The sequence below is a fragment of the Pseudophryne corroboree genome, chromosome 2, assembly GCF_028390025.1.
Source record: "Pseudophryne corroboree isolate aPseCor3 chromosome 2, aPseCor3.hap2, whole genome shotgun sequence".
Classification (NCBI taxonomy): Eukaryota; Metazoa; Chordata; class Amphibia; order Anura; family Myobatrachidae; genus Pseudophryne; species Pseudophryne corroboree.
In genome coordinates, this window is record NC_086445.1 from 124,488,588 (window position 1) to 124,560,676 (window position 72,089).

The window sequence follows — 72,089 nt, forward strand, 5'->3', positions numbered from 1 at the left end:
GGGTGTGTTTGTGACGTCAAACCAGGAACGACAAGCAGTGAACTGATCGCAGATGCCGAGTAAGTCTGAAACTACTCAGAAACTGCTACGAGGTGTGTAATCGCAATATTGCGAATACATAATTCGCAATTTTAAGATGCTAAGATTCACTCCCAGTAGGCGGCGGCTTAGCATGAGCAAATCTGCTAAAATCCGCTTGCGAGCGAACAACTCGGAATGACCCCCATTATGTGTAAAAGGGCATTAATAATGGTTGTCATAATGTGTAAGGCGCATTATGTTTATAAGGACATTAATAATGTGTAAGGGGCATTACTGTGGGGAATTATGTGTATAAATGCATTACTAATGTGTGGCATTATGTGAATAAAGTGCTCTACTATGTGGCGTTGCGTATAGAAAGAGCACTACTGTGTCGTCTAATATGAATAAAGAGCAATAGGGTGTGGTGTAATGTGAATAAGGAGCAATTCAGTGTGATGTAATGTGAATAAGGGGCTCTACTGTGAGGAGTAATGTTTATAAGGTAAAGTAATACTACTGTGGGATGTAATATGTATTATGGACACTATCGCATGATCAAATGTGAATAAAGTTGCAGTACTGTGTGGCGTAATTGGAATTGGGGTTACTATTGTGTGGCCATGCCCCTTGCCAGCAAAAACACACCCCTTTTTGGGCTATGCGCCAAATGTGCGAACTGTTCCTATTTAAAATCTAGGGGGTACAAACACCAAAATAAGGATTGCTATGGGTGAGGGGTGATTGTGCTGGGAAAGAGGTGCAAGGTCAGAAGCGGAACAAGCGGTGGTGCTAGGGGGCACCAGCCAAAATCTTGCCTAGGGCATCATATTGGTTAGGGCCGGCTCTGCAGTCAGCTCCTAACTGCAATGTTACAGGCTGTGCTTGAAGAATGACACATTTTGTAACATTGTAGATAGCAGCACTAATATACACAGGGGTGCATAGTAGGGAGGCCAATCCCGGGCCGTTTTTTCAATCCCGGGATTCGGGATTGAAAAACGCTCAATCCCGGGATTCCCGGGATCCCCGGATTGCAGTAGGGAGCATGGAGAGTGGGAGTGGAGGGCAGTGGAAAAGAGTGTAGGGAGCACGGAGGCTGTAGGGAGCAGCGCTGGATAGTGGGTGTAGTGTAGGGACTAGGGAGCAGCACTAGGGAGTGGGTGTAGTGTAGGGACTAGGGAGCAGCGCTGGAGGGTGGGTGTAGTGTAGGGACTAGGGAGCAGCGCTGGAGGGTGGGTGTAGTGTAGGGACTAGTGAGCAGCGCTGGAGGGTGGGTGTAGTGTAGGGACTAGGGAGCAGCGCTGGAGGGTGGGTGTAGTGTAGGGACTAGGGAGCAGCGCTGGAGGGTGGGTGTAGTGTAGGGACTAGGGAGCAGCGCTGGAGGGTGGGTGTAGTGTAGGGACTAGGGAGCAGCGCTGGAGGGTTGGTGTAGTGTAGGGACTAGGGAGCAGCGCTGGAGCGTGGGTGTAGTGTAGGGACTAGGGAGCAGCGCTGGAGGGTGGGTGTAGTGTAGGGACTAGGGAGCAGTGCTGGAGGGTGGGTGTAGTGTAGGGACTAGGGCGCAGCGCTGGAGGGTGGGTGTAGTGTAGGGACTAGGGAGCAGTGCTGGAGGGTGGGTGTAGTGTAGGGACTAGGGAGCAGCGCTGGAGGGTGGGTGTAGTGTAGGGACTAGGGAGCAGCGTTGGATGGTGGGTGTAGTGTAGGGACTAGGGAGCAGCGCTAGAGGGTGGGTGTAGTGTAGGGACTAGGGAGCAGCGCTGGAGGGTGGGTGTAGTGTAGGGACTAGGGAGCAGCGCTGGAGGGTGGGTGTAGTGTAGGGACTAGGGAGTAGCGCTGGAGGGTGGGTGTAGTGTAGGCACTAGGGAGCAGCACTGGATAGTTGGTGTAGTGAAGGGACTAGGGAGCAGCGCTGGAGGGTGTAGACAGCGAAGCGGGAGGGAGGCTGAAGCGAGCACTGCAGTGAGGGAGGGTTGGTGTCAGTAAAACTACACTCACCATTGACAAGACGCGCTGAGCGCGCCGGAGGCCTTTCAAATTGTAGCGCTGGCTGTGAGCCAGTCAGAACGGGCAGTCCGGCAGCCAATCAGGAGCCGCTGCGGCCGCTTCCCCGATTGGCCGCCAGTGATTGGCTGGCGGCCGGCGGTACATTTGAAATGCCGCCGCGGTCTGTGTACATGGCTGCGGCCCGCCTAATACTGCCGCCCACCTAATAGTAAGTGTTACTTACACCAACCCTCCCTCGCTGCGCATGCGCAATGCAATCCAGTGAATCCCGGGATTGGAGGCTCCAATCCCGGGATTCAAATCCCGGCATTTTTGGGCCTGAATCACGGGATCCCGCCGATCCTGATCCTGGGATTGGCCTCCCTAGTGCATAGTGCCCCTGTCACTGAGGGGGGAATGGGGGGGGGGGGGGGTAGGCGCTGAACTTCAGTGCGCACTGTCCCTTTATTAAGTATGGGAGGGAGGGCACAAATTTATAGTTTGCAGGGGAGCGCCGAACGGGTGTGGTTCGTTTTATCGACAGTGTCTAGGTCGACAATGTTTAGGTCGACCACTATAGGTCGACAGTCACTAGGTCGACATGGATGGAAGGTCGACAGGGTTTCTAGGTCGACATGTGCTAGGTCGACAGGACTAAAGGTTTTTTTTTTGTGTGTCGTTTTCTTCGTAGAGTGACCGGGATCCCAAATTAGTGCACCGCGTCCATTCGCATGGCTCGCTTCGCTCGCCATGCTTCGGGGCATGGTGCCTTCGCTTCGCTCGGCACACTTTACCGTTCCAATCGTAGTCCACGTGGATCGTTAAGTATGAAAAAATCCAAAAAAATAAAAAATTGTGAAAAACTCATGTCGACCTTTAGACCTGTCGACCTAGCACATGTCGACCTAGAAACCCTGTCGACCTTCCATCCATGTCGACCTAGTGACTGTCGACCTATAGTGGTCGACCTAAACATTGTCGACCTAGACACTGTCGATCTTCAGACCGGATCCCGCGCCGAACACCCTTGCACCGGCAATGCCAACAACATTTCAAGATTGAGGTGTTCACACATTATTTCATGAGTGATGCACTTAATTAGTCTCAGTATAGCTTCGCCTTCCTATAGAGATTCCGACACCCTACGTTAGCATTATCTGCGGAACAGCTACTTTGCATAAATTTGACTGATGGGAATATTTTAGCCACTCAGTGCCTCTGGTTAATCATGAAAGTCATTACCATTAACCATTTTAAACATGGGTGTACTCTGTGCCTGCGGCTTTGTAGCAGTTGTCGCAAAGGCTGTCAAACCTATAACAGAGCACATGGAGCAGCACTCAGAGAGAGAAGTAGCACCAGAAGTTGGGGGCGAGCTAGGGGCACATACATTATATATGGGGGGTGGGGGGAAGGCTCAGCTTTTGGGGTAAATGTACTAAGATGGAAGTTCTATTTAAGATGGAATGTTGCCAATAGCAACCAATCAGATTCCAGGTATTATCTTTTAGAAGGTGCTAAATAAATGAGAAGTAGAATCTGAGTAGTTGCTGTGGGCAACATCCCATCTTAAATAGAACTCCCATCTTAGTAAATTTACCCCTTTGTGTCTGTTCCCTGTAACCCTCCATGATAACTCAATATTGTTATGGAAAACGGCCTGTAAGCAATATTTTGCCTACAAACAATCATCCTTTGTACAGGAGAAAAGAACAAAGAAGAATGCTATCAGCAATACTATCCTTCACCTCACCTGCGGTCACCCAGTCCCTGATTAATGATTGAGAGAACGGTGGCTACAATGGTGTAATAGTTTCTGTTAGAGGACAAGGGCTCCATACGGGGGTATGTTCTGGCTCCTGGCCTGGTCACGCACATTAATATGCAGCTTTAATACAAGCACAGTGGGATATGAACTAACATTTCCACATAACATTCACGTGCCAACCTTGTGCCCACACATTGCATTGACTGAGCTGTTGGTTGGAAAAGGGAAAGGGACTGTGCTTTCATTTCATCTGTTTTATTATTAAGGCTGCTGGTTTTGGAAGACATCCAAATGTAATTAGGCGTTTATCATTCCAAGAACATTGGCACCAGTTTACATGTTTGCAGTGACATCAGCGTATGAGCCATTTACTCATGTGTGCGAGCCAGGTGTCTTTCTCCTTACTGATAGCGTGTTTATGAGCAGAAGACGAGGATGCATTACTTGCTGCGGACATTGGGATTTATATGCTGTGTTGATGTCAGATAAAGTTGTGCGATTTGAATGTTCATGCGTCAAAAGGTGGGTACACACTAGTAGATATATCTGCAGATCAATTGATCTGCAGATATATCTATGGACGGGTCGGGCAGTGTGTTGAGCATACACACTGCCCGATCCGTCGGGGTGACTGACGTCATGAACTGTTCAGCTGTCAATCACCACCGGCCGCCGCAGCATGTGTACGGCGGTCAGCCGACCGCCATACACACAGTGACGCGCCAATATATCGGTAGATATATTGGCCGTCGGCTGTGCTGCGGGGCCAACGCGATACGTCTGTGAACGACGGAGTTCACAGACGTATCGGCCGTACACACTGGCCGACGGACCCGCGATATATCGGCCGTTCAAGAGAGCAGCCGATATATCGGCCAGTGTGTACGGGCCTTAAGTCCATCTGCGAATGCGTCCTTGTGTTCAAACAGATTTGCACTAGAAGTTTCAGGCGCACGCACAGAGAAGACGAAGTATATTGGAACTGTATTGGAGATTCCTTTGTGGTGTCTAGGATATGATTATTCAGACGCGCAGAGATAGTCTGTCTTATGGGCACTGAAGTGTTTGTGGATTCCCCCCCCCCCATCATTTTATTATAATATATATATATATATATATATATATATATATATACACAAACACACACACACAAACAGATATCAAACCACAGCACTCGCCATGACGGGGTACATGACTGCACTTACCACTCATAGGGTGGGGTGCATGTAGCCCATGGCCACCTACTTAAATTTATACAAATAGAAAATACAGCACTCACCATAGCAAGCTCACTTATCCTCACAACATCAATAAATAAATGTTGAGGGATTAGTTAGTGAATTGGCCAATGCACGGAAGCCTGCAAACCGATCGCCAAGGTACCCCACCGTCATGTAGGTCCTACACTATCACAGAGTCTTAAAACCTGGCAACTGTTTCACACATAATATAACTGCAAATATGCCTACTTGGTTTAATGTACACCTGACACATACCTTATGGCTTTTAAAGGTACACTAGTCACCTGACACTGGCTGATAAATTACTAAGGAACAGATGACACAGGTTAAGGATAATTGACTCTACATAGGGGTGCATGAAAAAGCTTGTGTCCACAGTTAATAAAGGCCCGTATTCACGGGCAGATCTGGGGAGAGATGTGTGCTGAGCGAACAGCTCAGCACACATCTCTCCCCCCGCTCAGCAGCACAGCGCGATGTGTGCTGAGCGGGCCGGGGGTGACGGGGGGACGCTCATTTCACCCAGTGGGTGGAATGAGCGATCTACTAGATTGAGCCTGCATGCAGGTCAATCTAGCACCGGCGATAGCGATGCGCGGGGCTGCACATCGCTATCGTTGTGGGGGGTACACACTGAGAGATCATGCTTAAAATCAAAGCAATCTAGTCAGATTGCTTAGATTATCGCTCTGTGACTACCCCCTTAAGAGTTAATCAAAGATTAACCTTGCAATATATTAACTTTGGCCACAAGCTTTTTTCATGCACCCCTATGTAGACTGTTCCTTAGTAATCTATCAGCCAGTGCCAGGTTTTAAGACTCTGTGATAGTGTAGGACCTGCATGAAGGTGGGGCACCTTGGTGATCGGTTTGCAGGCTTCTGTGCATTGGCCAATTCACTAACTAAACCCCCCTCATTTATTTATTGATGTGGTGAGGATAAGTGAGCTTGCTATGGTGAGTGCTGAATTTTGAATTTTCTTTATTTATATATATATATATATATATATATATATATACAGGGCCGGCCCGCCCGTTACGTGGAGTACGCGTACGAGTAAGGCGCCACAGTAAGGAAGGCGCCGGCAGCCTGCACCACGCACGCGCCGTCACGCCGCAGCCACCCGCCGCAGCCGCCCGCCCTGTCAGTTGCTCTCCCCCCAGCCCGCCCGCCCGCGCTGTCAGTTGCTCTCCCCCCAGCCCGCCCGCACTGTCAGTTGCTCTCCCCCCAGCCCGCCCCCCCGCGCTGTCAGTTGCTCTCTCCCCCGGCCGCCCGCCCACGCTGACAGTTGCTGTCCCCCCAGCCCGCCCGCGCTTTCAATTGCTCTCCCCCCCAGCCCGCCCACGCTGTCAATTGCTCTCCCCCCAGCCCGCCCGCCCGCACTGTCAGTTGCTCTCCCCCCCGCCCGCCCGTCCGCGCTGTCAGTGGCTCTCCCTCCCCTGCCTGAGCCTGAGGAGAAGCTGCTGCTGCAGTGCTGTGCCCCCCTCCCTCCCGAGCTGTCTTCCTACGGGGCATTGGGTGGGCTGCCTGCAGCTTGAACCAGAGCATAATGAAAAGGCTGCCTGCACGCAGGCACCAAGAGACCTGCGCAACGGTGAGTGCATCTGCCTTGTGACCCCAGCGGCATGTGTGTCCGCGCACTTCAGCAGGCTGTATGGGGTGGTGGATGGGCTTACTGTAGGGGGTTCCAGCGTCGCTGTCTGCGGTGGACGACTGAGGGGCTGAGGTGTGTATAACGTGCTCTTCTTGGAGCATTGTGTATAACGTGCACTACCTGGCGCAATGTGTATAACGTGCTCTACCTGGTGCAATGTGTATAACGTGCTCTACCTGGCGCATTGTGTATAACGTGCTCTACCTGGCGCATTGTGTATAACGTGCTCTACCTGGCGCATTGTGTATAACGTGCTCTACCTGGCGCATTGTGTATAATGTGCTCTACCTGGCGCAATGTGTATAACGTGCTCTACCAGGCGCATTGTGTATAACGTGCTCTACCTGGTGCAATGTGTATAACGTGCTCTATCTGGCGCAGTGTGTTTAGGAGGTTCTACTTGGTGCAATGTGTATAAGCGGCACTACTGTGTGGTGTAATGTGAATTGGCACTATTATGTGGCCACGCCCCTTCCCCACAAAGCCATGCCCCAAATTTTTGCGCCGCGCCTTCGGCGCGCACTGTCTATTCTTTGTTGTCTAGGAGGTGGAGCACCTATTCACTTTCTGCCGAAGGGCACTAAAATGTCTAGTTACAGCTCTGGGGCAGAGTGTCCTGCATGCTACACAGCCCAGCAGCATTGTCACCACCCTCCTCCCCTTGCAACACTTTTGTACTGTCCAAATCAAGTCTGTATTTTTATATTTTAATCATTAATAAGATTAATAAGAACCTTCATTCCGATGGGACCCAGAAAAGGACAGGTAGGACCTCAATTTTTAAAAGTGAGGGGTCCCTGGGACCCACTTTTTTGGGGGGCTCAGCACGATCACTGCTCCCTGTCACCCCAGCCTCCTCAGTCACCCACTATCTCCATCACCTCTGCCACCCAGTCACGCACTTTCTCCCTGTCATCGACAATCTCCCTGTACCCCTGGGGGAACTATTGTGTGGCCACGCCCCTTCCTTGTGAGACCACACCTCTTTTAAAATTTGATCCCATCAAGGGGCGCTAAATTCCAAATTCGCTTACCAAATTTTTTAAGCTCGGGCCGGCCCTGTATATATATATCTTGCAAGGAATGCACTCACCAGACTTCTCCATATAGAAAAAAGTGATCTTTAAACCAACCTCACATAATTACCGGGTCAAGGTCCATACCAGAACCTTTTTCAAGACCAAAGCTTCAGGCTGCCATCTCCCCTCAGCTTTGATCTTGAAAAAGTTGTGGCAATACAATTTGTGAGTGCAACTTTATTTACTACCTATATATACAGGGCCGTAACTACGTGTGTGCCAAGTGGGCATGGCACACAGCGCAGTTGCCCTGAGGGCGCACGGCCAGCGGCATGCAATTAATCAAATTGACTCATTACATGTCGCCTCTGCTGTGTGCGCCGTGCGCCGCCGCCGCGCTGTGGAGGGAGAAGAGAGCAGCGCCGGGCATCGGACAAGGAGGAGGAGGTAGAGGGACTGGAGCCGCAGCAGCGCTATTTAATTGGTAGTAAGCGCCGCTGCAGCTGTCCCCTCTCTTTCCGTATTGGCTGCCCGGCGCTGCTGTGGATGCTGGGATGTGGTTCCTCCATCCCAGCATCCACAGCAGCGTCGGGCAGCCAATACGGAAGGAGAGGGGACAGCTGCAGCGGCGCTTACTACCAATGAAATAGCGCTGCTGCGGCTCCAGTCCCCCTCCCTCCTCCTCCTTCTCTGATGCCTGCACCGAGGGAGCTGCCAGCACGATGAGCCTGTCAGCGGGGAGATGGTAAGTATCTCTCTCTCTCTCTTTCTCTCTCTTTCTCTCTCTCTCTCTCAGGGGGACATCATCTGCCATAATGTGTAAAAAGGGGGACTGGCTGCCGCAATGCGTAAAAAGGGGGACTGGCTGCCGTAATGTGTAAAAAGGGGTACTGGCTGCCGCAATGTGTAAAAAGGGGGACTGGCTGCCGAAATGTGTAAAAAGGGGGCCTGGCTGCCGCAATGTGTAAAAAGGGGGACTGGCTGCCGTAATGTGTAAAAAGGGGGACTGGCTGCCGCAATGTGTAAAAAGGGGGACTGGCTGCCGTAATGTGTAAAAAGGGGGCCTGGCTGCCGCAATGTGTAAAAAGGGGGACTGGCTGCCGTAATGTGTAAAAAGGGAGACTGGCTGCCGCAATGTGCAAAAAGGGAGACTGGCTGCCGTAATGTGTAAAAAGGGGGACTGGCTGCCGCAATGTGTAAAAAGGGGGACACCGTCTGCCGTAACATGTAAAAATGGGGCCTGGCTGCCGCAATGTGTAAAAAGGGGGACTGGCTGCCGTAATGTGTAAAAAGGGGGACGCTGGCTGCTGCAATGTATATAAAGGGGGACACGGTCTGCAGTAATGTGTAAAAACGGGGACGCTGTCTGCTGTAATGTGTAAAAAGGGGACGCTGTCTGCTGTAATGTGTAAAAAAGGGGACGCTGTCTGCCGTAATGTGTAAAAAGGGCACGCTGTCTGCCGTAATGTGTAAAAAGTGGGACTGTCTGCCGTAATGTGTTAAAAGGGGACGCTGTCTGCCGTAATGTGTAAAAAGGGGGACTGTCTGCTGTAATGTGTAAAAAGGGGGACGCTGTCTGCTGTAATGTATAAAAGGGGCTCTACCTGGTATAGTGGCGCTACTGTGCAGCGTAATTTGAATAATCGAGACTACTGTGCACCGTAGTATGAATTGCTATTATTTTGTGGCCACGCCCCTTCCCCATGAAGCCACGCCCCTATATAATTTTTGTGCGCCTACGGCGCGCACTGCCCCTATCTTACACGGGGGGCGCCAATGTCGTTTCTTGCACACAGCGCTAAAATGCCTAGTTACGGCACTGTATATATATATATATATATATATATATATATATACGGCAGCTTTTCTCTACTTTCTTACTAAACCCAGCGCTCAGAAACCCCCTAGCAGAAATCCTGCGTGTGTGAGAGTGAATCACAGAGAGGAAAAGAAACAAGATAATATGTAGAGACAAAAACAGTTCAGTCATTCCAGTGTTTAATGAATTCTAATGAAGCAATTCAAAAAAACTGGGTGGTCATTTCATTCTTAGGCTGTGGCTCCTCTCACTATAAGGGGACCACATACCTGGGTTTCTTACAAAGAGGTATAATCCCCCAGAGGGGATAAAATGGCACTCACCAGACTTCAGATATGTAGTTTCCAATGTTATTTATTCCAAGAGAATTAAGCCAAGCCGACATTTCGGTCCACATAGGGACCTTTTTCAAGGCAAGAATGGGGACAACTATAATTAACAGAGGGGGGAACAGCAACATAGAGGAAACCCATCTAAACATGTGGACAACATACAAACTTTACACAGATAGGACCCTGGTTGGAATCAAACCCATAACCCAGCGCTGTGAGGTAGCAAAGCGGCACCACCGTGCTTTACATGAGTCTGAACCAAGTTGTAAATAGTTATAAGGTCAGAGGTTGGAGTTTGATGTGCATTTTGCACAATGCATCGCTGCAGATTTTCCACCTACAGTTTTAGCTGCTCTTCTAGTTTGCTGATGTATCTCCAGACTGGAAAGTACCTTGAAGTGTGCACATTGTAGCCGCGGTCGCCTGTGTTAGTAGAATGCAGTTGGCCAATATACTGTAGGTAGATTCCATCAGATCATCATCATAGTATATATATATGTCACTTTAACCTTTAATTGCTATTATCCTGGGAGTCCATTAGAGCAGCACTTTACGATCCACCAGTGCATATATAGTTATGATCTGTTTATTTTAAACCTTGTATATGTTACTGATACAGTGTGTCCACTGTGTTGGAGTACTAACACTCCAGGACAAGAGTATTAAAATGTTAATTATTCCATAAAGAGCGTTTTGACCCTTACTTGAAATAGTAAACATTTATTTATGCTGTATCCCATGATATCACATCAGTAAAATGATGTTTCAGAGTTGGCTCCATACATGCAATTTATTATAGAAAGTGCTGGGGATAATTTATTTGCAGAACCCATCAGACAAGTTGTGTCCATAATAATGACTCTGGATATTATATTGCAAATCTGTATTTGCCAACTATCCCTAATTCTCAGTAGAGATGAGCGGGTTCGGTTCCTCGGAATCCGAACCCGCCCGAACTTCAGGTTTTTTTACACGGGGCCGAGCGGCTCGGATCTTCCCGCCTTGCTCGGTTAACCCGAGCGCGCCCGAACGTCATCATCCCGCTGTCGGATTCTCGCGAGGCTCGGATTCTATCGCGAGACTCGGATTCTATATAAGGAGCCGCGCGTCGCCGCCATTTTCACACGTGCATTGAGATTGATAGGGAGAGGACGTGGCTGGCGTCCTCTCCGTTTAGAGTACTAGAGAGAGACACAAATTTTGGGGAGCATATTAGGAGGAGTACTACTTGCTGCTGATAGTGTGACCAGTGACTGACCACCAGTTTAATTAATCCGTTCTCTGCCTGATAAAAAACGATACACAGTGTGACACAGTCACATACCATATCTGTGCTCAGCCCAGTGTGCTGCATCATATGTAATACTGTATATCATTATCTGACTGTGCTGAGTGCTCACTGCTCACACAGCTTAATTGTGGGGGAGACTGGGGAGCAGTTATAGCAGGAGTACATATTTTAAGTACAGTGCACACTTTTGCTGCCAGAGTGCCACTGCCAGTGTGACTGACCAGTGACCACTGACCACCAGTATTGTGATTGTCTGCTGACCACCAGTATAATTGTGATTGTCTGCCTGAAAAAGTTAAACACTCGTCGTGTGGTGTTTTTATAAACGCATTCTGCAGACAGTGTCCAGCAGGTCCGTCATTACATAATATATACCTGTCCGGCTGCAGTACTAGTGTGATATATATATATATTTTAATTTTATCTCATTATCATCCAGTCTATATTAGCAGCAGACACAGTACGGTAGTCCACGGCTGTAGCTACCTCTGTGTCGGCAGTCGCTCGTCCATCCATAATTGTATACCACCTACCCGTGGTTTTTTTTATTTCCCTATCTTCTTGATACTAGTAGCTTACTTTAGGAGTCTGCAGTGCTGACAGACAGTGTCCAGCAGGTCCGTCATTACATAATATATACCTGTCCGGCTGCAGTACTAGTGTGATATATATATATATTTTAATTTTATCTCATTATCATCCAGTCTATATTAGCAGCAGACACAGTACGGTAGTCCACGGCTGTAGCTACCTCTGTGTCGGCAGTCGCTCGTCCATCCATAATTGTATACCACCTACCCGTGGTTTTTTTTTTTTTTCTATCTTCTTGATACTAGTAGCTTACTTTAGGAGTCTGCAGTGCTGACAGACAGTGTCCAGCAGGTCCGTCATTACATAATATATACCTGTCCGGCTGCAGTACTAGTGTGATATATATATATATTTTAATTTTATCTCATTATCATCCAGTCTATATTAGCAGCAGACACAGTACAGTAGTCCACGGCTGTAGCTACCTCTGTGTCGGCAGTCGCTCGTCCATCCATAATTGTATACCACCTACCCGTGGTTTTTTTCCCCCCCTATCTTCTTGATACTAGTAGCTTACTTTAGGAGTCTGCAGTGCTGACAGACAGTGTCCAGCAGGTCCGTCATTACATAATATATACCTGTCCGGCTGCAGTACTAGTGTGATATATATATATATATTTTAATTTTATCTCATTATCATCCAGTCTATATTAGCAGCAGACACAGTACGGTAGTCCACGGCTGTAGCTACCTCTGTGTCGGCAGTCGCTCGTCATCCATAAGTATACTAGTATCCATCCATCTCCATTGTTTACCTGAGGTGCCTTTTTGTTGTGCCTATTAAAATATGGAGAACAAAAATGTTGAGGTTCCAAAAATAGGGAAAGATCAAGATCGACTTCCACCTCGTGCTGAAGCTGCTGCCACTAGTCATGGCCGAGACGATGAAATGCCAGCAACGTCGTCTGCCAAGGCCGATGCCCAATGTCATAGTACAGAGCATGTAAAATCCAAAACACCAAATATCAGTAAAAAAAGGACTCAAAAATCTAAAATAAAATCGTCGGAGGAGAAGCGTAAACTTGCCAATATGCCATTTACCACACGGAGTGGCAAGGAACGGCTGAGGCCCTGGCCTATGTTCATGGCTAGTGGTTCAGCTTCACATGAGGATGGAAGCACTCAGCCTCTCGCTAGAAAAATGAAAAGACTCAAGCTGGCAAAAGCACAGCAAAGAACTGTGCGTTCTTCGAAATCCCAAATCCACAAGGAGAGTCCAATTGTGTCGGTTGCGATGCCTGACCTTCCCAACACTGGACGTGAAGAGCATGCGCCTTCCACCATTTGCACGCCCCCTGCAAGTGCTGGAAGGAGCACCCGCAGTCCAGTTCCTGATAGTCAGATTGAAGATGTCAGTGTTGAAGTACACCAGGATGAGGAGGATATGGGTGTTGCTGGCGCTGGGGAGGAAATTGACAAGGAGGATTCTGATGGTGAGGTGGTTTGTTTAAGTCAGGCACCCGGGGAGACACTTGTTGTCCGTGGGAGGAATATGGCCATTGACATGCCTGGTCAAAATACCAAAAAAATCAGCTCTTCGGTGTGGAAGTATTTCAACAGAAATGCGGACAACATTTGTCAAGCTGTGTGTTGCCTTTGTCAAGCTGTAATAAGTAGGGGTAAGGACGTTAACCACCTCGGAACATCCTCCCTTATACGTCACCTGCAGCGCATTCATAATAAGTCAGTGACAAGTTCAAAAACTTTGGGCGACAGCGGAAGCAGTCCACTGACCAGTAAATCCCTTCCTCTTGTAACCAAGCTCACGCAAACCACCCCACCAACTCCCTCAGTGTCAATTTCCTCCTTCCACAGGAATGCCAATAGTCCTGCAGGCCATGTCACTGGCAATTCTGACGAGTCCTCTCCTGCCTGGGATTCCTCCGATGCATCCTTGCGTGTAACGCCTACTGCTGCTGGCGCTGCTGTTGTTGCTGCTGGGAGTCGATGGTCATCCCAGAGGGGAAGTCGGAAGACCACTTGTACTACTTCCAGTAAGCAATTGACTGTCCAACAGTCCTTTGCGAGGAAGATGAAATATCACAGCAGTCATCCTGTTGCAAAGCGGATAACTGAGGCCTTGACAACTATGTTGGTGTTAGACGTGCGTCCGGTATCCGCCGTTAGTTCACAGGGAACTAGACAATTTCTTGAGGTAGTGTGCCCCCGTTACCAAATACCATCTAGGTTCCACTTCTCTAGGCAGGCGATACCGAGAATGTACACGGACGTCAGAAAAAGACTCACCAGTGTCCTAAAAAATGCAGTTGTACCCAATGTCCACTTAACCATGGACATGTGGACAAGTGGAGCAGGGCAGGGTCAGGACTATATGACTGTGACAGCCCACTGGGTAGATGTATGGACTCCCGCCGCAAGAACAGCAGCGGCGGCACCAGTAGCAGCATCTCGCAAACGCCAACTCTTTCCTAGGCAGGCTACGCTTTGTATCACCGGTTTCCAGAATACGCACACAGCTGAAAACCTCTTACGGCAACTGAGGAAGATCATCGCGGAATGGCTTACCCCAATTGGACTCTCCTGTGGATTTGTGGCATCGGACAACGCCAGCAATATTGTGTGTGCATTAAATATGGGCAAATTCCAGCACGTCCCATGTTTTGCACATACCTTGAATTTGGTGGTGCAGAATTATTTAAAAAACGAGATGGGCGTGCAAGAGATGCTGTCGGTGGCTAGAAGAATTGTGGGACACTTTCGGCGTACAGGCACCACGTACAGAAGACTGGAGCACCACCAAAAACGCCTGAACCTGCCCTGCCATCATCTGAAGCAAGAAGTGGTAACGAGGTGGAATTCAACCCTATATATGCTTCAGAGGTTGGAGGAGCAGCAAAAGGCCATTCAAGCCTATACAATTGAGCACGATATAGGAGGTGGAATGCACCTGTCTCAAGCGCAGTGGAGAATGATTTCAACGTTGTGCAAGGTTCTGCTGCCCTTTGAACTTGCCACACGTGAAGTCAGTTCAGACACTGCCAGCCTGAGTCAGGTCATTCCCCTCATCAGGCTTTTGCAGAAGAAGCTGGAGACATTGAAGGAGGAGCTAACACAGAGCGATTCCGCTAGGCATGTGGGACTTGTGGATGGAGCCCTTAATTCGCTTAACAAGGATTCACGGGTGGTCAATCTGTTGAAATCAGAGCACTACATTTTGGTCACCGTGCTCGATCCTAGATTTAAAACCTACCTTGGATCTCTCTTTCCGGCAGACACAGGTCTGCTGGGGTTCAAAGACCTGCTGGTGAGAAAATTGTCAAGTCAAGCGGAACGCGACCTGTCAACATCTCCCGCAACTGGGGGTGCGAGGAAAAGGCTCAGAATTCCGAGCCCACCCGCTGGCGGTGATGCAGGGCAGTCTGGAGCGACTGCTGATGCTGACATCTGGTCCGGACTGAAGGACCTGCCAACGATTACGGATACGGACATGTCGTCTACTGGCACTGCATATGATTCTCTCCCCATTGAAAGAATGGTGGAGGATTATATGAGTGACCGCATCCAAGTAGGCACGTCAGACAGTCCGTACTTATACAGGCAGGAAAAAGAGGCAATTTGGAGGCCCTTGCACAAACTGGCTTTATTCTACCTAAGTTGCCCTCCCACAAGTGTGTACTCCGAAAGAGTGTTTAGTGCCGCCGCTCACCTTGTCAGCAATCGGCGTACGAGGTTACTTCCAGAAAATGTGGAGAAGATGATGTTCATTAAAATTAATTATAATCAATTCCTCCGTGGAGACATTGACCAGCAGCAATTGCCTCCACAAAGTACACAGGGAGCTGAGATGGTGGATTCCAGTGGGGACGAATTGATAATCTGTGAGGAGCGGGATGTACACGGTGATATATCGGAGGATGATGATGAGGTGGACATCTTGCCTCTGTAGAGCCAGTTTGTGCAAGGAGAGATTAATTGCTTCTTTTTCGGTGGGGGTCCAATCCAACCCGTCATTTCAGTCACAGTCGTGTGGCAGACCCTGTCACTGAAATGATGGGTTGGTTAAAGTGTGCATGTCCTGTTTATACAACATAAGGGTGGGTGGGAGGGCCCAAGGACAATTCCATCTTGCACCTCTTTTTTCTTTCATTTTTCTTTGCGTCATGTGCTGTTTGGGGAGTGTTTTTTGGAAGGGCCATCCTGTGTGACACTGCAGTGCCACTCCTAGATGGGCCAGGTGTTTGTGTCGGCCACTAGGGTCGCTTAGCTTACTCACACAGCTACCTCATTGCGCCTCTTTTTTTCTTTGCGTCATGTGCTGTTTGGGGAGTGTTTTTTGGAAGGGCCATCCTGCATGACACTGCAGTGCCACTCCTAGATGGGCCAGGTGTTTGTGTCGGCCACTAGGGTCGCTTAGCTTACTCACACAGCTACCTCATTGCGCCTCTTTTTTTCTTTGCGTCATGTGCTGTTTGGGGAGTGTTTTTTGGAAGGGCCATCCTGCGTGACACTGCAGTGCCACTCCTAGATGGGCCAGGTGTTTGTGTCGGCCACTAGGGTCGCTTATCTTACTCACACAGCTACCTCATTGCGCCTCTTTTTTTCTTTGCGTCATGTGCTGTTTGGGGAGTGTTTTTTGGAAGGGCCATCCTGCGTGACACTGCAGTGACACTCCTAGATGGGCCAGGTGTTTGTGTCGGCCACTAGGGTCGCTTATCTTACTCACACAGCTACCTCATTGCGCCTCTTTTTTTCTTTGCGTCATGTGCTGTTTGGGGAGTGTTTTTTTGGAAGGGCCATCCTGCGTGACACTGCAGTGCCACTCCTAGATGGGCCAGGTGTTTGTGTCGGCCACTAGGGTCGCTTAGCTTAGTCATCCAGCGACCTCGGTGCAAATTTTAGGACTAAAAATAATATTGTGAGGTGTGAGGTGTTCAGAATAGACTGAAAATGAGTGGAAATTATGGTTTTTGAGGTTAATAATACTTTGGGATCAAAATGACCCCCAAATTCTATGATTTAAGCTGTTTTTTAGTGTTTTTTGAAAAAAACACCCGAATCCAAAACACACCCGAATCCGACAAAAAAAATTCGGTGAGGTTTTGCCAAAACGCGGTCGAACCCAAAACACGGCCGCGGAACCGAACCCAAAACCAAAACACAAAACCCGAAAAATTTCAAGTGCACATCTCTAATTCTCAGGGAATGTGCCAGGTAATATTTATGTCCATGTACATATCTCTTCTTTCATTGCTGGCAAGTTTGGGGGCATGGAAAAATAGACACCTATGGACAGTTATTTCTTACATGCTCCTTATAAGACACATCTGCATGTCCTGTTTTGTGTGACCCCTATCTGTATAACCTGTACTGTGTACCTCCCTCCCTGTACTGTGCACCTCCCTCCCTGTACTGTGCACCTCCCTCCCTGTACTGTGCACCTCCCTCGATGTACTGTGCACCTGTTTGACTTGTATTTTGGTCTACAGTAAATCCACCACCACTATAAAAAATGTAAAAAAATCACATAGAACTGCATGTCCTATATCTTGCCCATCCGCTACCCTTATCTGCATGTCCTATAGTATAGCTTCCCATTTCTATATTTCGGATTTTCATATTGTGACCCCACACCCCCATATCCAGTTCTGTGCTGCCCTTCCATCATCTGTATTATCTGTGCTGCTGCCATGCCCCCAAACACGCACACGCTATTTTAGTGGCAGACCCAGCAGGGGAAAATAAGGGCGATTGCCCCCCATAAGTTAACACGTGGCTCAATGTGATGTCAGCATTCGCTCTCTGCGCCCGGTCCCTGTTCAGATCTGGCGAGGCGGAGCAGGGCGCTGCAGTGTGTCCCCGCCTCCTACTCCTGCGTAGCTTGCTCCCCCGCATGGTGCCGCTCCCCATGCAAGGACCACAAGCCACCCAAGGAGTTGCAGGAGCCCGGGGAGGAGGCGTTGGGCGGTTCCTTTACTGGCTGGGGAGGCAATAAGAAGAGCTGCACTGGCTTCCCCAACCGCAGGCTGATCCGACCTCCCTTCCAGCCGGCCCTGACCAGTGGTCCCTCATATGGAGCCACAGCATTAGCCAGAAGGTCAGTGCCTCACACCACATCTGGTAGTCATGTGACCTGGAGGAGGTGGTTCTGCAGCAGCTGCACCTCCCTACTGTCTGAGAGATGTCAGCTGCCTGTAGATGGCCATAATAATATACCAATAATAAGATTTTAAACCTACCGGTAAATCTTTTTCTCCTAGTCCGTAGAGGATGCTGGGGACTCCGTAAGGACCATGGGGATAGACGGGCTCCGCAGGAGACATGGGCACTAAAAAAGAACTTTAGGTATGGGTGTGCACTGGCTCCTCCCTCTATGCCCCTCCTCCAGACCTCAGTTAGAGAAACTGTGCCCAGAGGATACGGACAGTACGAGGAAAGGATTTTAGTTAATCTAAGGGCAAGATTCATACCAGCCCACACCATCCACACCGTATAACTTGGGATATACGAACCAGTTAACAGTATGAAACAACACAGCATCAGTCCGAGACTGATCTTAACTGTAACATAACCCTTATGGGATCCGGACTGAAAGTCGACAGTAACTAGGTCGACAATGTCTAGGTCGACCACTATTGGTCGACAGTAACTAGGTCGACAGGGTCAAAAGGTCGACAGGTCAAAAGGTCGACATGAGTTTTTCACAATTTTTTTCTCTTTTTGAACCTTTTCATACTTAGCGATCCACGTGGACTACGATTGGAACGGTAATCTGTGCCGAGCGAAGCGGTAGCGGAGCGAAGGCACCATGCCCGAAGCATGGCGAGCGAAGCGAGCCATGCGAGGGGACGCGGTGCACTAATTGGGGTTCCCGGTCACTCTACGAAGAAAACGACACCAAAATAACATTAAAAACTCATGTCGACCTTTTGACCTGTCGACCTAGAACATGTCGACCTTTTGACCCTGTCGACCTTTTGACCCTGTCGACCTAGTTACTGTCGACCAATAGTGGTCGACCTAGACATTGTCGACCTAGTTACTGTCGACTTTCAATACCACACCCAACCCTTATGTAAGCAAAAACTATATACAAGTCTTGCAGAAGTAGTCCGCACTTGGGACGGGCGCCCAGCATCCTCTACGGACTAGGAGAAAAAGATTTACCGGTAGGTTTAAAATCTTATTTTCTCTTACGTCCTAGAGGATGCTGGGGACTCCGTAAGGACCATGGGGATTATACCAAAGCTCCCAAACGGGCGGGAGAGTGCGGATGACTCTGCAGCACCGATTGAGCAAACATGAGGTCCTCATCAGCCAGGGTATCAAACTTGTAGAATTTTGCAAAAGTGTTTGAACCCGACCAAGTAGCAGCTCGGCACAGCTGTAATGCCGAGACCCCTCGGGCAGCCGCCCAAGAAGAGCCCACTTTCCTGGTGAAATGGGCCTTTATTGATTTTGGTAACGGCAATCCAGCCGAAGAATGAGCCTGCTGAATTGTGTTACAGATCCAGCGAGCAATAGTCTGCTTGGAAGCAGGAGCGCCAACCTTGTTGGCTGCATACAGGATAAACAGTGCTTCTGTTTTCCTGACCCTAGCCGTTCTGGCCACGTAAATTTTCAAAGCCCTGACCACATCAAGGGACTCTGAATCCTCCAAGTCTCGCGTAGCCACAGGCACCACAATAGGTTGGTTCATATGAAAAGACGAAACCACCTTAGGCAAGAATTGAGGACGGGTCAGCAATTCCGCTCTATCCATATGGAAAACTAAATAGGGGCTTTTATGAGACAAAGCCGCCAACTCCGACACTCGCCTAGCCGAAGCCAAGGCTAACAACATGACCACTTTCCAAGTGAGATATTTTAACTCCACCGTTTTAAGTGGTTCAAACCAGTGTGACTTAAGGAAACTCAACACCACGATCAGGTCCCAAGGTGCCACTGGAGGTACAAAAGGAGGCTGAATATGCAGCACTCCCTTCACAAAAGTCTGTACTTCTGGGAGAGAAGCCAATTCCTTCTGAAAGAAAATGGATAGGGCCGAAATCTGAACCTTAATGGAGCCTAATTTTAGGCCCAAATTCACTCCAGTCTGTAGGAAGTGAAGGAAACGGCCCAGATGGAATTCTTCCGTAGGAGCATTCCTGGCCTCACACCAAAAAACATACTTCCGCCATATACGGTGATAATGTTTAGCTGTCACGTCTTTCCTAGCCTTTATCAGAGTAGGAATGACCTCATCCGGAATGCCCTTTTCCGCTAGGATCCGGCGTTCAACCGCCATGCCGTCAAACGCAGCCGCGGTAAGTCTTGGAACAGACAGGGCCCCTGTTGTAACAGGTCCTGTCTTAGAGGAAGAGGCCACGGATCTTCTGTGAGCATTTCCTGCAGATCCGGATACCAGGCCCTTCGCGGCCAATCTGGAACAATGAGAATTGTCTGTACTCCTCTTTTTCTTATTATTCTCAACACCTTGGGGATGAGAGGAAGAGGAGGAAACACAAAGACCCACTGGAACACCCATGGTGTCACGAGGGCATCCACTGCCACCGCCTGAGGGTCTCTTGACCTGGCGCAATACCTCTGACTTGCAATCTGTGCGAAGACTTCCTGATGAAGTCCCCACTCTCCTGGATGTAGATCGTGTCTGCTGAGGAAGTCTGCTTCCCAGTTGTCCACTCCCGGAATGAACACTGCTGACAGTGCGCCTACATGATTTTCCACCCAGCGAAGAATCCTGGTGGCTTCCGCCATTGCCACTCTGCTCTTTGTGCCGCCTTGGCGGTTTACATGAGCCACTGCGGTGATGTTGTCTGACTGGATCAGAACCGGTAGGTCGCGAAGCAAAGTCTCCTCTTGATGAAGGGCGTTGTATATGGCCCTCAGCTCCAGGACATTGATGTGAAGACAAGTCTCCTGACTTGACCAAAGACCTTGGAAGTTTCTTCCCTGTGTGACTGCTCCCCAACCTCGGAGGCTCGCATCCGTGGTTACCAGAATCCAGTCCTGAATGGCGAACCTGCGACCCTCTAGAAGGTGAGCACTCTGTAGTCACCACAGGAGAGACACACTGGCCCTGGGGGACAGGGTGATCAACCGATGAATCTGTAGATGTGACCCGGACCACTTGTCCAGCAGGTCCCATTGGAAGGTCCTCGCATGGAATCTGCCGAAGGGAATGGCCTCGTAAGATGCCACCATCTTTCCCAGGACTCGAGTGCAGTGATGCGCTGACACCTGTTTTGGCTTCAATAGGTCACTGACCAGAGTCATGAGTTCCTGGGCCTTTTCTATCGGAAGATAAACCCTTTTCTGGTCCGTATCCAGAATCATGCCTAAGAAGGTCAAACGAGTCGTAGGAACTAACTGTGACTTCGGGATATTGAACAACAACTGCTCTCGTGATCTCGCTTTTATGAGGAGATCGTCCAAGTACGGGATAATTGTGACACCCCGCTTGCGCAGGAGCACCATCATTTCCGCCATTACCTTGGTGAAAATCCTCGGGGCCGTGGAAAGCCCAAACGGCAACGTCTGAAATTGGTAATGACAATCTTGTACCGCAAATCTCAGGTACGCCTGATGAGGTGGATATATGGGAACATGAAGGTATGCATCCTTTATGTCCAGGGATACCATAAAATCCCCCCCTTCTAGGCTGGCGATGACCGCTCTGAGCGATTCCATCTTGAACTTGAACCTTTTTAAGTATAGGCTCAAGGATTTGAAATTTAAAATGGGTCTGACCGAACCGTCCGGTTTCGGGAATACAAATAGGGTTGAGTAATACCCCCTCCCTTGTTGAAGCAGGGGAACTTTGACCACCACCTGTTGAAGACACAATGTTTGAATTGCATTTAAAACTATCTCCCTTTCTGGCGGAAAAGCTGGTAGGGCCGATTTGAAAAACCGGCGAGGAGGCACCTCTTCGAATTCCAGCTTGTAACCCTGAGAAACAATTTCTATTGCCCAGGGAACCACCTGTGAGTGAACCCAGATGTGTCTGAAAAGTCGAAGATGTGCCCCCACTGGGGCGGACTCCCTCAGCGGAGCCCCAGCGTCATGCGGTGGATTTTGTAGAGGCCGGGGAGGACTTCTGCTCCTCGGAACTAGCTGTGGTTGGCAGCTTTTTCCCTCTGCCCTTACCTCTGGCAAGAAAGGACGATCCTCGTACTCTCTTGTTTTTATTTGACCGAAAGGACTGCATTTGATACTGTGGCGCTTTCTTAGGCTGTGAGGGAATGTAAGGCAAAAAAATTGATTTACCTGCCGTGGCTGTGGAGACCAGGTCCGAGAGACCTTCCCCAAACAATTCCTCACCCCTGTAAGGTAAAACCTTCATATGCCTCTTTGAGTCGGCATCACCTGTCCATTGCCGGGTCCATAGGACTCGTCTAGCAGAAATCGACATAGCGTTGACTCTAGAACCCAGTAGGCCAATGTCTCTTTGAGCATCCCTCATATATAAGACAGCATCTTTTATATGACCCAGGGTCAATAAAATGGTGTCCTTATCCAGGGTATCCAAGTCCGCCGATAAGGTATCTGTCCACGCTGCTACAGCGCTACAAACCCAAGCCGACGCTATTGCCGGTCTGAGTAAGGTACTAGAGTGTGTGTAAATGGACTTTAAGGTAGCCTCCTGCTTGCGATCAGCAGGATCCCTGAGGGTAGCCGTATCTTGGGATGGCAGTGCTACCTTTTTGGATAAGCGTGTCAACGCTTTGTCTACCCTTGGGGAGGATTCCCACCGTATCCTGTCCTTAGTCGGGAAAGGATACGCTATAAGAATCCTTTTGGGAATCTGCAGTTTCTTGTCTGGAGATTCCCAAGCCTTTTCAAATAACTCGTTCAGCTCATGAGAAGCAGGGGCAAACGCAGGATTTAGCGAGGGGGGATTCCGTGGGTGGGTGTGTATGTATATGCGCATGTATGTGTAATAAATGATATATATATATATATATACACACACACACACATATACACACACACACACACACATACATACATATATATGTACGGAGGCAGGACGGCACTCAGAGACTCCTTTAAAAGAGTCTAACTCTGAAACGTTTACATACAGCTACAGCGTCCTGTGTTGAATTTCTATGGTTTACCAGTCTCTATGAGTGCCGTCCTGCCTCTGTACAAATTATCTGATTCTGACGGGCAACGAAGCATGTTGTGCGGTACTAGTGTGATAATCAGAAAGTGTTATGAATGTTGGTGGGTTAGTTAGCTCGTGTTTCTTTCGAGGTAAGTATCAGGTAAGTTTTGACAGATGTATATAATTTACCTTCTGTTCTTATCTCTCTCTCTCTTTGTAGGTTCTTCCTAATCCTGAGCCGGAATTCCTTTAGGTGTTGAACCCTGACCGAAGTATTCTTCCAATATATTTCCCCTTTGGGACTGGCTGGAGCACAACTATGACTAAATGTATACACTTTACAACAATGGAAGGCGACTACATTAAAGACAAATGATTTATTGAACTGGATTCGGAAACATCGTGGTCCTCTCTATCACGGATACTGGAAAGGTCTAAATAACGGTTAGTTCCCTAGCACAACCAAATATCAATATATCACAGCTTATACAAGGTTACATTACTACCATGCTTACATAATATATCACAACTTATACAGGTGTACATTACTCTCACGCTTGTATATTATACGGCTGTTCCTGTACAACCCTTACTGTCCCCACGAGTCTACCCCAGTTCAGCTGAGCGCTCTCTCCTTGGTGCACAAAGAATATTCTAATGGTTAAGTTATCCTCCTCGTTGTCAGTCGCTTCCTGTCGTGCCTAGTAAGCAGGTTCCCCTAAAAGATTCAGGATACTGATCAATTTCCTGTTCTGATCCCTATCACTAGCTTTGTAATCCACTGGAGGAGATGACAGTCACACTATGTCTCCAAGTCAGATGTAACTAGCTCAATAGAAACAGTATCTTTCCTATGGGATTATACCTTCCTAGTTAGCAATGAATAATGTTGCCTCTCCCTCAGCTGTCTGTCCTCGCAGGTATTGACTATAGGTTGATATTGCTTCTGAGTCGCGTAATTCGTTACCGCCTGCCAGCTGAAGAAACTACTCTAGTGAGGAGCGCTGATTCTTCCTTTCTTATCAACCTCAATTAATTAGGACGATGGTGAGGTAAAATGTCCGAGTCGAACGTCACCTCTGTGGTTTTTGGCAAAGTATTTGGGAGAAGCATAGGGTCGGAGGGAAAATGGACGGACTCTGGCTTGCAATACTGATAGTTTCACCTTTCACTTCTTTTATACAGAGGTACGGAGCATTGGTATAGGAGCTATCGGCAACCTATCTATCATAGGCTTTGGCTGTGAGGTGCGGAGGGCATCTATGGCACTATTGCTTCTCCGACTGCGTTGACCATATTTTAGTAATTGTTCAGGGTGTGAGAAGGGAGATGGCCCACTATCTTGTAGCTTTTGGCAGTTCACTCTGACTGTACTGTTTCTCCTGCCCTCTCTCTCTTATTGTGGTCCGCCTCCACTGTGGGCCAGTAATAGTCACTCACCCGAGTAATCTTCCCCTAGGGCGGACCTCCACCGTGGTGGGTGTGTGTAGTGTGCCCCGTCACTCACGATTCGATGGGCGGACTTCTCCCTCTGCGTCACGGCTTTCTGGACGCCGGCTTCCTGCTGCCTCCGCTCCGCTCTGCGCTCCGGGATCCCGTGCTGCTGACTAGCAGTAAGACACTCACGGGGATCCTGCTCTGGGTGTCCGCTGGCCGGTCTCTCAGTGCTGCGCCTTCTCCTCAACGCGCTCCCAGTCTCTCCGTCCTTCCCTCTCCTCGCCTCCTGCGTCAGAACGACCGTTGCCCTCAAACGGCTTCCCCTTTTTATCCCCTCGCCGCTCTTCCCTATATGTGTCCCGCCGGCAGCGCGGGGACACACCGTCCGCCTAGTCTCTCCCCTCTGGGTCTCTATGACCTCCAGGTACCCCTCCGGACGCACTGCTCCATATGGTCCTGTTACCTACAGCTGGCCGCTTTTCCACCGTGATACCTCTATTTTTATCACAGTCACGGGTCTCAAATCCAGGGTATCACACTAGTAATCATTTACAAACTTTACAAACATTTACAAACTTACATATACAGCGTTTTACTGTATGCACTACACCAGGGCCTGGAGCAGAGGGGCGGCTGCGGCAGTGTGAGGACGGAGAGAGCTGCAGTGGCTGAGCATACGCAGCCAACAGCTCCCACAGCACCTGGGACATTCTGTAAGCATAGCTCTCTGCCAGGGCCGGATTGAGGCTTGTGGGGGCCCTGGGACAACTAAATTGAGGGGGGCCCCACCAATAAATTTGACCATTGCAGCGTATTACATCATGTTTACGACGCTGCTGTCAGATGCTAAATAGAAACATAAACTTAATAATAAAACCATTAGAAAGATATTAATCACAAAGCTGACAAATACAAACATGGAGGGAATTGCCAACCTCTCATATACTATTATGTAACAGAAAAAAAAGCGGTTTAGATGGTGCTGAATAAAATATATTAGTATTTTATCTAGAGGATATAAAATCCCTAAGATATATATTAGAAAATCAGAACCACACGAAGCAGTGTGTATCATTAAAAAAATAGATATTGACTTATTTAAGGCATTTTAAGCAATAATACAATATAGGAAACAGGAGGAAAATAAGGGGAAGGAGACCGGGAGAAGAACCGAGAGTGATGGGAGGAAGTCAGGGGGGAGAACAGAAGGAGCCAGGAGGAAGAAAAGGGGTAGGCATTAGGGGACTTAGGGGAAGAACAGGGAAGATAGGGAGACGGGGAAATTAGGGGAACAGAAGGGAAAGACAAGGGGGTGATAGGAGGAAGACAGGAGATAGGAGGCACCTCCACAACAGCTTCTTTACCTGTCACATAAAAAAAAAAAGTTGTGGCTGCACCTCGGACCCCATGTGGAATGTTTGCTCATGCGAACAGGGAGAGCTGTGAGGAATGAGACAAACAGGAGGAGATGTGAAGGACACAGGAGGAGACAGGAAGAACACAGGGAATAACGGGAAGAAAGTGAATGAAAAAAAGCCCAAAATACGTACCTATAAACAAACACATTAGCATGACTAGCACTAAGGCAGTAGATAACAGGGACGTGCAGTCAGGGGAGGCAGGGGAGGCAGTGCCTCCCCTGTCCTTGATGAGTAAGCCAGTGGTTCCCAAACTGTGTGCCGTGGCACCCTGGGGTGCCTCGGGACACTTGCAGGGGTGCCTCGGGTTGGTGGTCCAGAACCAATTTAAATTCTGCATGGTCAATGTAAAAAGCAAAACCAGTGTCAATGGCTGCCAATCATAAAATATATTGACAATCAGAAGCAAATCTTGTCCCTCACAACATAAGTTACCCTAAGGATGACCTATAAAGACAATTTACTTAATTTAATATTTCTTTATAAATTTTTCAATAAAAAAGTATTGGCTTAGGGGTGCCATGAAAAAAATTATGATACTCTAGGGTGCCGTGATTTAAAAAAGTTTGGGAACCACTGGAGTAAGCTAATGTAAAGAAGATACTTATGACACATATTCTGTGTCATAACTATCTGCTTTAGTCTTTACATTATTCTAATCTTTTAGATTTATGAAAAAACTGTCTATAATGTGATTCAGAGGCACTGCTGCCAGTGCCTCCCGCTAGCAAAGATAAATGGCTGGAGGCTGGGGGCGGGGCTAAGCTTTGGGCAGTGAAAGCCCATTAAAAGAATCATCAAAAGCGGCACTTACTATAAGTGCCTCTGTGACAGGAGGCGTGCTTTCTGCCTAAATGAAAGCACGCCCCTGTCACTAACAGTGATGTCATTGGACAGTCGCCGGGATGGAGGGGGACGGATGGACGGACGTCTCGTGTATTTTAGTATACTTCTACACCTACAAGTGCGGCCGCCTGTTATCTCCCCGCCCTCCCAGCCCCAGGTAATGCAGTCCGGCCAGAGGCAGAGAGACAAGAGCCGCCACTACGATACCCTTTTCATTCGGCTAACCCCCCCGCACGGCGTCCTGACTGCTCGTCTGCCTGGTGCGAGGCAGCCAGAGCAGAGGAGCCTCACACCAGGCAGACGAGGAGTCCGTGCGCCGTGCGGGGGGGGGGCGCCGTGCGGGGGATTGGTAGCAGAGTGGAAGGGGTATCGCAGTGGCGGCGCCTCTGGCCGGACTGCATGCATTACCGGGGGATGGGAGGGCGGGGAGCTAATAGGCACATGTACATGAACTATGAAAAACGGCAAATAGAAGCGAGAGATCGCGGCCAGGACCGGGAGCTACAGGTGATGGGACATTGATGTTTAACTGCCTGCTCCTTCCCAGCAGTGCTTCCATCCTGCCCCCCCCCAGCTCAGCACCATTACTCCCTTCCTGCCCCCCCTGCTCCACACCACTACTCCCATCCTACCCCCCTGCTATGCACCACTACTCTCATCCTGCCCCCCCTGCTCCACACCACTACTCCCATCCTACCCCCCTGCTATGCACCACTACTCTCATCCTGCCCCCCCTGCTCCACACCACTACTCCCATCCTACCCCCCTGCTATGCACCACTACTCTCATCCTGCCCTCCCTGCTCCACACCACTACTCTCATCCTACCCCCTGCAATTGCACCACTACTCTCATCCTGCCCTCCCTGCTCCGCACCACTACTCTCATCCTGCCCCCCTGCTATGCACCACTACTCTCATCCTGCCCTCCCTGCTCCGCACCACTACTCTCATCCTGCCCCCCTGCTATGCACCACTACTCTCATCCTGCCCTCCCTGCTCCACACCACTACTCTCATCCTGCCCCCTTGCTATGCACCGCTACTCCCATCCTACCCCTCTACTATACACCACTACTCCCATCCAACCCCCTGCTATGCACCACTACTCTCATCCTGCCCTCCCTGCTCCGCACTACTACTCCCATCCTACCCCCCTGCTATGCACCACTACTCTCATCCTGCCCTCCCTGCTCCGCACCACTACTCCCATCCTACCCCCCTGCTATGCACCACTACTCTCATCCTGCCCTCCCTGCTCCGCACCACTACTCCCATACTACCCCCTGCTATGCACCACTACTCTCATCCTGCCCTCCCTGCTCCGCACCACTACTCCCATCCTACCCCCCTGCTATGCACCACTACTCTCATCCTACCCCCTTGCTATGCACCACTACTCCCATCCTACCCCTCTACTATACACCACTACTCCCATCCAACCCCCTGCTATGCACCACTACTCTCATCCTGCCCTACCTGCTCCGCGCCACTACTCCCATCCTACCCCCTGCTATGCACCACTACTCCCATCCTACCCCCTGCTATGCACCACTACTCCCATCCTACCCTCCCTGCTATGCACCACTACTCCCATCCTACCCTCCCTGCTATGCACCACTACTCCCATCCTACCCTCCCTGCTATGCACCACTACTCCCATCCTACCCTCCCTGCTATGCACCACTACTCCCATCCTACCCCCTTGCTATGCACCACTACTCCCATCCTACCCTCCCTGCTATGCACCACTACTTCCATCCAGCCCGCTGCTCCACACTACTCCTCCGCCTCAACGTACTGTGTGATGTGACCCGATGACGTCACACCACTCGAACGGCCGCTCACCTGCCCGTGTTCTCCTGCTGGACCCACCACTGATGAGGCTGAGAGACAGTGAAGGGCGGGTGACTGAGAGGCATAGACAGAAGGGTGGGAGGCTCAGAGGCACAGAGTGAAGTGGGGAGAATGAGAGACAAAGTGAGGGGTATTGCGAGAGATTCAGATGGGAGATGATGGTGTGGCTGAGAGACGACGCAGGGAGGAGATGATGGCGTGGCTGAGAGACGACGCAGGGAGGAGATGATTGTGTGGCTGAGAGACGACGCAGGGAGGAGATGATGGTGTGGCTGAGAGACGACGCAGGGAGGAGATGATGGCGTGGCTGAGAGACGACGCAGGGAGGAGATGATGGCGTGGCTGAGAGACGACGCAGGGAGGAGATGATGGTGTGGCTGAGAGACGATGCAGGGCGGAGATGATGTTGTGGCTGAGAGATGCAGGGAAGGGGTAATGGTGTGGCTGAGAGATGCAGCGGGTAGGAGGTGACACGAGTCTGGGTGAATCTCTGTTGATTACATTGCTTATATTCCTACACAAACAGGCATCTTCCGGATCATGTGATCTCCTACATGAATAGTGATTACCGACTGAAGACGCCGTCTGCCCAGGGAGGATACATTTCTTCAGAGGTTCCCCGTTATGAGAAGTCACCATATAGGTAAGGTGCATATCGAATAGAAAAGAATGGCAATAGGCGGTGCTAGACATGTCCGATAGGTGTTGCTAGACATGCCCAGTAGGTAGGTGGTACTAGACACGCCTCTACAACGGTGTACCCCCTAATAAAATGTGCTGCGCACGCCTATGTGCAGCGGAGGATGCGGTGAGGGAAGAGTGGCAGGTACTTTAGTTTGTAATGGGCTGAGCTCACCCATGCTTTATCAGGGACCCAAGGCTCAGGGCTGTACTCCTTCCGTTGTATTCTATATTGCTGGTAGAGTGGGACAGTAATGTGCTCTCCCTGGCGTCACCCTCTTCCTGTCACCCACAGCTGGCACAGACTGCTGGTATCCTCTCACTGTCACCCTCTCCCTGGCGTTGCCCCCTCGACATCACCCACAGCTGGCACTGACTGCTGTCACCCTCTCCCCGTCAGCCACAGCTGGCCCCGACTGCCGTCACACTCTCCCTGCCACCCTATCCCTGGCGTCATCCTCTTCCCGTTACCCACAGCTGGCATGGACTGCTGTCACCCTCTCCCTTTCATGCTCTCCCTGTCGTCACCCTCTCTCCATTACCCACAGCTGGCACAGACTGCTCTACCCTCTCACTGTCACCCTCTGCCTGGCGTCAACCTCTCCTTGCCACCCTCTCCTTGTTGCCCACAGCTGGCACTGACTGCTGTCACCCTCTACCTGGCGTTACCCTCTCTCCGTTACCCACAGCTGGCGCCAACTGCAGTCACCCTCTCCCCTCTTCCTGTCACCAACTCCCTGGCATCAACCTCTTCCTGTCATCATCTCCCTGTGACCCATAGCTGTCACAGACTGCTGTCACCCTCTCCCTGTGACCCTCTTGCTGTCACCAGCTCCCTGGCATCATCCTCTCCCTGGCATCACCCACTGCTGTCACCCTCTCCCTGTTGCAAACTGCTGTCATCTTTTCCCTTGCGTCACCCACTGCTATCACCCTCTCACTGGCAACACCCTCTCCCTAGCATCACCCACTGCTTCTCCCTGGAATCGCCCACTGCCTTTCTTTGTCTCCCACTGACCCAGGGACAGCGGTGGTAGCAGGCATTGGCTTGGGTGCGGTGGCAGGCATCGGCGGGACACAGCAGACATTATGGCTGCAGTGCCTCACCAGCCACTGAGCTCACCGCACGCCACTGGTAGATAACCTGCGGGCCAGCACAAAAGAGAGGCAACTATCAGTTTAGCATAAGAGGGAGCATTGTCTCACAGGCATCACTGGGACAATCAGCCAGCACTTTCCGGGAGCATCTGGAGAGGTGTGTGGAGAGCTGGGGGCCTACTTGCCTAATTTTTAAAACTAGTTTGAGGGAGATTTTAGCTGGTAGTAGAATGCACCGCACCGATGAGAGGGTGTGTTATGCTCCGCCCAAAGGGCGTATCTAGCTCCACCTATGGGTGTATCTAGTGCCACTAAGGGGTGTTTGCTGCAGTGGCAGGTGAAGTCTTAAGTACTAATGGGGGTCATTCCGAGTTGATTGCACGCTGCAAGTTTTTGCTGCTCATGCGATCAACTAGACGCTGCCTATGGGGGGAGTGTATTTTAGCATAGCAGGGCTGTGATCGCTTGTGCAGCCCTGCTATGCTAAAAGTTTCCTGCAAAACAAGACCAGGGTCAGACCTACTTACCTTGTGCGACGGATCCTGCGACGAAGGTCCCGGGATTGATGTCAGACATCCGCCCTCCAAACGCCTGGATCCGCCTAGGTTCGCCTCACCACGCCCGGTAAATGGTGAGTAGACGCCCCGGAACGCCTCCTCCCTGTCAATCTTCTTGCGATCGCGCTAGCAATGACTTTCTTCTTTGTTCTGACAGCTGCCCGGCGACGGCAACGAAGCGTGTGCGCATTGCAGGTCGGAATGAACCCCAAAGTGCAGCATGCTGCCTGAGGGGGTTTGTGTGTGAGTGTATCTCCAGACATGAGATTCAGACATCAGACAAATGGTTGTGGTTGAGCTCTGGAACACTCTGGGCCTGATTTGGACTGGAGGTGGACCTTCCCAGTGCAATCCTTTTTGTTTATAACCCCACACTGTATACAAATGTAGCATTCATTTTATTTTAACAATGTATTTCATACCAAGAGGTCCAGAGCCGCACATTTACCTTTCTTCCTGTAGCACTAAACGTTTCAAAGATAATTCTTCTGCCTCTCATGCTGCCTATTCTCCTGTGACCAGTGGAAATTTTATGTCTGGGTGTGGAAAAGTGAAGGCTGCTTTGGAAAAGGAGGTGTGGCCTCTCAAAAGGGGGCATGTCTTTAAGTGTACTGTACCACGCAGTATACCCATAATAGTAGGACCCCTTATACTATCTAGTACTGGTGCCCCTGTCACGTTACGCCACACAGTATGAGCCAAAATTCAAATTACATCACACGGAATGAGCCATAATTCACATTATGCCACACAGAATGAGCCAAAATTCACATTACACCACACGGAATGAGCCAAAATTCACATTACGCCACACAGTATGAGCCAAAATTCACACTACGTCACACAAAATGAGCAAAAATTCACATTACACCATACGGAATGAGCCAAAATTCACATTACGCCACACAGTATGAGCCAAAATACAGTGACAGAGAGAGTGACAGCAGGGACATAGGGACAGAGAGATGACAGAGGGACAGGGAGAGTGACAGAGGGACACGTAAATTGACAGCAGGAACAGTGAGAGTGACAGAATGAGAGGGAAAGTGACAGCAGGGACAGTGACAGAGAGGGATGGGAAGGACATACAGTAGGGAGAGAAAGGCAGCAGGTTAAGATCACCTAATGAGCAGTGGTGCGGAGGAGGAGGAGGAGGCTGTGATGGGCGGCTGCGGTACTGAGGACGCTGTGGTCAGCGGCAGCGGCGGTGAGGAGGAGGCTGTGGTCGTCATCGGTGGTGGTGGTACAGAGCAGTAGGCTGTGGTTGGTGGCGATGGCCTTCGGTGCGACTCTGGTGCCTCCCCCTGCGTCCAGTCCGCCTATAATTCCACATCTGATGCGGACCGGCAGCCAATCAGGAGCGGACGCTCCCTAATGGCTGCCGATTTGAATAGCGCTAAATTTGAAAGGATAGCGGTCCTCATCTGATGCGGACCGGCAGCCAATCAGGAGCGGACGCTCCCTAATGGCTGCCGATTTGAATAGCGCTAAATTTGAAAGGATAGCGGCGGCAGGGGTCTTCAGCGGTCAGTGCTCGAAGTGTCGGTATGCCATATCGGTGTATACGAGCCCACTTCGAGCACTACCTGTGACTCTGTGTGCAGCTGTCATGGGGTGGGGACACAGGCTCACAGAGAGGAACACTCAGGAATGGAGACAGCTGCTGCACAGACCAATAACCAGGGCAGTTTCCAGATGACCTGTGCTGCTGTGCATATGGGGATTCTGCCTACAATCTTTTTTTTTAGAACTAAGAAAAAAGTAAAGAAACTGCCAGCAGAAAGTAGTAGCAATAGAAGGGAAAGCACCTCTCAGAGAGGGGGCACCACAGAACATGCCATGAGCTCCCCTCCTCAAGCCAGGCCAGCCTTACAACTTACAAGTGTTATTCAGTGAGCTCCAGCCTCACATTGCAGACTGACAGCTGTGCAGTGAGAGGAGGTGTGGCTTCAAGTGGGCAAATGAAAACACAGAGGACTCGGAGTTGCAGGAGTTTGAAGTGAGAGACAGCAGCAGCGTGAAGTAAGAGGAGAGGAAGAGGGAGATCCACAGCTCTGCTCGGTCCTGACTCCCCAGCCCGAGTCCTGCACTTAGTTACCCATGCCTCCACTCCTCAGCTTCCTGTGCACACCCGGACCGGGTGTAGTACGGCTGACCGGCGGTCTCCTGACCGCCGGTCAGCTTACCGACGCCGGGATCCCGGCAGCATACCGACGCCGGGATCCCGGCGGGGAGGGGCGAGTGCAACAAGCCCCTTGCGGGCTCGGTGGCGACCTGCAGTCGCCACGGGTTCTATTCCCACTCTATGGGTGTCATGGACACCCACGAGTGGAAATAGTTCCTGTTGGTCGGCATGCCGACCATCGGGACAGTGACCCGTCGGGCTGGTGGAGGAGGTCATGTGACTGTCGGTCAGCTGACCGGCAGTCACATGAATACCAACCCCCGGACCAACAGACACCTACACCTCTAACCTTTTTTCCTGTGAAGGCTTCTCTGTTCCTCCCCCGGTCACGGCTGGGCTCCATCGCTGCTGTGTCCGATCCACCTGAGGCAACCCTGCCTCAGCTCTCTCACCCAATGACCAGCTGCAGCTGGTGTCAGCTCCAGGCAGCCCGCCTGCTCTCAGTGTACAGTATACAGGGAGGAGCTTCCTGGCCACGGCAATCCATAACGCGACCGACGTCCGTCAGGAGAATGCGGACTGCATATGTGTAAGTCCAGAATGACGGGAGGCGAGGCCTGCACGGGCGGTGCATGATCTTCCACTCACGCATGCGCAGTATGCACTTTCAGCGCGTAGAATGAAAACCCGGGAGGACCAGGAGCTATTGCGGGGCAGCAGGAGGCTCATGTTAAAAACGGGAGCCTCCCGCTGAATGTGGGAGGGTAGGCAACCCTGGCTGGGGATCTGCAAGTGATAGGAGGCAGCTAGGAATCCACTCTTACAGAAGGCAGACTCATGAGAGATACTGGAGGAGGAGGGGGGATGGAGAGAGAGAGAAAGAGAGATAGGAGGGATGGCGGAGACACAGGTGCAGACCCTCCAACATGACCCACCCTACTAGGTACAAAATGCTCTGTTTCTGGACTTCCCTCTTAATTTATGATTTCCATCACCTGTGTTGAACTAGTAAAATGATAAGAAAGCTGTTTCTTCACAGGTGAGGGCAATAATAAATTAAGAGGAAAGTCCAGAAACAGAGCATTTTGTACCTAGTGGGGCGGGGTCATGTTGGAGGGTATGCAGGTGTGAGACAGGAGCCAGATACAGAGACTCAGGTAGAGATAGAAAACAGAAGGAGAGACAGCACATTGCAGTGAGTGCAGGGAGAGACAGGCAGCACACAGGAAAGCTGCTGAACTGGTGGGACAAGATAGCAGCAGAGTACTATTTTTTTAGAGTGGGCATGCACACCTCCTGGAATTGGCCACGCCCCCTCGCGGTGGCCGTGTTACTTTGAAGGCCCATCAGTATGGGTGGGTCCCTTCTGCTTACTGCCCTCATGCTTTTCCACCCACTCCTTTACACACTTACAGTGATGATGGCAGCAGAGTGTGCTCCTAATGCCCAGCAGCAATCATGCCTCCAGCAGTTCTCCTGTGCTCTGCGCAGTGATGTTTGCTGGCTCTGCTTCCGGGTCACATGTATGGTTCATGGGAGGGGAGATGCTGTGTGCCGAGTTGCTCAATGATGTGATGCTTCTGGGAGCCGGCCATGGAGGGTGCAGAGCTGGATGGGTTGGGACAGTGTTTGCGGCAGTGTGGGGGCTCCTGGACAACCGCCCGTCCTCACCGCCTATAATCCGGCCAGAGAGCCTCTGCTGTTGCTGCAGCTCCGCGTCCGCAGTCTCAAAATATTTTTTAGGGTTATTGGGGGGGGGGGGGGCTTTCCAGGTACTCGGAAACCCCCCTGCGTGCGCCACTGAGAAGGGGTAAAGGTTACCTCAGGTTTCTTTTCCTTATACATGTGTACCCTCGTGTCAGGGACAGGGGATTCCTCTGTGATATGCAAAACATCCTTTATTGCAATAATCATATATTGAATACTTTTAGCAAATTTTGGCTGTAACTTTGCATCATCGTAGTCGACACTGGAGTCAGAATCCGTGTCGGTATTAGTGTCTACTATTTGGGATAGTGGACGCTTTTGAGACCCCGAGGGTCCCTGCGACATAGGGGCAGGCAGGGCCTGACTCTCTGCATAATTCCTGGACTCAGCTTTGTCCAACCTTTTGTGCAATAAATTCACATTAGCATTTAAAACATTCTACATATCCACCCAGTCAGGTGTCGGTGTTGCAGACGGAGACACCACATTCATTTGCTCCACCTCCTCGCTAGGAAAGCCATCTACCTCAGACATGCCGACACACGCGTACCGACACACCACACACTCAGGGAAACCTCTTATCTGAAGACAGTTCCCCCACAAGGCCCTTTGGAGAGACAGAGAGAGAGTATGCCAGCACACACCCAGCGCTAATGACCCAAGAAAAAACACACTATATGTTTACCCAGGTAGCGCTGTAATTATCTATTTGCGCCAAATTATGTGCCCCCCCCCCCTTCTTTAAAACACTGTTTCACGTGGTAAGCAGGGGAGAGTCCGGGGAGCTTCCTCTCAGCGGTGTGCTGTGGAGAAAATGGCGCTGGTGGGTGCTGAGGAACAAGCTCCGCCCCCTCAGCGGCGGGCTTCGGTCCTGCTGAAAAATTCAAAAACTGGCGGGGGATCTCTTTTATATACAGTGCCCAGCCTGTATATATGCTTATTGCCAGATTTGGAGGTCCTTATTGCTGCCCAGGGTGCCCCCCCCCCCTGCGCCCTGCACCCTTACAGTGACTGCCGTGTGTGTGTGCTGTGTGGTAGCAATGGCGCACAGCATTACCGCTGTGCGTTACCTCAGTGAAGATCTGAAGTCTTCTGCCGCCTCTGAAGTCTTCTTTCTTCACATATTCACCCGGTTTCTATCTTCCGGCTCTGCGAGGAGGACGGCGGCGCGGCTCTGAGACGAACTGCGGGGTGAGACCTGCGTTCCGTTCCCTCTGGAGCTAATGGTGTCCAGTAGCCTAAGAAACAGAGCCTGACATTAATTAAAGTAAGTCTGTTTCTCTCTCCTCAGTCCCTCGCTGCAGGGAGTCTATTGCCAACAGGCTTCCTGAAAATAAAAAACCTAACAAAATACTTTCTTTTCAGGAAAACTCAGGAGAGCTCACTGTAATGCACCCAGTCTCCTCTGGGCATAGTAATAAACTGAGGTATGGAGGAGGGGCATAGAGGGAGGAGCCAGTACACACCCATACCTAAAGTTCTTTCTTAGTGCCCATGTCTCCTGCCCGTCTATCACCATGGTCCTTACGGAGTCCCCAGCATCCTCTAGGACGTAAGAGAAAATGTGTTTGGGTGAAGCTGTGTGGCATATAATGTTTTTGCGGGATACTGTCTGGTATATAATGTGTTTGGGGGCAAAGTGTGGCATATAATGTGTTTGGGGGATACTGGGTGGCATATAATGTGTTTGGGGGACACTGGGTGGCATATAATGTGTTTGGGGGACACTGTCTGGCATATAATGTGTTTGGGGGCAAAGTGTGGCATATAATGTGTTTGGGGGATACTGGGTGGCATATAATGTGTTTGGGGGACACTGGGTGGCATATAATGTATTTGGGGGACACTGGGTGGCATATAATGTGTTTGGGGGATACTGTCTGGTATATAATGTGTTTGGGGGCAAAGTGTGGCATATAATGTGTTTGGGGGATACTGGGTGGCATATAATGTGTTTGGGGGACACTGGGTGGCATATAATGTATTTGGGGGACACTGTGTGGCATATAATGTGTTTGGGGGATACTGTCTGGTATATAATGTGTTTGGGGGCAAAGTGTGGCATATAATGTGTTTGGGGGATACTGTGTGGCATATAATGTATTTGGGGGACACTGTGTGGCATATAATGTGTTTGGGGTACACTGTCCGGCATATAATGTGTTTGGGGGCAAAGTGTGGCATATAATGTGTTTGGGGGATACTGGGTGGCATATAATGTGTTTGGGGGACACTGGGTGGCATATAATGTATTTGGGGGACACTGGGTGGCATATAATGTGTTTGGGGGATAATGTCTGGTATATAATGTGTTTGGGGGCAAAGTGTGGCATATAATGTGTTTGGGGGATACTGGGTGGCATATAATGTGTTTGGGGGACACTGGGTGGCATATAATGTATTTGGGGGACACTGTGTGGCATATAATGTGTTTGGGGGATACTGTCTGGTATATAATGTGTTTGGGGGCAAAGTGTGGCATATAATGTGTTTGGGGGATACTGGGTGGCATATAATGTGTTTGGGGGACACTGTGTGGCATATAATGTGTTTGGGGGACACTGTCTGGCATATAATGTGTTTGGGGGCAAAGTGTGGCATATAATGTGTTTGGGCTATACTGTGTGGCATAAATGTGTTTGTGTGTGACATATAATGTTTTTTGGGGACACTGGCCCTCATTCCGAGTTGTTCGCTCGCTAGCTGCTTTTAGCAGCATTTCACACGCTAAGCCGCCGCCCTCTGGGAGTGTATCTTAGCATAGCAGAATTGCGAACGAAAGATTTGCAGAATTGCGAATAGAAATTTCTTAGCAGTTTCTGAGTAGCTCGAGACTTACTCAGCCATTGCGATCAGTTCAGTCAGTTTCGTTCCTGGTTTGACGTCACAAACACACCCAGCGTTCGCCCAGACACTCCCCCGTTTCTTCAGACACTCCAGCGTTTTTCCCAGAAACGCCAGCATTTTTTCGCACACGCCCAGAAAACAGCCAGTTTCTGCCCAGAAACACCCACTTCCTGTCAATCACAGTACAATCACCAGAACGATGCAAAAACCTTGTTATGCCGTGAGTAAAATACCTAACTTTTGTGTAAAATAACTAAGCGCATGCACAGTAAGCGACTAATCGCAATATAGCGAAAATCGTCAACGAGCAAACAACTCGGAATGACCACCACGGTGTGGCATATAATGTGTTTGGGGGCAAAGGGGGTCATTCTGAGTTGATCGCTCGCTAGCAGTTTTTAGCAGTCGTTCAAACGCTAAGCCGCTGCCCTCTGGGAGTGTATTTTAGCTTAGCAGAAGTGCGAACGAAAGGATCGCAGAGCGACTACGAAAAAAATAGTGCAGTTTCAGACTGTTCAGTTCCAGATTTGACGTCACAAACACGTCCTGCGTTTGCCCAGCCACGCCTGTATTTTTCCAGGCACGCCTGCGTTTTTCCGAGCCCTCCCTGAAAACGGTCAGTTGACACCCAGAAACGCCCCTTTTCTGTCAATCACTCTGCGGCTGCCATTGCGACTGAAAAGCTTCACTAAACCTTGTGTAAAAATCCTTTGCCCGTTGTGAAAGTACGTCGCGTGTGCGCACTGCGCCGCATACGCTTGTGCAGGAGTGCCTTTTTTTGCATCATCGCTACGCAGCGAACATTTTTAGCTAGCGATCAACTCGGAGTGTTTCGGGGACACAGTGTGGCATATAATGTGTTTGGGGGACACTGTGATGTGTTTGGGGGATACTGTGTGGCATATAATGTGTTTGGGGGACACTGTGTGGCATATAATGTGTTTAGAGGACACTGTGGCATATAATGTGTTTGGGGCAAAGTGTGGCATATAATGTGTTTGGGGACACTGGCATATATTGTGGGACACTGTGTGGCATATAATGTGTTTGCGGGACACTGTGCGTCATATAATGTGTTTGGGGGATACTGGGTGGCATATAATATGTTTGGGGGGACACTGTGTGACATATAATGTGTTTGGGGGACACTGTATGGCATATAATGTGTTTGGGGGACACTGTGTGACGTATAATGTGTTTGGGGGACACTGTGTGGCATATAATGTGTTTGGGGAACACTGTGGCGTATAATGTGTTTGTGGGACACTGTGTGGCATATAATGTGTTTGGAGAACACTGTGGCGTATAATGTGTTTGTGGGACACTGTGTGGCATATAATGTGTTTGGGGGACACTGTGTGACGTATAATGTGTTTGTGGGACACTGTGTGGCATATAATGTGTTTGGGGGACACTGTGTGGCGTATAATGTGTTTGTGGGACACTGTGTGGCATATAATGTGTTTGGGGAACACTGTGGCGTATAATGTGTTTGTGGGACACTGTGTGGCATATAATGTGTTTGGGGGACACTGTGTGGCATATAATGTGTTTGGGGGGACACTGTGTGACATATAATGTGTTTGGGGGACACTGTATGGCATATGATGTGTTTGGGGGACACTGTGTGACGTATAATGTGTTTGGGGGACACTGTGTGGCATATAATGTGTTTGGGGAACACTGGCGTATAATGTGTTTGTGGGACACTGTGTGGCATATAATGTGTTTGGGGGACACTGTGTGACGTATAATGTGTTTGGGGGACACTGTGTGGCATATAATGTGTTTGGGGGACACTGTGTGGCGTATAATGTGTTTGTGGGACACTGTGTGGCATATAATGTGTTTGGGGAACACTGTGGCGTATAATGTGTTTGTGGGACACTGTGTGGCATGTAATGTGTTTGGGGGACACTGTGTGGCGTATAATGTGTTTGTGGGACACTGTGTGACATATAATGTGTTTGGGGGGCACTATGTAAATGAAAATGAGAGGGGTAGGACTGTAAGTGGGAGGAGCAATGAGTAGAGAAGGGAGGAGTCGGCATTCATTCTAAAACTGCCCCCCACCCAAACATAAAGTCTAGATCCGCCACTGCACCATTGACTTACCTCGTCCAGTCCTGTCTGCCTTCACTCCCCAGCCCCCTCTAGTCCTCTGCTGTAGAGTGCTGATGTGCGGATTTTGCAGTGTCTGACCGTCAGCGCTGCAACGCCATTAGGGCTACCTGGAGCGGACCTCATGTTGCAAAAGGGTTAATAATGTTATTGGAGAATAAGGCACTACCTGACCCTCTATCTCAGGTGACCTCATACTACATTCCTTTCTGATTAGACCTCTGTTAGCTAATGCGTTAATTATCCATACAACCTGAAACTGGGCCAGAACAGTGAGGCAATCCATCATCCACACTTAGGGGAAGCCAAAATCTGCAGTGAGTGTATGTGCCAACTCTGTGTGTAGTACATTCTGAGAGAGACATCAACACACATTAAATGTCCATAGATGGCACAGGGCACCATGTATCACAGTCCCTCTGTGTCACCCATGTTCTATATGCTCTTATTACATGCAGACACAGGGGTACATTTACTAAGCTCCCGATTTTGACCGAGATGGAGTTTTTTCATCAAAGTGTCATCTCGGTCAATCTCGGTCATTTACTAAACACTAATCACGGCAGTGATGAGGGCATTCGTATTTTTTTGCAAGTTCATGTAAAAAATTACGAATGAATACACCATCGGTCAAATTACGCCTGTTTAGATACGAATCTCGGTCATTTACTAACCATTCGTAATTGTATTTGCTGCCGTGAAAATGCTATTGCGGGCGCAAAAAATTACGAGTCGCATTTTTTGGCTAAAAAAAAACGCGCCAGCCTTTGAAAACCGCGTTTACATGTGAACTTAATTATCCATTACTCCCACCTGATTTTTTGGGCCTATAAAAGTGTTTCAGCCACATTATGAACTACTCTCACTCTGAAATGGCGGCTGTAGTGTGTGGCAATGGTTTTTTGTTGGCTGTGGGATACGTTAGACTGCTCCATGAGGCTTCCAGGAATCAGGACCAGGTAAGTGAACATGGCCAACAGGTTGTCCAGGTTCCGCGGAGGCTGCGCCAGCCTCGTTTATTTAGAGGGCGTTTAAACTTAAATGCATTGTCCGATGATAGGGTCATACAGATGTTCCGCCTAAATAGAAACAACATTTTCCACCTGTATGACCTTGTCAAACTGGGCATAGACCCTGAGACAGCACGCTCTCGCTCTGTCTCAGGCCTACACAAACTCCTGGCTGTGTTACACTTTATGGCTACTGGGAGCTTCCAGGCTGTGGCAGGCAACGTCATTGGGATCTCACAGCCCACCTTTTCAAGATATTTGTGGCAGGTGAGTCTAAAAAAACCTATGCGGTTATGGCTAAGTGTTGCTTCTGGAAGTTGAAACACCACAGTATTGTAGAGAATACCTAACATGACACTCACCTTAGCTTCTTTAATGTCCACTCAGGTTTTGGATGTGTTGGAGCCACACATTAAAGCCTCAATCTGCTTCCCTACTGAGGAGTCGGAGTGGAGTGCTGTCAGGGTAGCTTTCTATGAGCTTGCAGGCATGCCCAATGTGCTGGGGGCCATAGATTGCACACACGTTCAGCTGAGATCACCTAAGGGCCGCCAGTATATCTATACTAATAGGCATCTGGATCAATCAACTAATGTCCAGGTGGTCTGTGATGCAAAATTAAAAATTATGAGTGTTGTTGCAGGTTACCCTGGTGGCTGCCATGACTCCTTCATCCTCAGTCAGTCATCGCTCTTCGATAAATTTGAGGATGGACAAATGCCTGATGGCTGGCTGTTGGGTATGTTGAAAATGTTATGTGTGTATGTCTTTTAACCACAGGCTAGATTTTGGAGGAGGTGTTCGAATAATCTAACATATGTCCTAATGTTGACTATATTTGTTTTTCAGGTGATGGTGGTTACGGCTGCTACTCTTGGCTCCTTACTCCATTGTCCCAACCTGATTCTCCTGCTGAACACAGTTATAATCATGCACATAAGGCTACGCGGAATGTGATAGAAAGATGTTTTGGGGTGCTGAAGTCACGTTTTCGGTGTCTTGATAAATCTGCAGGCCTTTTGTTGTATAGTCCCTCAAAGGTGACTCGGATTGTGTTCTGCTGCTGTTTTCTCCATAATCTGTGTTTAAGTCAAGATCTTGCACATGGTGAGGGAGAAATCAGTCAGCAAGCAGAGGAGTTAGAAACATCTGGTGACAGTGTGAGTACAATTGTAGGGAGGCAGGTACGGCAACAAGTGATCCTGCGTTATTTTTCAGGTTAGTTTTATTAGGCTGTAATTATCCTTCACTAAACACTTTGCTCTACTTCTAGTGTGTGTTTTGTTACTTACTGTTTGTTGTTTATAGTGGTGTGTCCATTGTGCTTAGTTGATGCTAAAAAAACATTTACAGTCATTACCCTTGAAAAACATAACTCCATACATACAGACCAGCTTCATACATTTTTGAGACGGACACAGGAATGTGTTTTGGATTCAAATTCTTTTATTTTTTTGAACAAAAAGTTTCCTTTATTTTTTTTCTCTTGTGTGTGCTGGGTGCTGGCTCACTGGCACGTGCTCTTGCAGAACGCCGTACAGGGGAGGTTACTGGCGTTTGAACAGGGGTTGTGGTCCCCGAGCTGGAGGTAACTTGCTGAGCACCCATAATAGCAATATTGCTGCTCAGATTATTTAAACTGGCAATCAGCTGAGTGTTTGTAGCAGTGTGGCTGGCTACTATCCTGGATAAGGCCTCATTCACCACTTGATTGTGTTGTATTATCTGCACGAGTGCCTGCTGATGTCGCTGTTGTTCATCTATAATGCGTGATAAATTGCCATTCATGTGCCTGTTTTCCGCCCTAATTTGCTCCATTGAGGTAGCCATTCTCCCTACTTGTACTATTAGTCTGCCCGAGTTGCGACTAAGACGCGGTAGATGATGGGGCAGACTGGCAAGGTGTTGTGTATGTTGTGTGAGGGTTGCCTTGCTTTGGGCCTGTTGGCTTGTCCAACTTGCAAAAAAATCATCAGGAATTTGGCTTGGGGGCGGAGCTTGTGCCAGTTGGGGACTGCTGGATGGTTGGGGTATATTCTGCAACTGGATTGGAATGCTTGGATCAACAGCTGTAAGTTGCAGTGTGAATGATGGCTGTTGTTCTGGTCCCTGCTGGTCGTCGGCGGACATCAAGTTGTGCTCTGTATGGGGTAGGCAACATGCAATGTTGTATTTGATTAAATTTGGCAAAGGCTAATGCAACACATTAATACATTCCTAATACTACATTATGGTATTATTAGCTCTTGTTTTTGTCTACGTTACCAATTTTGAACTTTTTAAAAACAAAAACCCAACACAGGTGCAAACATTGACAAATTTGCATATTCCTCACCTAACTAACTTCCCTCCACAACATTACACTGTTAGATTCCCTCCCCTCACCACGATATAGACTACTTACCTCTATAGTCCAGAGGAGCAGAGCAAGTAAGCCATATACATACTGGACAGGGCCGATGTGTGAATACTATAATGGCTTTTGGTTTTTGTTCTCAAATTCAATTGGATTAATATTTTGAAAAAATGATAACGTGTGTGTGCTTAATGTATACTCAATTCATATATTTTCATACAACTAGGTTGTCTAGACCATCCACTAAGACCTTATTTCTTTTAAGTAAAGCACCTTGAGCAATTGAAGACGTTACATCACATTGATTGTTGTGTAAAACATGTAAACTCCAAACAAACTAACATCATCAAAAGTCTACTGTGTATATTCTTGCTTATGTGTTTTTTGACAAAATTTACTCACCAGATAACTGAGGTGATCTGGGCTCATCACTCTGCGAACTCGCCAGTAGTGCCAGTGGTGGCTGGGGTGACACTGCCGATATCCTTCGCCTGGGTGGGGATGATGGAGGTGCTGAATCAGAGCCAAGACGCCGGTTCTTAGTTGGCCTCCTGGGTAAGTGGCCCGAGACCTGTGATGGCCGCCTTACACGAGGTCGGCTTCCAGAAGCAGAACCTAGGTGCAAAATTTGAAATTAATATTTTGTACTTCTATGTGTTTTCAGAATATGTGACTACAGTGAAGACTTACCTGCAATACCGGCATCATCATGACTGGTCTGAGGCCTGTCTGGGCGGCTGGTCTGTGTGACTGTGGAAAAAGTGACACCAACATTATTACCCTGTTTGTTTTTAAAGGACCCAGTGAAAACCATTAATGTACTGTAAGCATCTATTTGGTTTGGTTGCCACAACAAAATTAAGCTTAAGAGCTTCTATATTTTTGATTTTGAGTTGAATATCAAAATGTACTTCATGTGGCACACAATAAATTTATAAGCAGAACAATTTGTGACTCACATATTGCAGAGATTCAGTCCTTTAAAGTTTAAAAATAGTGTAATGTTTTAAAAATTGCCAAGCTATTTTTTTTTATTTTTAAAAAAAAGCAGTTTGTTTTTAAAAAACAAACACACATGTTCCAGCATTAACGCCAAAAATTTTGTTTAAAAAAAAAAAAAAAAAAAAAACACTGCACATGTTTATTTAAAAAAATAATAAAAAATAATGCAAGGATCCAAAAATACATAAAAAACACAAACACACCTTAAGGGAGCATAGGCCTGCAATCTTTTTTGGAAAAAATATATAAACCTTAAAACTTTAAATAAAAAACATTATTAATTTTGCAGACATTTTAACGACAATATTACTTTAAAAACTTACCATCCTGCGTGGGTCGGTCCGAATCACGGACATGAGTAGCAGACACCACTTCGCCAGGAATCAATGCCCGCACAGGCTCCTCCCAGTCCCGATAGTTTGCCCGGAAAGGGGGGCCACCTCGTGCCTGGTCCTGGGCCCAAAAATACGGGGGACAAAAAGAGTAGGGGTCCCCCGTATTTTTTAAACCAGCACCGGCCTCCACTAGCTGGACAGATAATGCCACAGCCGGGGGTCACTTTTATATAGTGCCCTGCGGCCGGGGCATCAAAAATCCAACTAGTCACCCCTGGCCGGGGTACCCTGGGGGAGTGGGGACCCCTTCAATCAAGGGTTCCCCCCCCCCCAGCCACCCAAGGGCCAGGGGTGAAGGCCGAGGCTGTCCCCCCCCATCCAATGGGCTGCGGATGGGAGGGCTGATAGGCTTTGTTGTCAAATAAAAGATATTGTTTTTAGTAGCAGTACTACAAGTCCCAGCAAGCCTCCCCCGCATGCTGGTACTTGGAGAACCACAAGTATCAGCATGCGGCGGAAAAACTGGGCCGCTGGTACCTGTAGTACTATTACTAAAAAAAAACCAAATAAAATACAATACACACACACCGTGAAAGTATAATTTTATTACATACATACACACATACATACAGACTTTCCTTAAGTTCCCACGCAGGTCGGTCCTCTTGTCCATTAGAATCCAAGGGTACCTGTTGTAGAAATTAGCCTCACCAGATCCAGGGGTCCAGCCTCCTCTGCAAATCCCGGGTTAATCAACGTACTTCCAAAAATTTAAAAAACGGTGTCCCGACCACGAACTGAAAGGGGAACCATGTTTGCACATGGGTCACCTTTCCCCGAATGCCAGAAACCCACTTTGACTTCTGCCTAAGTGGGTTTCTTCAGCCAATCAGGTAGTGCCACGTTGTAGCACTCTCCTGATCAGCTGTGTGCTCCTGTCCTCACTGACAGGCAGCACACAGCACTGTTACAATGTAGCGCCTATGCGCTACCTTGTAACCAATGATGGGAACTTTCTTCCCTGCGGTGGACCTAAAGTGACGTCACCGCTGAGCAGAAAGTTCACCGCATTGGTTACAATGTAGCGCATATGCGCTACATTGTAACAGTGCCGTGTGCTGCCTGTCAGTGAGGACAGGAGCACACAGCTGATCAGGAGAGTGCTACAACGTGGCACTCCCTGATCCCTTTACATGTGTTGGCAATTGTTCATTACTCACACCTGACGTTTGGTACTTTTAAAAGGGGAGCCAACACATTTCTACACACTCTCAATCTGAAATGGCTGCTACTGTGTGTGGTTCTGCTGTATTGTTTGCTGTAGGATACTTGTCACTGCTTCCTGATGCTACAATAAAACCAAGGCAGGAAAAACAACTGGGTCTGCAGGTTGTATATGTTCCGAGTAGGCTGGCCATGCTTTTTAGTTTATATTGTCCAATGTAACTGCAAAAAACTTGATGTTGACCATGTTATACAGATGGTCACACTAAATGTTCTAAGTGTTTTTCCACGGTATGATTTGGTCAAACGGACCCTACACCCTGACACAGCACACTCTCGCCCTGTCACAATATTCATCTTGGACTATACATTACTGTTTTTTGGGTTTGGGTGTTGCGAATTAACCAATACACATATTTTTTTTTTCACATTTATTGACAACTACTGAACAATATATTCAGAACACATATATTTTACTTTCAACTGGCCAGCATATGATGTGCAGTACAGATTATCTTTTTTTTTTTTGGGTGCTGGGTGCAGAGGCTTGTGGTTGTTCGTGGGTGCGGCTTCGACTTGATCGTCGAACTGGTGATTGTACTGGTGTTTGGGTCGGGGTTGTTGTGCTTGAGCTTGTGGCCACATGTTGTTGTGCCATTGCACTAAAATTTTGGCACAAAATATTTAAACTGGCCGTTAGCTGGGTATAAGCGGCTGTATTGTTGGCAATGGTTCGCGACAAATTGTCATTTATGACTTGATTATGCTGGATAATCTGTATGAGGGTTTGGTGTTGGCGCAGTTGCTCATCCATGATGCGCTGATGGGTTGCCTGCATTTGAGAATTGTCTGCCCTCATCTGCTCCATTGTGTTTGCTATCCGCCCCACCTGCACGATGAGTCTGGCAGAGTTGCGGCTAACTTTAGGCAAATGATGGGGCAAACTAGACAGGTGTTGTGTTTGGGTGTTGAGACACGCAGAGTGGTGTGCCTGTTGTGCGGCCCAACTTGACCAAAACTCATGCGGAATTTGGCTTGTCCCTGGTGTTGAGGTCATTTGTTGAGTCTGTGAAGCTTGCGGTTGGACTGGATTGCCCTCAGTCATGTTTGCCTGTGTTTGGTCGATGGGCTGCAGGTGTAGAGTATACGTCTCCTGGCCATGGGACTGCTGGCCCTCGTCACTCATGATGGCCGGATCTGTATGGGGTGGGACACAGGAAATATTTTTTACATATGTAGCATTGGTCTTACAATATTTTTCATGCAACATGCATTACTTCATAATATACATTTAAAAGCTAAATGGTTAACTTCTTAAACTTTACTATGTTGGTTACCTCTTAGTGAATTGATGTGGCTAAAAACTGATACTACTAATTTGTGATTTTATGGAGACAATTGTATGTTTCACATTCTAAATTATTGTATACACTCCATGTACTCTTTTTTTATGTCTCAAAGTTAGTTTATCCAACATTCTGATGGTTCCTTTGGCACAACACCAAAAAATATAACCATGTTTGCCACATTAGAATCAGACATTGGGCATGTCAGTCAGTGGATTTAGTAAAGAAGTACACTAAGATTGTTGTCAAAAATTGACAACTTAACCAGGTTATTTAATGTCGGATTTGGCCTTATGTATTGATTTGGATTTTTAGGGTTTTTTTTGATAAAATTTTGATTAACATCTTTTGTGATGTTTTTAGTGTTGTCGAGCATTTTTTTGGTATTAAATTTGTGTTTCAGGACACTGTAATTTCACACATATCATCATAACAATACGCTAACAGCATCTGCTTGCAGTCGATTATTAAATCAAAGTTGATTACAATTTGTTTAATTTTTTTTTCAAGACTAACACTGGGGCAGATGTCAATACCTGGAGAAGGTATAAGTCATTTCTAAAGCAGTGATAGGTTCAAGGTGATCATGACACAAGGCAAGCATGTCCAAAATGTTGAGTCTAAAATTAAGTATAAATTTTGTACTGCTGCCTTTATCATCTTCGACCTAACAGTGTTTTGTCAGTTCCTTATGCCTTCACCTTGTTTTACCTAAATTAAAAAAAAACATTACAAACATTACTCACCAGACAACTGGGGGGAATGTGGATCTACACTTAGGGGGCTTGCCAAAAGTGCCAGTGGTGGCACCGCAGCCACTGCAGAGATGCGCCTTTGGGGGGGTGATGCAGGAGCAGGAGCAGCAGCAGCAGCAGTAGGAGCCTGGACACGGGGCCTCTTGGGTGGCCTTGTAGCCACAGTAATGCTGGCCTGTGATTGTCGCCTTTGTGTGCGTGGAGCAGACGAAGAACCTGTGTGATAGTATTGACATTACATTTCTTGTGTTTTATGTTAATGGCTAAGATGTGGGTACAGAAATAACTTACCTGCATTACCACCATCATCAGCTCTAGGCAGGGTTGGCTGTGGCCTGGATGTGCTGCTTCTCTGGCGTACTGTACAAAGAAGAAGAATGGCGATATGAACATAATTAGACTACTTAAAACACATATGTCGTAGCTTTTCCAAAACACAATATTGCATGATTTTAAAATCTGTTTTTAAATTTTACACTAAAATTACAAACACAAATAGTTGGTTTTGTTAAATATATAATGAAAAAAAAACAACATACAAAAACATCACAAAACAAGGCCATTTTTTTTAGTTTCAAGAAAAAGCACAACAAAAAGAAACTGGAAAAAGAAAAACCAAAAAAAAACAAAAACAACATTATTAATAATTTGATTCTAATTAGTACAAAAACATAACTAACACACACAATACACCAAGCAACCACAACCTGTGTCTCTCAATATGTAGTGCAACTACACTTCCCAGCATGTCCACCAACACATTTGACATTCCCTAAGTTTAAAAATTAGAACAGGCATGATGGGACTTGTAGTTGGACAACAGATGGAAAAACACAGGGTGGATTGGCCTGCACTACATCACCAACCCATTTGTGGACCAACACACAGGAAACATTTTAAAACAAAAGTACAAAGCACAGATGTGAAAAATTAAAGATAACCAAAAAACTCACCATCCGCACTTGGGCGGTCCGAATCTTGGACATGAAGTGCAGAAACCACCTCTGGCGGAATCAGCGAACGTATTGGCTCCTCCCAATCTTTATAAGACGCTCGGAAGGGGTGTCCTCCCCCGGTTTGCCGAGCAGATTTTGCCTCCTTAGCCATCTTGGCCTTCACACGGCGTTTGATGTCATAGAAACGTTTCCTACAGGTGTCCTCGGTCCGCCTCACCACACCCTCACTGTTCACAGCAGCAATAACCTTCCCCCACAGGACACTCTTCCTGCGGGTCGACACCTTTGATGCATCTGAACCCACCAACTGGCGCTGATGCTTCATCAGCTCCCGCACCAGAGCCATGTTTTCTGCGTAACTAAACTTTACATTGCGGCCCGTCCTTGTAGTGGTGCGTGGCTGCGGAGCCACAACACCATCACTATCAGTATCACTAGAAAACGCAGCCGCAACCTCACCCTCCTCCTCACTAACCTCCTCCCTCTCACTCACCTCCTCCCTCTCACTCACCTCCTCCACCTCACTCACCTCCTCCCTCTCACTCACCTCCTCCACCACACTCACCTCTGACTGTGACATAATCTTAAGACAACACAAAAAACACAGATAAAAAAAAACAAATAACACACTCCTCCACTACCACTACACACCACACACACGCAAACAAACACTCACTCACTCACTCACAAACAAGGACTATAGACGAAAAGAAAAGACAAAATACAAAAAACTAAACAGACTTTTAAATAACAGAACAACAAGTATGACAAAACAACTTACACACACAGTACAGCACTCACCAATCACAAAACTCCGCCTCCAAACCTCAACAAACTCCACAGAACTCTCCAACACCAACAACACCTTCCTCTCTCCTCTCCACTAGCTAAACCCACGAGGTGCGGTCGGTTTGGGGCGTATTTATAGTCAAGTACACAGACACTCCTCCACCACGAATACAACCAATCACGGACAAGTGACAAAAACGAAACTTAGGAAAAAAACGCGGCAGTAATGGAAAAACACTGCCGTAACAGACATGTGACGCAGTCGTAAAAAAAAACCAATAAACACGGCCGCAAAACAACCAAATCGGCCGCATTATACACCAGAAAAACACGAATGACATCGACATCGGACAACACCAAAAATACGAATACGACAGCTTAGTAAATCCATCGTAATCAATTCAAAAAGTTGCAGTTTTACACTGTCGATGTCATTCGTGATTGAACTTTAACCATTTTTCAGAAAATACGAATGTTAGTAAATGTACCCCACAGAATCATTTTACTGTGACCAAACAGCTGTTCAGACTATCTGTAGAACAGAAACAATTGCCACTGTACAGTACAGTATATTGCCTTAAAAATAAATGTATTCAAGCTACTTACATTGGCCCTCATTCCGAGTTGTTCGCTCTATATTTTTCATCGCATCGCAGTGAAAATCCGCTTAGTACGCATGCGCAATGTTCGCACTGCGACTGCGCCAAGTAACTTTACTATGATGAAAGTATTTTTACTCACGGCTTTTTCTTCGCTCCGGCGATCGTAATGTGATTGACAGGAAATGGGTGTTACTGGGCGGAAACACGGCGTTTCAGGGGCGTGTGGCTGAAAACGCTACCGTTTCCGGAAAAAACGCAGGAGTGGCCGGCGAAACGGTGGGAGTGCCTGGGCGAACGCTGGGTGTGTTTGTGACGTCAACCAGGAACGACAAGCACTGAACTGATCGCACAGGCAGAGTAAGTCTGGAGCTACTCTGAAACTGCTAAGTAGTTAGTAATCGCAATATTGCGAATACATCGGTCGCAATTTTAAGAAGCTAAGATTCACTCCCAGTAGGCGGCGGCTTAGCGTGTGTAACTCTGCTAAATTCGCCTTGCGACCGATCAACTCGGAATGAGGGCCATTATTTTATTCCTTCAGATAGAAGAGTATCCAGATTTCAGGTAAGATGGGGACTCTTAAATTGTGAAGACTATGGGGGTAATTCCAAGTTGATCGCAGCAGGAATTTTGTTAGCAGTTGGGCAAAACCATGGGGGTCATAAACATCTTAGTGATATTTGGTGGACCCCTTTCTTTGAAAGTAAAGCATTCATAACCTAGAACCAGAAATAACGACACTGAGACTTGAATTTTGGCAGAAAATTGCTAGCTATTTATTTGTCCCTATCCATTAGGAAACCTGTAATAAAGAAATTAATTTAATATGCCGCTCCAGCTGGCATATGGTGGCGGCCCAAAAGAACGGCTCAATTAATCTGAATTAACTTTAAATAACTAACCCTATAAATTTACTAAAACTTACTATAAACCGGTAATAGGTGACAACTCAACCCCCACAGTGACTACCCACCGCTCCTGGGTGCCCTGCCGCTGCCTTCCCGGACGGGTGGTCAAGCGGCCATAAGTCGATGGAGGTGAGTGCACCTAAACCACAACAAACTGTAAAAAACACTACAGTTTTCCCTACAATACAAAACTGCCGTTCTTTTCCGCCAATAAATAGCCAACGAAAACAGCCAACAACTTAAAGCCAAAACCCACGTGCCACAAATTCTTAATACCAGGGCGGGAGGGTGGGAAAGCAAATCACCAAGAGACTTAAGATGGCCTCTCCTTCCCTATATATAGCAAACCCTCCCCCTAAAGAAGGCTGTACTTTCCTCACAGCTAGGTCCACCCCTCCCCAGATGTTTAACTCTTTCCTCTCCTATGCAGTCAATACTCTCTCCTTCCGAGTTGTTCGCTCACTAGCTGCTTTTAGCAGCATTGCACACTCTAAGCCGCCGTCCTCTGGGAGTGTATCTTAGCTTAGCAGAAGTGCGAACGAAAGATTAGCAGAATTGCGAATAGAAATTTCTTAGCAGTTTCTGAGTAGCTCCAGACTTACTCAGCCATTGCGATCAGCTCAGTCCTTTTCGTTCCTGGTTTGACGTCACAAACACACCCAGCGTTTGCCCAACCACTCCCCCGTTTCTCCAGCCAGTCCTGCGTTTTGCAACTCGAACGCCTGCGTTTTTCCGCACACTCCCATAAAACGGGCAGTTTCCGCCCAGAAACACCCACTTCCTGTCAATCACACTACGATCAGCACAGCGATGAAAAAGCTTTGTTATGCCGTGAGTAAAATACCTAACTTTTGTGTAAAATAACTAAGCGCATGCGCTCTGCGAACCTTGCACATGCGCAGTAAGCGACTAAACGCAGTATAGCGAAAATCGGCAACGAGCAAACAACTCGGAATGACCCCCCCCCCCCCCATGTACACTGCAGGGGAGGCAGATTTAACATGTGCAGAGAGAGTTAGATTTGGGTGTGGTGTGTTTAATCTGCAATCTAATTTGCAATGTAAAATAAAGCAGCCAGTATTTACCCTGCACAGAAATAAAATAACCCACCCAAATCTAACTCTTTCTGCACATGTTATATCTGCCTCCCCTGCAGTGCACATGGGCCCTCATTCCGAGTTGTTCGCTCGGTAAATTTCATCGCATCGCAGTGAAATTCCGCTTAGTACGCATGCGCAATGTTCGCACTGCGACTGCGCCAAGTAATTTTGCTATGAAGATAGTTTTTTTACTCACGGCTTTTTCTTCGCTCCGGCGAACGTAATGTGATTGACAGGAAATGGGTGTTACTGGGCGGAAACACGGCGTTTTATGGGTGTGTGGATGAAAACGCTACCGTTTCCGGAAAAAACGCAGGAGTGGCCGGAGAAACGGGGGAGTGTCTGGGCGAACGCTGGGTGTGTTTATGACGTCAAACCAGGAACGACAAGCACTGAACTGATCGCAGATGCCGAGTAAGTCTGAAGCTACTCTGAAACTGCTAAGTAGTTTGAAATCGCAATATTGCGAATACATCGGTCGCAATTTTAAGAAGCTAAGATACACTCCCAGTAGGCGTAGGCTTAGCGTGAGCAACTCTGCTAAATTCGCCTTGCGAGCGATCAACTCGGAATGAGGGCCCTGGTTTTGCCCAATTGCTATCAAAAATCCTGCTGCGATCAACTTGGAATTACCCCCATGGTTTTGCCCAACTGCTAACAAAATTCCTGCTGCGATCAACTTGGAATTACATCCAGTGATCAGATAATTGCAAATCTCCATAACTACATGCTATATCAGTGGCCTAGGTGGGGAAGAGAGTGGGTATTGAACCAGAGACTATCCCATTCCCAATGCTTGTACATCCGAAAGGCAGCTTTTTCTTAGTTGTACAGTCCCTCTAAATATTGGTGATAGACCATTAATAATTAACTAGCTGATATGGCCAATTTCAACCTAGCAAAGGTTCCCTGGGCAGTACATGATTTTACCCCTTTTCATCCCCTTAGGAGATTAATTTTGAAAAAGCCTTGCTTATTGGGTGGCTGCAAATAACTGTCACAGTTTCCAGACCACCCAGCAGGTCACATGTTCCATGTCACTCAGCAGGTGCACAGGGAGAATTCACCAACTGTCACATTTTCCAGAGCACAATGCTGATGCATTGTAAATGGCAGGTGGACATTTTTTTACATAACCCTGAAACGAAGCAACCAATTACAATGCCAATATAAGTCTACAAATCTATGGGCCAAGACCTTTAATTTGGTATATGATGTGCCCTGCTCAGACAATGGGGGTAATTCTGAGTTGATCGCAGCAGCAGATTTGTTAGCAGTTGGGCAAAACCATGTGCACTGCAGGGAGGGGGGGGGGGCTGATATAACATGTGAAGAGAGAGTTGGATTTGGGTGGGGTGTGTTCAAACTGAAATCTAAATTGCAGTGTAAAAATAAAGCAGCCAGTATTTACCCTGCACAGACACAAAATAGTGTAACCTACCCAACTCTAACTCTCTCTGCACATGTTATATCTGCCACACCTGCAGTGCACACAGTGCCGTTTCTTGCACCCGCCGCGGCACTTTGCGGGTACTTGTTTCCCCCTTGACAATGCTAAATTCCCTTGTCGTATAAACAACCCTTTATGAAGTCTAAGAACACTGTACGCTGTTTACTTAAGAAGTACCGTAATGGTACGCTAGTTGCGTAACGATCGCTCAGCCGTAGGCGAGACGCTCAAGCGTCACGTTCGCTCACGGCCCAGTGATCACAGGACACGTTATTGGCTATGACTAGAGTAATGATTCGCTATGGCGTAGCGGACGCTCGAGACCACGAGGAGATCACCAGCGGCGCAGACGCTCACAACGCTATACCTTTATGTCTAAACCTTATACCAATAAAATTCACAGAATACCTTAATGTGAGTACAGGGTGTAAGTGCAACCTTGTGTAACCTGACTAACTACAAAGCTGCTTGAGCGTCACCGACGCTCAAGTGAACACTTAACACTATAGGAAATACACAGATACTGGTTTAGGGTCCAAAGCCTATTAACTGTATTATATCTAATGTATTTGTAAAAGGGGATAACAGTACAAATGATACACTACAATATAACAGAGACTTCCTAACCAAAATACAATACTATCTAATACAATACAATACTAGTCTAGGGGAGATACGAGAGAAAGAGAAGGGAAAGAGAGAGAGAGACGGAGAGAGATGAGAGAAATTGGCTCACAGAAAGACAATGATTACGGAGAGAAACTTACGCACAGGGTAAACGATCGCATGCGCCTGGACATCCAGCACCCGATTTTCAGCAATGAGAACCGTTGAAGAGTGAGAGCTGGATGTGGTCGGCCTGCCTATTTATGCCCCACACACAATGCAATCTCATAGTCCCTACAATCCCATTGTCCATTGGATGAAGGAATTCGACCCTGTATCACAACAAAAGGTCATAGGTTGATTCATACAGGTGGGCTGTGACGATTTCCAACAGCTCAGGTGGGTGGGAAACTAGGTTTCCCGCCGCATACCTGAGTATGAGTAAATAATAGAAATGGACATAAACTTCTTATGTCCATAACTATTCGCACGAGCGATTAATACGCTCCAAACCAACACCGGAATATTGCTAATTAAATACTCTTCCGATGGGTACCAAACACTGCTGTATGATTCCTGTTAGACCCTTCGTACAATACAAAGAGGGATTACTTTAAACAGGGACCTTCTATATTAACCAAACTTTCAGAAACTATCAAAGGGATCATGATCTATAAACTACATTAATTGTGAAAATATGTAACGAATGAGTCGCACGCTACGACTACATAAACTCTACCGTAAATACGCATACCGCGCCTGCGAGTGCACGCTATTGCGGGTATGCGCCTTCACGGGAGAGCGTACGCATGCGCAGCACGGACCAGTGTGCGGTGCAAATATGGCAACGTGCATGGGGATATTTTTCTGACTTTGACAGTCCACCCTTTGGCAGTCAATAATAACTGCCACCTTCTAAAACATTTCAAAAGGAGAAAAATATATGTCAGGGGTTAATTCATTTCCATGGTTGGGTGAGGGAGGAGAGAGGAGTAGGTGTGAAGAGGGTATGACCTAGTGTGATAGCAGAAGCATGTGTGTATGAGTCCATGTTTGGAGGGTCATGTATCATCGTGCCGTACGTGTTGTAAATCAAGCTTCGAGGTATTGCGAAGTATACATTTGAATTCCTTCTTATCCTGTGGTACAGGTCTGTGGATGGGCTGTCAAACTTTACCGAGCTCTTTTCGGATTTTGAACAAAATGGGGAGCACATTTTAGTTGATGATACATGAATGGGGGAGGTATGTGGTTGCTGATATCTGTGCCTGTATTCCCTATCGTCTATGTGTGTCATTACCTGAGGGTTGTAGAGATGAAGATAAAGAACACTTATGGAAAATGCAATGATATTCTATGTCAGGGAAATGTACATCTGTCGTCGAAGTTGTGTTCGGTATCTGTTGAGAGTCGTCTTCTTTGCGCTGTATTGCTCCTTGGGCATGAGCAAATAGCTTTGTCAGAGCCATCGGATTTACAAAAAAAATGTTGGGCTAGCGTGAGTTTAAAAGTACTAGGGAAACTGGGGATCCATGGCAAAGTTCATCAAATGTCCATTTCTCAAGTGGTCAAAACTTCATCTTTGGTGCTTGTCTGTTGTCTGTATAGCGTCTCGTCAACTTCCTCGTCCAAGGGGGTCTTTGTATCTTGGAGAAAAGCAGAAAAACAGGTGAAAGAAACGGACCGTATAATCGCATTTTCATCACATTCTGGTTTCTATTATTGGGTCATAAATCAAATCCAGGTTAATTACAGTTTCCTCACTCCTCACGCTCATCACTTTTGTACTTTGTTTGCACCTCATTAAAGCCTGCCCGCATCTAAATATCAATCCAATAAATATAACAACACCTAAGATACATAGTAGAAACTTTCCAACATCCATTATGACTCCTTGAGCCCAGTCTCCTAAACCGGAGAACCAATTTCGCGGGTTCAACCATGACACCCAACCAGTCAGCTCATTACCTACAGCAGCAAGGGTGAGATTGTGTTTTCGACGAAATTCCCACTTTAATTGCAGAATATCGTCCATCTTTTGGTCTATGACCTCTACCGGATCCTCGGTGCTATTCGTGATATAAGTGCAACACTTTATGCCGTACTGTGTTGCCAATGTAACACAATATCCGCCTGTTACTGCTGTAAGATAATTAAGAACCATCCTATGCTGAACTAGTTCCGTTTTGTAAGCTTGAAGTTCTCTTCCAGTGTATCTAAACGTGTCATCATACATTTCAGTGATATTATCTAACAAATTGGCGAGTGCGGAAATGTATCTATAATTCATCACTCCTCGAGCGGTGCGAGTGAAATCTAACGCTACCAGGACCTGAATCCCGGTGGATTCATGGATAAGATCAGAGGCCGGATGCTCTAACCTTTCTGACAGTTGTCTTTTAACTCGGTGCTCGTAATGAGTGTGAGTATAAGGAGCTTGGGCACCACGGTGTATGTCCTTCATTTTGTCATGTGTAACAGTCATCACTTCAGGCAATACTTTTCCAATATAACACAATCCTTCAGAGTTTGGGGCAAGCCACTTGTACGCCTTTCTCCCGCATATGAAATATGCGTCATCGGGGAGAACATATGGGACGGAGAAGGACATGACCATGTTACAAACCTTCCAGGTGAAATCTCCTGACCCTAATTCTTCCATCTGCTTAATGCACGTATCAGTTTGTACGATATGTGCACAGTATCCTGGTGATACCTCTCCAACTCTAGTAATCCTATTTCCTAAGGTATATCGATACCGGAAAGATTTTCCTCTACTGGCTATGTGGCGTACGAGCTCTGTATCTGTAGGCATTCTATCTGCTCTGTGTGAAAAGGTCATGGTAAGGTTGCTCCATGACACTTCCCAATTTCCCGGCTTACGGGGGTTGGAGATATTAAAACATAAGAGGGACCTATCCACATGGTATTGGTGGAGCTTCAAACTAGGAGGGCTGGAGATGTTAAATCTCCGGTCCACCGGTCTCCCACCACTTAGCTCAAGTACCTCCCCTAACGTTAAAGGAAATGGTACTAGCCCTGATTTGCTATGACCCTGAGGTACTTGAGAGCATACCCAACAATCTGTTTTGTTTAACACATTACCCACTAAAGAGTGATAGTCACTCAATGGATGCCGGTCCATATGGATATTAAAACTGGATTGGCATTTCTTTATGCATCCATCTTCAACCAGATTATCACAGAGCCTACAGATACAATTTTCTTCAGCTAACAATCCATCACAATTTCTTCTATCGGATCGTTTTCTGATACTCGCCTTTGCTTGTTGGTTTGGTTGATCTTGGAAAACTACGCCTCCATCATCATAATCGGAACCCATTCCAGATCCTCTCTCGACCTCTATGGTACTCTCGCCGGAACAGACTGCTCTGGTCAACATCACGGTTAACATCAAAATCCGGATCACAGTCTCTTGGGGCAAGTCCATCTTTGAGGAGGAAATAGAGAAGAATGAGAAGGGGGAAAAAAGAAATTTCAAGGAAGAGGGGATGGGAAGTGGAGAAAAACAATAAAAGGGAGAGGGGAGTCGACAACTGCTTTCGGTCTTCAAGGCTCAGGTGCCGCCTCAGTCCTCCTGGAACAGACACTCCAGTGATACAACCTCTACCGTCTGTTCCTTATCACGGGACTTCTCTGGATCAGCAATCTTTTTGCAGTGGGATGAATGGACCCAAGTCTCTCTCTCAGCCACCTTCAATGCTGTGGTGCTAGTCAATAAGACCTGGTATGGTCCTTCCCATCTATCAATAAGACAACCTGAGCGTAGAAAATTTCGTATCATTACATAATCCCCAGGTTCAATGTCATGACAATTACTATCTGGTAAATCAGGAATCACCAACTTCAGATTATCATTTTGATTCCTCAACTGCTTACTCATGTTAATCAAGTACTTTACAGTTACTTCATTGTTACATTTCAAATCATCCTGAGGGTTAATCATGACATGCGGTTGTCGACCAAACAAGATTTCAAAAGGAGACAGATTAAGAGGGGACCTGGGAGTGGTTCTGATGCTATACAAAACAATGGGTAAAGCTTCTGGCCACGTCAATCCTGTCTCTGCCATTACTTTACTCAATTTATTTTTAATAGTGCTGTTCACTCTTTCGACCTTCGCGCTCGCCTGTGGACGGTACGGAGTGTGCAGCTTGCTATCAATTCCCATCAACTTACACATTCCTTGAAAGACATCACCTGTAAAATGGGTACCCCTATCACTTTCAATGATTCTAGGGATACCATATCTACATACAAATTCCTGCACAATTTTCTTAGCTGTAAACATAGCGGTATTTGTAGCTGCTGGGAAAGCTTCGACCCAATTCGAGAAAACATCTATACAAACAAGTACATATTTCAAATTTCGACATGGGGGTAATTGAATGAAGTCGATTTGTATTACCTGGAAAGGGCCGCCGGCAGGTGGGATATGGGATGGTTCTGTAGGTATTGCCTTTCCAATATTCTTTCTCAGACAGGTAAGGCATGACATTGCTCTTTTACTCGCATGAGAGGAGAATCCTGGGGCGCACCAGTATGCTCTTACCAATTTGCACATCCCCTCCTTGCCTAGATGAGTCAGCCCGTGAGCTGCTTCAGCCAGACATGGAAGGTATGCCCTGGGGGCCACTGGTTTACCATGTCCATCCGTCCAGAGCCCTGAGGACTCCTGGCCATATCCCTTTGCCTTCCAGACTGCTCTTTCCTGTGTGGAACACAAATTCTGCATCTCACACAACTTTTGTGTGTTGATGGTATTAAATACCATCAGTTGTGTGGTGTCTGTCTGTATGGGGGTAGCAGCTGCAAGCTTTGCGGCTTCGTCTGCTCGGCTGTTACCAAGGGATACTGGGTCTTGGCTATATGTATGTGCTTTACATTTGATAACAGCCACTCTGTCGGGTTCCTGTATCGCTGTTAGAAGCCTTTTTATATATGCTGCATGCGCTATCGGTGTACCAGCTGCCGTCATGAAATTTCTGAGGCGCCATAGGGCTCCGAAATCATGTACTACCCCGAAGGCGTATCTAGAGTCGGTGTAGATATTGGCTGACTTACCCTTAGCCAATTCACATGCTCTGGTTAGGGCGACCAGTTCAGCAACCTGGGCTGAGTGAGGTGGGCCTAGCGGTTCCGCTTCTATGGTGTCTTGGTCATCTACGACTGCGTATCCAGTACACAAGTCTCCCGAGTCTGACTGTCTATGACAACTACCGTCAGTGTAGAACGTGAGTTCTGCATCTTCCAGTGGATTGTCCCTGATGTCAGGCCTTGCGGTGAAATTTTGGGTCAAATATTCCATACAATCATGTGTATCTTCCTTTGCATTAAATCCTCCTTCCCCATCACTCTCACCTTCCACCCTTTGTGCCTGACCAGGCACACCTGGGAGAAAAGTTGCAGGATTTAATGCGCTGCATCTCCTTATGGTGATGTTTACTGGGGCCATTAATGCCAATTCCCATCTTGTAAACCTTGCAGATGAGACGTGTCTGGTTTGGGCAGAATTCAATAAGGCAGATACCGCATGTGGTGTATGGATTGTGAGGTTGTGGCCTAGCACGACATCTTCGCTTTTTGTCACTAGCAATGCTATCGCCGCAACGCTACGCAAGCATGTGGGGAGGGATCGCGCTACCGTGTCTAGCTGGGCGCTGTAGTATGCGACTGGCCTGCTGGCGTCACCGTGTTTTTGGGTTAGTACACCTGCTGCGCACCCAGCACTTTCTGTTCCGTATAGTTCAAAGGGTTTCCCATAGTCTGGCATACCTAGTGCTGGTGCCTGCGTTAGGCACTGTTTGAGTCTCTCAAATGCTGTTTCGGATTCGTCTGTATGCGAAATCCGATCAGGTTTGTTTGAAGAGACCATTTCCTGCAAAGGTAACGCCAATATGGAAAACCCTGGGATCCAATTACGGCAATACCCACACATTCCTAAAAACGTCCTGATCTGTTGCTGGGTTTGTGGCAGTGTCATGTCTCTAATGGCTTGGATTCTATCAGCGGTCAGGTGTCTCAGTCCTTGTGTTAGACAGTGTCCCAAATATTTTACCTTAGTTTGGCATAATTGTAACTTGTCTTTGGAAACCTTGTGACCTGTGTCTGAAAGATGAAACAGGAGCTGTTTCGTATCCTTCAGAGATGCTTCCAGTGAATCTGAACACAGTAATAAATCGTCCACATACTGTATCAATACTGATCCACTGTCTGGTTGGAAAGACTGTAAACAATCATGCAAAGCCTGAGAAAATATACTTGGACTATCTATGAAACCTTGGGGTAACCGAGTCCACGTGTATTGGACTCCTCTGTATGTGAATGCAAACAAATATTGGCTGTCAGGGTGCAGAGGTACCGAAAAGAAAGCGGAGCAGAGGTCAATAACAGTGAAAAATTTGGCAGTGGGAGGAATTTGCATTAGGATGACAGCTGGATTAGGCACTACGGGGAACTGACTTTCAACTATTTTGTTAATCCCCCTTAGATCCTGCACTAGCCTGTAACCCCTCCCCCCACTCTTTTTAACAGGGAAGATGGGACTATTTGCTGTGCTGGACGTTCTTACTAGAATGCCCTGTTGTAGCAAGCGCTCTATTACGGGAAAAACTCCTAACTCCACCTCTGGCTTCAGAGGATACTGTGGGATTTTTGGAGCTATCCTACCATCTTTTACTTGTACAATTACTGGAGCTACGTTTGCCATTAATCCAGTGTCCTGTCCATCTTTTGTCCAAAGTGACTCTGGTATCTGAGATATCATCTCTTCTACTTGGGATGGATTCCTATTTGTCATAATGGAATGTGACATTAATTTTGATGGGGAGTCTAACATGTCTCGTACCTCCTGAGCGTGATTCTCAGGAATGTCCAAGAATACACCTTCAGGAGTACAATAAATGACGCAACCCATTTTACATAGTAAGTCTCTACCCAGGAGATTAGTTGGTGCCGATGCAGCCAGCAAAAAGGAATGCTTGGTATGCAAAGGCCCTATTGTAATCTCGGCTGGTTTGCTAACAGGGTAGTGCTGGACTACTCCTGTTACTCCCATGGCTGGAATTGTCCTACCAGTGGTTCTCATGCCCACTGTCGAATTTATCACTGACTTGGCCGCCCCTGTGTCTACAAGAAAGTTTAAAGTTTTACCAGCTACATTGATTGCAATCTCTGGTTCACTTCCAAGACTGGCAATCAACTTAACTGGCTGCAGATTACAGGTATGACCACACCCCTAGTGGGTATGCTGACCTCCCTGAATCCCGCTGGCAGCGACTACTTGTGAGGGGGTTAGCTGGGAACTACCAGAGGCATGCCAATCTCTGTTCGGGGGATATCTTTTTGTTTCCCCTGTATGTGGCTCAAAACTCCGCCTCTGTGGACCCTGCTCCCAATGTCGTGTGTCGTGTCGTTGTCTAGGGGGTTGAAAAGATCTTTGTACACTCTTTGTTCTACATTCTCGTGCATAGTGTCCCGGTCTGTTACAAGAAAAACATGTCATTACACTTGCCTTACCCACAGGATTCGGTGGTACATACGCAGGCTGCCTTGTGGTCAGCGCCTGTATACTTACGGACATCAACTTATCACTTTGCGACTCCCTGTGCCTAGTGATGTTTCTGTCGTGATCAATAGCAGCCTCTCTCAATGTGGACACTGACAGACCTCGCCAACATGGTTGTGTGGTCTGTACCCTAGCTTTTAATGTTTCTTTCAAACCATCCATCAGTACAGATACTGCTACTTCTCGATGGTTTGGGTTGGTCTTAATGTCTTCTATACCAGTGTACTTTGCCATTTCTAATAGTGCCCGGTGAAAATATTCTGTTGCCGTTTCGGACTCCTTTTGCTTAATGGAGAATATCTTGTTCCATTTAACAACGGCTGGGAAATACTCCTTTAGCTGTAAATTTATCCTTTTTACATTATCCTTGTTGTACACGTCTGTAAGCGGTACATCTTTATCCAAGGCGCAGTCAACTAAGAATTGAGTTGCGTCGACATTGGAAGGTAAACAAGCTCTTAGCAGTATCTGCCAATCCTTGTTGTTGGGTTCTACAGTGTTACCTAGATCCCTGATGTATTTTTGGCTAGCAACTAAGTCTTTCCTGGGGTCAGGAAATTCGGACACTATTGTTCTTAATTCCATTCGGGAAAATGGAGTGTACATGGCAATGTTCCTTATGGGAGTGGCTCCAGACACATCTGTTTTTCCATTGGGAACTGCTATTACCCTTACAGGAGCAATTCTAACAGCCTCATTCTGCGTAGATTCTACAACTTGTGGTACAATTGTTTCAGTGTAGTGCATGGTGCCGTACTTACCCGTTGACACGACCTCACCTATCCCTCCGCTAGGGGCTTTCACTAATCTCGTGGGTGTCGCTGTGCCTACTGTGGTCTCTGCTATGGTGGCCGCAAGAGAGAGAGCTGAAATTGTTGCCGAATCTTCTTCTTGATCACACTCCTGAGGAAGGTTCAAAACAGGGTACAACTTGCACGGGTTAATAATAGCATGAGTTACTTGGTTAACATCATTTACATTTACAGGGCTACTAAGTGTTTGTGTTTTACAACCCAGTGCGTTTCTCTCCGCAATCAACTTCTCTCCTGCAATGTATGGTGGAGGAGGGGCTGTGGCTATCAGCTTACTGACTGCCCCAGATCCTGCCGCCAGAGCCAAACCTCTCTGTATCTCACCTTCCTGGTGCCATAACTGTAAATAATCATGATGCTGAATTCGTCTCTTTGTTGATTTTACGAGACATATCCTCCTCCTTAAATTTTGTAACACGTCTTGACTGAAGCTACCTATTCTTGGGAATTTGTCCCTGTCTTGTACAGTCATTCTCTCCCATTCATCACATAAAGATTCTGTGTGACTTCCGTATTTTTCACACATGATGTACCTTGCCGACCCAACGGGTCGGTTCTCTGAATCAACCCGAACCGAGGTTGATCGCCCCCTACCTGAACAACTGGCCCCCATAATTCTGCAGGTGTTGCTTATTCCTCCTTGGATCTTTATATCAAGGTTTTCAGCGAACCCTTACAAACAAACCAAGATGTCCTGAGCAGGCCGGCGGTGGCGGTTTACCAAGTACCCCACTTACTTCTCGCCCACGTTGGCCAGTACTGCAATCACTGTAACCAGAGCTGCTGTACCCAACCCAGGGCCCCTGTGAACCTTCTGTTTACTGGAACATATGAGGGTTACCCGAAGGACACTTACTCTTTCCAGTAAAGTTGGGGTTGTTAGATAGTTCCTGAGTGACCAGCGAACTTCCCTTTAAAAATAAAAAATTACACAAATCACGTCAGAATGTACAGATAGCGTTTGTGACCACTTTACTCTAATGGTATTAGGTCAGATTACTAACTACTGCACACAATTACGTGCGGTCCAATCGTTCAGTACATAAGCACTACTTGTCATGTACTGAAAGATCAATGGAATCGATGTTTCCGGCCGCGATTCCTTCAGCAAGAGCTTATGGCCTATATGGGTTCTGCACCAACACCCCAGGCGTTGTGCCTCTTGTACCTTTATAGCGGACCTCTTTGTCTATTTTACCTGTTACCTTATGACCTCCTGGTCTGTTACCGTCTGTTAATGACCTCCTGGTCTGTTACCTTATGACCTCCTGGTCTGTTACCTTATGGTCCGCTATACTCTAATGCTCAAATATTATTTAACCAAGGATGCCTCCCTAGCCACCGTATATGTCACTTACACGTGTGTCCCTTGACGAGTACCCGACTTTCCTTTTGGTTCAACCTCTAAGTTATATAAACTTATGTGATAAAAACACACTCACTCAACACATGTACACTTTGTTTCTATATCTATTTCTGCGCAGAAATTGTCTTCAGTCCAACTGTGTTACCAATTAGGAGCAGGATCTGTTAAACTAAATTTCAGATTTTTCCAAAAAAAAGATTTGCGTTATTTACCGCTGTGCGTTACTTATCGCCTTTGCGCTAATTATCGCTTTGCTCTAATTCAACTTTTCGTGACTTGAGCTACGTGGGCGTAACCAGACGCTACGTTGCGTAATGTACGCTGCGTGCGTCTGCCGTTTGGATTGCGTACGCAAGTCTTTTGTTAGGGACACGTGTACGCAAAACAAAGATCCACCGTAACACAATTTCTACCTTTATCAATGTAGATGATCCCTGATCATCTACCGCACACCACACTGACTGCCTTATCTCCCAGACAAGCCGTGTGTTGGTCTATACTTTAACTATTACCTCTACTATGAAATAACAGCAAATCTCTTTTAGCACTTTCTATCAACTATAAAACTTGGCAAACAGGAATAGTGATATACGAAATTTGAAAAAGAAATGCAGATAAATGTATGCGTGCGTGTATACGCAAGACAGAAGAGAAATAAAACAGTTTTAAAAGACACAAGCGTTTTGTTCTTACTTCCGGTTCCCGGATTCCTTCAGCACTCTTTATCTAAGCGAAGCAGACGCTTATCCCGTCAGCACTGCGAGACAACCTCCCACCCTTTGCTGGGGGGATAATGTCTGCTGATCTACCTAGTGCAGATATGAGAAGGATAGGACGAGTCCCCAATTGACAATGCTAAATTCCCTTGTCGTATAAACAACCCTTTATGAAGTCTAAGAACACTGTACGCTGTTTACTTAAGAAGTACCGTAATGGTACGCTAGTTGCGTAACGATCGCTCAGCCGTAGGCGAGACGCTCAAGCGTCACGTTCGCTCACGGCCCAGTGATCACAGGACACGTTATTGGCTATGACTAGAGTAATGATTCGCTATGGCGTAGCGGACGCTCGAGACCACGAGGAGATCACCAGCGGCGCAGACGCTCACAACGCTATACCTTTATGTCTAAACCTTATACCAATAAAATTCACAGAATACCTTAATGTGAGTACAGGGTGTAAGTGCAACCTTGTGTAACCTGACTAACTACAAAGCTGCTTGAGCGTCACCGACGCTCAAGTGAACACTTAACACTATAGGAAATACACAGATACTGGTTTAGGGTCCAAAGCCTATTAACTGTATTATATCTAATGTATTTGTAAAAGGGGATAACAGTACAAATGATACACTACAATATAACAGAGACTTCCTAACCAAAATACAATACTATCTAATACAATACAATACTAGTCTAGGGGAGATACGAGAGAAAGAGAAGGGAAAGAGAGAGAGAGACGGAGAGAGATGAGAGAAATTGGCTCACAGAAAGACAATGATTACGGAGAGAAACTTACGCACAGGGTAAACGATCGCATGCGCCTGGACATCCAGCACCCGATTTTCAGCAATGAGAACCGTTGAAGAGTGAGAGCTGGATGTGGTCGGCCTGCCTATTTATGCCCCACACACAATGCAATCTCATAGTCCCTACAATCCCATTGTCCATTGGATGAAGGAATTTGACCCTGTATCACAACAAAAGGTCATAGGTTGATTCATACAGGTGGGCTGTGACGATTTCCAACAGCTCAGGTGGGTGGGAAACTAGGTTTCCCGCCGCATACCTGAGTATGAGTAAATAATAGAAATGGACATAAACTTCTTATGTCCATAACTATTCGCACGAGCGATTAATACGCTCCAAACCAACACCGGAATATTGCTAATTAAATACTCTTCCGATGGGTACCAAACACTGCTGTATGATTCCTGTTAGACCCTTCGTACAATACAAAGAGGGATTACTTTAAACAGGGACCTTCTATATTAACCAAACTTTCAGAAACTATCAAAGGGATCATGATCTATAAACTACATTAATTGTGAAAATATGTAACGAATGAGTCGCACGCTACGACTACATAAACTCTACCGTAAATACGCATACCGCGCCTGCGAGTGCACGCTATTGCGGGTATGCGCCTTCACGGGAGAGCGTACGCATGCGCAGCACGGACCAGTGTGCGGTGCAAATATGGCAACGTGCATGGGGATATTTTTCTGACTTTGACACCCTCCTCCCTCTTCCCGAGTACTCCTGCTCTGGGGGGTGAGTTTCGCGGCAGAATGACGCGGTTGCGTTGGGATGCCACGACACATCGCGTCTTTACGCAAAACTCCGCCCCCCGAGCAGGAGTACTTGGGAGGAGGGGGAAACAAGCTATTAGAAGGAGGAGGCGGCTGGCGCGAGGATTGACAGGCGTCCCGAAGAGCGGGAAGAACCTCTTCAAATGTAAGTAGTCTCTCTCCCCCCCCCCTCTCCCTTCCTCCCCCCCCCCCCCCACACACTTGACACTTGCCTGCTGTAATGTATAAAATGGGGAAATGGGGACACGTGCCTGCTGTAATGTGTAAAATGGGGACATGTGCCTACTGTAATGTGAAAAATGGGGACTCTTGCCTTCCATAATGTGTAAAATGGGGACTCTTGCCTGCGTAATGTGTAAAATGGGGACTTTTGCCTGCCGTACTGTGTAAAATGGGGACTCTTGCCTGCCGTACTGTGTAAAATGGGGACTCTTGCCTGCCGCAATGTGTAAAATGGGGACACTTGCCTGCCGCACTGTGTAAAATGGGGACTCTTGCCTGCCGTGATGTGTAAAATGGGGACCCTTGCCTGTCACACTGTGTAAAATAGGGACACTTGCCTGCTGTAATGTGTAAAATGGGGACACTTGCCTGCCGTACTGTGTTAAATGGGGACTCTTGCCTGCCGTGATGTGTAAAATGGGGACCCTTGCCTGTCACACTGTGTAAAATAGGGACACTTGCCTGCTGTAATGTGTAAAATGGGGACACTTGCCTGTTGTAATGTGTAAAATGGGGACACTTGCCTACCGCAATGTGTAAAATGGGGACTCTTGCAGTGTAAAAATAAAGCAGCCAGTATTTACCCTGCACATAAACAAAATACTGTAACCTACCCAACTCTAACTCTCTCTGCACATGTTATATCTGCCACACCTGCAGTGCACACAGTGCCGTTTCTTGCGCCCGCCGCGGCACTTTGCTGGGTCCTTGTTTCCCCCTCCTCCCTCTTCCCGAGTACTCCTGCTCTGGGGGGTGAGTTTCGCGGCAGAATGACGCGGTTGCTTTGTGATGGCACGACACATCGCGTCATTACGCAAAACTCCGCCCCCCGAGCAGGAGTACTCGGGAGGAGGGGGAAACAAGCTATTAGAAGGAGGAGGCGGCTGGCGCGAAGATTGACAGGCGGCCCGAAGAGCGGGAAGAACCTCTTCAAATGTAAGTAGTCTCTCTAACCCCCCCTCTCCCTTCCTCCCCCCCCCCCCCCTCACTTGACACTTGCCTGCTGTAATGTATAAAATGGGGAAATGGGGACACGTGCCTGCTGTAATGTGTAAAATGGGGACACGTGCCTACTGTAATGTGTAAAAGGGGGACTCTTGCCTTCCATAATGTGTAAAATGGGGACTCTTGCCTGCGTAATGTGTAAAATGGGGACTTTTGCTTGCCGTACTGTGTAAAATGGGGACTCTTGCCTGCCGTACTGTGTAAAATGGGGACACTTGCCTGCCGCAATGTGTAAAATGGGGACACTTGCCTGCCGCACTGTGTAAAATGGGGACACTTGCCTGCCGTACTGTGTTAAATGGGGACTCTTGCCTGCCGTGATGTGTAAAATGGGGACACTTGCCTGCCGTACTGTGTTAAATGGGGACTCTTGCCTGTCGCACTGTGTTAAATGGGGACTCTTGCCTGCCGTGATGTGTAAAATGGGGACCCTTGCCTGTCGCACTGTGTAAAATAGGGACACTTGCCTGCCGTAATGTGTAAAATGGGGACACTTGCCTGGCGTAATGTGTAAAATTGGGACACTTGCATGTTGTAATGTGTAAAATGGGGACACTTGCCTACCGCAATGTGTAAAATGGGGACTCTTGCAGTGTAAAAATTAAGCAGCCAGTATTTACCCTGCACAGAAACAAAATACTGTAACCTACCCAACTCTAACTCTCTCTGCACATGTTATATCTGCCACACCTGCAGTGCACACAGTGCCGTTTCTTGCGCCCGCCGCGGCACTTTGCGGGTCCTTGTTTCCCCCTCCTCCCTCTTCCCGAGTACTCCTGCTCTGGGGGGTGAGTTTCACGGCAGAATGACGCGGTTGCGTTGTGATGCCACGACACATCGCGTCATTACGCAAAACTCCGCCCCCCGAGCAGGAGTACTCGGGAGGAGGGGGAAACAAGCTATTAGAAGGAGGAGGCGGCTGGCGCGAGGATTGACAGGCGGCCCGAAGAGCGGGAAGAACCTCTTCAAATGTAAGTAGTCTCTCTCCCCCACCCCCTCTCCCTTCCTCCCCCCCCCCCCCTTCCCACTTGACACTTGCCTGCTGTAATGTATAAAATGGGGAAATGGGGACACGTGCCTGCTGTAATGTGTAAAATGGGGACACGTGCCTACTGTAATGTGTAAAAGGGGGACTCTTGCCTTCCATAATGTGTAAAATGGGGACTCTTGCCTTCCATAATGTGTAAAATGGGGACTCTTGCCTTCCATAATGTGTAAAATGGGGACTCTTGCCTGCGTAATGTGTAAAATGGGGACTTTTGCCTGCCGTACTGTGTAAAATGGGGACTCTTGCCTGCCGTACTGTGTAAAATCGGGACACTTGCCTGCCGCAATGTGTAAAATGGGGACTCTTGCCTGCCGCATTGTGTAGAATGGAGACTCTTGCCTGCCGCAATGTGTAAAATGGGGACACTTGCCTGCCGCACTGTGTAAAATGGGGACACTTGCCTGCCGTACTGTGTAAAATAGGGACACTTGCCTGCAGTAATGTGTAAAATGGGGACACTTGCCTGGCGTAATGTGTAAAATTGGGACACTTGCCTGTTGTAATGTGTAAAATGGGGACACTTGCCTACCGCAATGTGTAAAATGGGGACTCTTGCAGTGTAAAAATAAAGCAGCCAGTATTTACCCTGCACAGAAACAAAATACTGTAACCTACCAAACTGTAACTCTCTCTGCACATGTTATATCTGCCACACCTGCAGTGCACACAGTGCCGTTTCTTGCGCCCGCCGCGGCACTTTGTGGGTCCTTGTTTCCCCCTCCTCCCTCTTTCCAAGTACTCCTGCTCTGGGGGGTGAGTTTCGCGGCAGAATGACGCGGTTGCTTTGTGATGCCACGACACATCGCGTCATTACGCAAAACTCCGCCCCCCGATCAGGAGTACTCGGGAGGAGGGGGAAACAAGCTATTAGAAGGAGGAGGCGGCTGGCGCAAGGATTGACAGGCGGCCCGAAGAGCGGGAAGAACCTCTTCAAATGTAAGTAGTCTCTCTAACCCCCCCTCTCCCTTCCTCCCCCCCCCCCCTCACTTGACACTTGCCTGCTGTAATGTATAAAATGGGGAAATGGGGACACGTGCCTGCTGTAATGTGTAAAATGGGGACACGTGCCTACTGTAATGTGTAAAAGGGGGACTCTTGCCTTCCATAATGTGTAAAATGGGGACTCTTGCCTGCGTAATGTGTAAAATGGGGACTTTTGCCTGCCATACTATGTAAAATGGGGACTCTTGCCTGCCGTACTGTGTAAAATGGGGACACTTGCCTGCCACAATGTGTAAAATGGGGACTCTTGCCTGCCGCATTGTGTAAAATGGGGACACTTGCCTGCCGCACTGTGTAAAATGGGGACACTTGCCTGCCGCACTGTGTAAAATGGGGACACTTGCCTGCCGTACTGTGTTAAATGGGGACTCTTGCCTGCCGTGATGTGTAAAATGGGGACCCTTGCCTGTCGCACTGTGTAAAATAGGGACACTTGCCTGCCGTAATGTGTAAAATGGGGACACTTGCCTGGCGTAATGTGTAAAATTGGGACACTTGCCTGTTGTAATGTGTAAAATGGGGACACCTGCCTGCTGCAATGTGTAAAATGGGGACACTTGCCTGCCGCACTGTTTAAAAGGTGGACACTTGCCTGTTGTAATGTGTAAAATGGGGACACTTGCCTGCCGTACTGTGTAAAATGGGGACTCTTGCCTGCCGTGATGTGTAAAATGGGGACCCTTGCCTGTTGCACTGTGTAAAATAGGGACACTTGCCTGCCGTAATGTGTAAAATGGGGACACTTGCTTGGCGTAATGTGTAAAATTGGGACACTTGCCTGTTGTAATGTGTAAAATATGGACACTTGCCTGCCGCAATGTTTAAAATGGGGACACTTGCCTGCCGCACTGTTTAAAAGGTGGACACTTGCCTGTTGTAATGTGTAAAATGGGGACACTTGCCTGCCGTGATGTGTAAAATGGGGACCCTTGCCTGTCGCACTGTGTAAAATAGGGACACTTGCCTGCTGTAATGTGTAAAATGGGGACACTTGCCTGCCGTAATGTGTAAAATGGGGACACGTGCCTGCTGTAATGTGTAAAATTGGGACACTTGCCTGCCGCAATGTGCAAAATGGGGACACTTGCCTGTTGTAATGTGTAAAAGGGGGACACGTGCCTACTGTAATGTGTAAAATGGGGACTCTTGCCTTCCATAATGTGTAAAATGGGGACTCTTGCCTGCGTAATGTGTAAAATGGGGACTCTTGCCTGCCGCAATGTGTAAAATGGGGACTCTTGCCTGCCGCATTGTGTAAAATGGATACTCTTGCCTGTCGCAATGTGTAAAATGGGGACACTTGCCTGCCGTACTGTGTAAAATGGGGACTCTTGCCTGCCGTACTGTGTAAAATGGGGACACTTGCCTGCCGCAATGTGTAAAATGGGGACTCTTGCCTGCCGCATTGTGTAAAATGGAGACTCTTGCCTGCCGCAATGTGTAAAATGGGGACACTTGCCTGCCGCAATGTGTAAAATGGGGACACTTGCCTGCCGTACTGTGTTAAATGGGGACTCTTGCCTGCCGTGATGTGTAAAATGGGGACCCTTGCCTGTCGCACTGTGTAAAATAGGGACACTTGCCTGCCGTAATGTGTAAAATGGGGACACTTGCCTGGCTTAATGTGTAAAATTGGGACACTTGCCTGTTGTAATGTGTAAAATGGGGACACCTGCCTGCCGCAATGTGTAAAATGGGGACACTTGCCTGTTGTAATGTGTAAAATTGGGACTCTTGCCTGCGTAATGTATAAAATGGGGACTCTTGCCTTCCGTACTGTGTAAAATGGGGACACTTGCCTACCGCAATGTGTAAAATGGGGACTCTTGCCTGCCACATTGTGTAAAATGGAGACTCTTACCTGCCGTGATGTGTAAAATGGGGACCCTTGCCTGTCGCACTGTGTAAAATAGGGACACTTGCCTGCCGTAATGAGTAAAATGGGGACACTTGCCTGCCGCAATGTGTAAAATGGGGACACTTGCCTGCCGCACTGTTTAAAAGGTGGACACTTGGATGTTGTAATGTGTAAAATGGGGACACTTGCCTGCCGTACTGTGTAAAATGGGGACTCTTGCCTGCGTAATGTGTAAAATGGGGATTTAATGTATCAAGGGCATTGCGGTGTATGGCATAATATATATATATATATATATATATATATATATATATATATATAGAAAGAAGGTGAAAACAGCGCCTACTAGTGCAGTATATTAGGATCCTTCAAATGAAAACCTCCCCCAGTTCAATAACACCCTTAGAAAAACGCAAGTACCATCGTGAGTGGAGTTAACCACTTCATTAAATCGCACGCTCTCCAAATGGGAATTCCCGAACTGGATAGATTTCTCCCTTCAGCTCCAGAACCTCATGGTACTTCTAATGCTCAATTATCACTAATGAAAAGAAAGAAGGTAGCCGAAATAGTGTAATAAAGTTTTAACACCAGTTTAATTGTTAAAAAACAAAGCAAATACCCGTACATCAAAATAATGTAAAAATAGCTTATCTGATGTGTAGTAGATACAGTTCAGTCTCTGTTCCTCAACGCGTTTCGTCCTTATGGCATCTCAAGCCTGGACTTCATCAGGAGTATACTACCCCACTGCCTGCTCTCTCTACTTATAGCTACACTAATGAGATAATTAGGGGCAGTGTTTTCCCGCCTTTCAGTTCATTTTGACATCACTTCCGTGTTCATTTTGACATCACTTCCGGGTTCATTTTAACATCACTTCCGGGAGTATAATAATAATAAACACATACTATTTCCTGCTATGACATTATCACGGGATCACCGTGACGTCATT

The 72,089-nt window shown here is 47.7% G+C and overlaps 1 long non-coding RNA gene across 1 annotated transcript; it reads left to right on the forward strand.

Moving 5' to 3' along the window:
• The first annotated feature begins 26,914 nt into the window (after nt 1-26,914).
• On the forward strand, nt 26,915-43,799 carry LOC135050561 (uncharacterized). The gene is made up of 4 exons (XR_010241663.1): nt 26,915-27,000; nt 28,874-28,990; nt 43,255-43,404; nt 43,514-43,799. It is a non-coding gene; the product is annotated as an uncharacterized LOC135050561 (long non-coding RNA).
• Nucleotides 43,800-72,089: the final 28,290 nt, after the last annotated feature.